The sequence below is a fragment of the Lissotriton vulgaris genome, chromosome 3_1 (genome assembly GCF_964263255.1).
Source record: "Lissotriton vulgaris chromosome 3_1, aLisVul1.2, whole genome shotgun sequence".
NCBI lineage: Eukaryota > Metazoa > Chordata > Amphibia > Caudata > Salamandridae > Lissotriton > Lissotriton vulgaris.
In genome coordinates, this window is record NC_141689.1 from 836,404,997 (window position 1) to 836,477,085 (window position 72,089).

Genomic DNA, 72,089 nt, shown 5'->3' on the forward strand with positions numbered 1-72,089 from the left:
TGTGCTTAGTACTTATCCAATACTGTTTTTGGATTGACAAACATTGTGATGGGTGTGCTGTGAGAGCTTATGTTCTTGTGTGATGTAGCTAAATGCATCCTGGGGAGGTTTACTGGGAGCTCTCTCCCAGCCTTCATTCACCAAACTCAGAGGTCCTCTTACAGGATGGCCATATATTAGATCAAAGGGACTGAACCTTAAGGACTTCTGTGGCACCTCTCTGTAAGCAACCAGAAGGCATGACAAGAGGACGTCCCACTTACACCTTATGGGTTCCTCAATACCCATAATTATGCCCTTCATGTTGCAGTTGAATCTCTCAACCTGCCCATTACCTTTGGGGTGGTAAGGGATGGTGAAATTATAGGTTACACCACACTCCTGCCACAGGGACTTCATATACTTAGATATGAAGTTGGTATCACGGTCTGAAACCACCTCTCTGGGGAACCCCACAAGAGAGAAAATCCCCATCAATGCACAACCCACCACGGGGGCCATCACAGTCCGGAGAGGGATGGCTTCCGGGTACCGGGTGGCATGCTTCACCAAGACCAGGATGAACCTGTTGCCCATGGCTGTCTTGGGATCCAGAGGGCCCACAATGTCAATGTCCACCCTTTCAAAGGGGTGCTGACCATAGGGAAAGGCTGGAGAGGAGCCGTGTGCTTCATCTTACTTTTACCACTTGCCTTGCAAGTCTTGTCGTAAATTGACAGCAATGGGTTAGCATTTAGCTGAAGCCATCTTGTATTTAGAAGTTATCTTATCCGCTTTGTGAAAGCTATTTTGTATTTCTGGCAGCCATTTTGTCTGCCATGTGCTGTGTCCTACCTCTCTGTTAACTACTCTTGTAATCTGCCTAGAGACAAACTATATTCAGCATCTTCCACTTCGCACATGCCCAGAAGGGCCTAGCTAGTAGAATGCACCTGTTTCTCTAGTATAACTGTCAGGCTATTTTTGCTGCTGTATGGAGAAGTAACTCTCCTCCCACTTTGTTGAGCAAGTAGATCTTATATGCCCATCTTAGTCATTTTGCATGCTTACATGAGCCATGACTGCCCCTTGCATTTATGCTTACTATGTAACTCTAAAGCATATATGAAGCCCCAGTTTTCTGTACTACTTGGACTGCCTCATTCAGTTGCTAAGGCTTCTGTGTGACGTAGTCTCAACTCATTTGAGTTTAATAAAAATTATCTTTTATATTTCAGCTTCTGGTCCAATTTCTTCTTTGTTGGTTTAAAAGGACTAAGCATCAGTGAGACCCAAGAGCAGGAGTTTTGATTTCTTCAGTTTGACAGGCCCTGCAATGAGTATCCGAACTCTTGAGCATTTGGGGCCAATAAAAGTGGGTGACAAGCCTCTCACAGGACATGTCTTTTCCCAAATGTCCTGCTAAAGGCACATCATGAGCCAGGCCCAGAAGGAAGGCTCTGGAGTGCTGGGGTACCACCAGCACACGGGCTGACCCAGGCTAAGCAACCTTAGACTCACTATACAGGAGACCAGTCTCCCAGTAAATCCAATGTGATTGATGAAGGGTAAATTGTTTCCCTTTGGTGCTGGTCACGGGCCACCTCAACACTGCTGGTCTAAAAATAAGAACACAAGTGTGAAACAATGGTCTTATTTTGAAGTGGCACTTTTATTCATTAAGTCATTAACACAGCAGAAAATGTATTCATCAATTCATTAGCTTAGAAATAATGTTGATAATCACAATGTTAATAAGTCAGAAATGGCAACACAAAAATACGCATTCATGAATATGCCAGTGCCTAGAAGGTAAACATTAAATGAGAAAAATATCCATGCAAGAATTACAGTTTCAATATATAATAAATGCAATGAATTAGGGGAGGATGAAAACCCGAGTATAAGAGAAGAGATAAAAAAATATATATATATTAATCTAGATTGGGATCTACCACTGAGAGTAGGCTTTGATGACCCAATGCAGATAAATGGCCGGCTGGGAATCCAGGTTGTGCGAGGCACTACAGAAGAGTTCTGTTCTCAATCTGGGGTGCAGGTTTTATATACCTTTTCAATGTGAGACAGTTAAACCACATTGACACAGAGATTTGACCGCACCCTACAGTTGTGTTGCTAAAACCCTGTGAGCAGAGAAGTGGTGTCTTGAGAACATAGAAGTGGTATCCTAGTGGGCCAGGTGTTTGAGCGGATGGCCGGCAATGATTGGCACAAACAAAGAACATTTTTAGTGTAAGTCTCTCAGAAACTATATGTGAAAGCGGATATTGATACAGGTGTTATCATTGCAAGGTGCTGTTTTGGGTTTCGTTTGAGCAAGCTTGGAAAGTTTCATAATAAAAAATGAAGCAAACAATACTTGTGAAATGTCGAGAATGTACCAACTGGTCCTGGGTGTGTGGGTGAGCTGAGCTGAGCTGTTCTTGTAACTGTGGAAAGTTTCTGTGGTTTGCCAAGCTGCCTCGCAGTGTTGGGCACAAGAGCAATACATGTTTGAGAATATTCGGGCCTAGTAGATTTTATTATTGAAGGGGATAACATAAGGCTGTGGCCTTGGGCTTGGGCTTGTATGCAAACGTATCAAGGGATGTGTGACCTAGTACTTACTGATTGCGGAGGGTAAAAATGGCCAAGAAAGTAAATTTCTCAGGTTGGAGCTGGTGGGGCCTATACAGGGATCTTGATGCTACTTGGATAGAGCAGAATATTATGTTGGGAATTTGTATTGTAAAACGTAATCCTCCTTCATTTCCCTCCTCTTGTTCATTTTTTAACACACTTCTCACAGAGTATTTTGGTGGCCCTTCTCCCAGTGGGGGGATTCCAGGGTGTGTCATAGAGGTACCACTTTAATCTGCGCTGTTGTTGTTGGCTTAGGTCGACATATTCTCCATCGGACCTAATAAGTATTTCCGCATATTGTGCATGTAAATAAATGTAAATGTGTGGGACTTGTAAGGCGCACTGTTGCCCAAGAGCGTGCTGGCGCTGAAGACCGCTGGGGAACCCGTCCTGGCTTTTCCTGTGAGATGGTCCCTTCTGGGTATCTCCAAGGTGAAACCAGGCATCCCCGGCGTCTGTGGGGGGCCGTTGTAGAGATGAGGCAAGCTTAATGCCCAGAGTTGCCGAGTGTGATCCCTGGTTAGAGTAGGCACCGAGGTGAGAATTATCGAGTCCGATTACCCTGGTCCACGACCCTGCCGCTTTGGGAATTGAACCCTGGTCCCAGGCCGTTCTCTGCTTCGGGGTCTGCCGCCTCTAACCAGTGAGCTACACCACTCCACGCATCTCATCTATCAAGCAGACATTCATATCAAACAGCTACAGGCCTTCTCTTAGGGCTTTTCTACCTGGGGGAGTGGGGCAACTGTGGTTCTGTCATAATGAGTGTCAGGTGGAGCGAGCTCACTCATTTCTAATTGCGTCCCGTTCCCATCCTCTGGGACATGGTCCGTGTCCTCATACTGTGTTTTCTGATAAATCCCCGTGCTAGGGTAATTCATACCTACTACCTTGGTACTGAATTTCTTGTCACACTTACTTAAGACCTGTACACAGCAACACACTAGAATAAAAATGCAGCAAATAGGTAAACACATTTTGAAGATAGCAGACAGCCATGAAGGCATCCAGTAAAAGTTAAACCAATTACTAAAGACGTCTGCTTCAGCACCTCCCTCCTCACGCATCTACTTTCCCAACTTGTCCAAGTCCTCAATAGCCTTGGAGAGTGTTCCATTGTCTTCATCATTTGATGGAATGAATGTGTAGCAGCTTTTTCCTATTTTAGCGCAAACTCCACCGTCCATAGCAGTCAGTTGATCTAGAACATAGCGGTGCTGTAGAACCATGAGTCTCAATGGTCGTAAATCTTCTTTTATGGGGTTGAACCCATCTCGGGTGTTGTTCACGATCTTCATACCTGCAGCCACCGTGCATTAGCTGATGTTTGCCATATTGGCCACAGCCCCCCCCCAAAATTCCTGGGCGTTATTGAAAAGGCAAAATTCCTGAGGAACTTTGCGAAAGGTGTCATTAGCAAAATATTGTGCGCTCCATCGGTGCCGATGGAGCAGGGTGGGTAAGTACGTGGCAAATGTTAGATGCCAGGACAACCAGATGCAATTCATGCACGGTGACCATGGTGCATAGGCCACTCCATTGGGGAGGCAAATGGAGATAAAGGCGTTCTCCGCATGCCCAATAGACCTCCATGAGGCTGGAGGTGCCGTCTTGGAGGTCCAAATTAAATATGGTGTCATTGCACCCAGTGTTTCTGCCCACAGGAATAGTACCATTGCCTAGGAAGCAAAGGAGAGCAGATTTGAGTTTGTATGATCTTTTCCATTTATATGTTGTGCCCTTACCAAAGGTATACCTTCTAGTTTCCTGCTCCCAAACCCCTTGGCACTCAGTCTCAATGTCCCAATCTGTATCCCCCTCCCAGTCTGTCACTACAAAAGGTGTTCCCAAGGAAGCTGCCTTACAGGTCAAGTTGTGTGGACCCTGCCCTTGGTTGTGAAAATAAAAATGGGCCCATAAAAGTAGCACAGTCCTGTACTGGCAAGGGTGTTGGCAGTGCCCTGCCCACTTATTCTGGGATCACAAGTTGCTAAGGGTGATGGAAAGGTGAAATATCCTTTTTTCTCAAAGGCACGCTCCCAATGTTGTATTAAGAAGTTAGAGCCCGATTCACAGAACTAACTTAAGACAAAATCCTAAACTTACTACCATTTTGTTATTCACAGAAGGAACTTACTCATTTTGGTACTCACAGAAGGCACTTACTCATTTTGGAATTCACAAAAGTTAGAAGTCCTAACTTTAGGACTCCTAAATGCCTTCTGTGAATACTGAAAGTCTTAAAGTTAGGATTTTTCTCAGTTTAGGAGTAGTAAGGTTAGGACTCCAAAATCCTTCTGTGAATACCGAAAGTCTTCAGTTTGGATTCTTCTCAGTTTAGGAATAGTAAAGTTAGGAGGCCCAACTTGTTGCTGTGTGATTTGATCTTGAAGAGGTGTGCTTTATAGGAGTGCGCCTTTTTGGTGTATAGACTCAGGGAACCGCAAAAACAAATCTATGTGTTCTGTGCAGGGCCTGCAGGAGTTGTTGGCATTGTCTTGGCATTCTGAGAGTGGGGGCCTATTGTTAGATCAAGGATACCGTTGCATGTGTTATCTGTACCACCCCATGTAGTATCTGTACCGCCTGGAATGAAAGTTGGGTGTCCGGGATGCATACTAGTGTGTGCTTGACCAGTGTTCCTGTCAGGGTGTGCTGGTCCTAGTGTGTTGCGCCATGTGTTTTGCCTGTCGGCTATGGGTGACCACTGGTACAGTGGGTGGTGTTATAGTAATGTCAGGACTCCTAACTTTAGGACTCCTAAATGCCTTCTTTGAAAACCAAAAGACTTAAAATTAGGATTTTTCTCAGTTTAGGAGTCCTAAAGTTAGGACTCCTAACGCTACTACTACTAAACTGATAAAAATCCAAATTTTAAGCCTTTCGGTATTCACAGAAGGCATCTAGGAGTCCTAAAGTTAGGACTCCTAAGTTCTGTGAATACCGAAATGAGTAAGTGCCTTCTGTGAATACCAAAATGAGTAAGTGCCTTCAGTGAATACCAAAATGAGTAAGTGTCTTCTGTGAATCCCAAAATTGTAGTAAGTTTAGGATTTTGTCTTAAGTTAGTTCTGTGAATCGGGTCCTATGTGCTAAGGTAGTAAGCAGAAAAATTGTGTCCTTCCTTCATTGTTGTTCTGTGGGACTGCAGAGCTAAATGTCGTCGACATATTGCAGCAATGTGCTGTCACATTGGAAATTTGATAACTCTTCTTTGACAACTCTGTTAAAGAAGCTGGGAGACTCCCAATAACCTTGTGCCAAATGGGTATATGTCAATTGCAAATTTTTTTAATGTGAAGGTCAGTAGGTATTGACTGTCTGGGTGTAGGGGGACGCTGAAAAACGCATTTTTCAGATAAATCCCGGAAAAGTTCTGCTCATCCGGGGGGACATTTGTGAGGATGACAGAGGGTCTCGTACGATGGAAAACTCTGGTATGACTATGTAGTTAATGGCGCGCAGATCATGTACTAGTCTCCATTGATTGGTCTTCCCCTTGTGCACTGGGAAGGCAATACCCTCCTCTGTTTCCTTAGATAGTGGACACTGTCTAATTCTGGGTAGGATGGCACCTGGTTTTTCTGCGGCAGAGTGGATAAGGCCTATGTCATTTGTCCTGTGGTCCACAGATGTGCCAGGACTTGAGCCAAATCTGCTTCATGTACAGTGTCATATTTTGTTACAGCAGTAGGTGTTCTCATTTCCACTGTCACCGAGAAGGGGCCTTCATTCAGATAAACATTCTCTCTCTTGGAATAGTACTTGGGAGGGTCCAAAGAGTTGGTCATCTAAGATATCCCTGACTAAGCCTCCTGGCTCGATGAAGATGACGCAAGCCCAAGTACGACCATGGTCGTCAAACGCTTGAAATGCTCCATATGTAGTTGTTAGCTCAAGGATGCATATGTCTAGGATGAGGTGTATATCAGATATTTGCATACCTGACGCTTGGGGCCTGAAAAGGAACTCTTTGGGTAGCAGAACGGTGCGACCTTTCAGTTCTGGAGTGGTGGCAATTATTGTGTGGACTGCCACAGAAAAGGCGTGCTCATCTACTGGACGTGATCTGACCTGACTGCCCAAGGAGGAGTCTACAGTGACTGCCATCATTCTAGCCAGTGGTGTACCTGGTATTGAACAGATCATTGCTGCGTTCTCATTGAAGTGGATTGTCATGTTTAGTTTTGCCATGAGGTCACGTCCTAAGAGATTCACTGGAAACTGTGGCAAATAGAGCAGGCTGTGTTCCAGCACATGGCCTCCTATCTGTATAGGTATTGGCTTGTTGAAAGGGACCCATGCTATTGCCCCGGAAAACCCTGTGTGTCTGCTATCTGATCTGAGATGGGCAGTGGTCCTCCTGTAATACAGGAGTACGTAGCACCTGTGTCAATGAGAAAGCCGTATGTTTTGTTGTTTATCGTGATCAGGACGGTGGGGTCGTTTTCACTGCCCATGGTGCATGATAAAACTGGGCACGCATGAGTTGTCTGTGGGCTGTCCTAACCAGTGTATCCCCCTGCTTGGTATTGCTGGATGGTGCCTTGTCTGAACGGGTTACTGACGGTGCTCACTGCGCCTCCATTTTGCGTTTGGGGCATCACCTGGTATGTAGGTGCCTGCTGCTGCTGTTCTATGGAAACCTGCATCTGCAGGAGTGGTGGCTGGCCTTGGGCCATCATGGGTGCCTGGAGCTGTACCTATTGCATGTTTTGCTGCTGTACAGGTTGGGCGTAGGTGTGTAGCATTTGGGGCTGGAGGGGCCGTGGGTGCATCTGCTGTTGTTGGAATTGTGGTTTCCTGTTAGGCGGGACCCATGGATTGCTGATTCTGATCTCGAATTCTAGTGCTGCAATCTCTTTGCATGTGGCCTATTTTGTGGCAATAGAAGCAGGTGTGCTTTTCCTGGCTGTAGTTGGAACCTCTGTTGTCCTATTCCATTACCTCTTCCCTGCATGCCTGTGTTTCTATTGCCACTGTTCCTGTTGTGGTAATAATGTTGTTGGTCATTTCTGTAAGCAGGCTGTGTGGGAACGTATTGTATGGGGGGCTGTGGCTGCACGTACTGTACAACAGGCTGTGGCTGGGTTTGTATGGGAAACAACCTTTACAATGCAACTTTTACAACGCACTACCATTACAACAAAACATTTACAACGCAACATCCATTACAACGCATGCCATTACAACGCAACCATTACAACGCATGACACTACAATGCATACCACTACAACGCATGTCATTACAACGCAGTCATTACAACGCATACCATTACAACGCATAACATTACCATCCAACACTTACCCTACTGTTGCACCCACTGGAGTTAGAATAGTAATTTTTACCTCTACACTATCCAACACTTACCCTACTGTTGCACCCTCTGGAGTTAGAATAATAATTTTAACCCCTACACTATCCAACACTTACCCTACTGTTGCACCCCCTGGAGTTAGAATAGTAATTTTTACCCCTTCACTATCCAATACTTACCAAACATGCAATGTAATGTTATGCGTTGTAATGGTATGCGTTGTAAAGGTAGTATGCGCTGTAATGGAATGTGTTGTAAATGTAGTTTTTAAAAATTAGTTGTAATGGCATGCGTTGTAATGGAATGCGTTGTAATGGATGTTGCGTTGTAAAAAATGCGTTGTAAAGGTATGCATCCGGTTTGTACACATTGTACAGCAGGCTGTGGCGGGGTCTGTATGTATTGTACGGAAGGCCTAGTTTGCTTCTGTTGTGGGGCAGGCTGTGTGTTGCCTGCCAGTGCATTCATGGCAGCCTGGGGAAATGTGGTGACTGCAGTCATCTGACTGACAGGCACAGCTGCTAACATGACTGTGTCTGGTGCTTCCTTTTTCTTATTCCGTTTTTGTGACACCGATTTTGCAGCTGCATTCTCTATAGCTAGCTGTCTATCCTTTTCCTGCTCTTGCCTCTTTTTGCAGAAATGAATAATGTGATCCTGGATCTCAGGCCACGGTTTTGCTTCCATTGCTACAATTCCATCCAACTTGTCCTGCACATCATCAGGCAGTCCATTCTTGACCATGTGGTAGAAAAGCCTCCTATTCCCTCCTGTTGCATTCCATTTGTCTCCTAACTCCTGATGCCATTTTTCCTTAATTCTTGAGATAAAGTCAATTGGGTCCTCACTGCCTGCATTGTCATTGACATGAGGGGCCCAACATTTGAGACATCTGGAAATTTTATACGCAGTTTGGCCCAGACCGGTGTCCTTATTTTGTTAAATGATTCCCCATCATACTTTGTTTCAGTCATGGTGGTTATGCTATGACTGACGCTTTTGAAGATATCCTCTGCTTCTTCACCTATGATGGAGATGAGCAGACTCTTCATATTACCTATTCCTGCGTTGACACCTGCAGTATTTTTTCCAGGGCTGCTATCCATTTGCCAGCACCCTCTGTGAGGGGTGGGAGAAGCTTTTTGAGATTCTCTTTGTTAATTTGAGACCATGGGATGTATAGGGGCGGGTCAGTGATATTTTTGTACACCAGTAGCATCTGGTGTGTCACTCCTGCGCCTTGTTCTTTTGGCCGCGTGTGGTCATGTTGTCTGGCATATTTCTGCCAAATCTTTAGACTGGCCACATATAGTATTAGTCCCAATCTACATCTCCTGCACCTTCTAGGATGTATCCTACTGCAGTTGCCATATGCTGTGGCTCAAAGGACCCCTCTCTTGGCCATGGGAGCATCTGCGGTGCCAGGGGATAAATCGTCTGAGAAGGGAGAGACAGCATAGTCTGAGCCTTCACCCAGTATCACTATTTCGTTGGGCGTTAGACTATGTTTTGCAGAGCACATGGTCTGCTGAGACACATGTTGTGATAATTTCTCATTCTTGTGGTGCGCATAGAGGCAGAGACGGAGACGTTATATTTTATGTTGTCCGGGCGCCCGTGCGACCCTAATATTCTGAGAGCCTCTAGTTATGTTGGCCTAGTCTTCTCGCGCCTGTGTCATCTACACTTCAAAGAACTTCGCGTAGAGGGTAGGGAAGGTCAGTTGTGGTAAACAGTGGGGAAAATTGGCTTTTTTCAATTGTGGCCTTTTGTAAGGACGGCACATGTTGAGCTGTGTGGGCCTGAGCAGCAGCTGCATGCGCTTGTCCTGTCACAGCGGTCTCATGCCGATGGTGACATTCACTGTTGTGCAAATCTCCAATCCCCTCAGCATTCCCAGAAATGTATGTGTGTAATGTTTGTTGGGGTGGTGTATTTGTTGCTTCCTGGTGAGTCGATGGTCCAAGGATTTCCCTTCTGAGGCCGTCAGTAACTTTGTCATGTAATTGTTCTAATTTATATGACGCACGTCGGATTGTGGAAAGTGGATCAGTGGTATTGGGGGGGGGGGGGTGATGCATCTCTATCGAATATGTCCATGTGGGAGGCCTCATTTTGGATATTCGCCAGGCTTTTGCTAACGTAGTTGGACATTCTCCAATTATTGTACTGGGCTTGGTCAAACGCCGGAGGGAGCTGCTGCTCCCTATCCCTAAACTGTTGTTGAACATTTGAGAATGTTAACAGTTTGTTGTTGGTGTCTGTGTTACAGAATGGAGCTTGTCTTGGGGAGCGGATTCCCGCACATGAAATTGTAAGGCGTCTGCATTAGGGAAGGTGTCGGCATTAGTGCGTGATTGGTGAGATGATACGTGAGAACGGTGAGATGATGCGTGAGAGTCAATGTCAGAATCTTCATTTTCCTCCTCAGGTGTTGGAGTGGTCATTGAAGCGGGAGTGAGTTTCAGTATAAATTGTGCATCTATCTGTCCTAATATTCCTGGCCCTGTGGTGTGTAACGGCGGTCCACTGCTGGTGATGGGTGGTGCAGGTGGGGGTGTACTAAATGCGATTCAGAAAAGGGGGTGGTGATGAACAGAGTGTCTGAATTAAGCAGACCACTCTTACCCAGTCCAAAGATCAGGGCTTGATCCATCACCGTTATTTATCTCACTGCACCATCCCAGCTCAGAACCTGGCTATATGCAAATCAGTCTGTCCCTGGCCCAGTGCATCATGGGAACAGGGCAGACTAAACTACCAAGCCAATTCTTTACCAGAAAGGAGACAAGCTACCGGGGACCGGTTTCTGGCATTTCAGCCTTCTTCGGCCCGGCTTGCTTGAATCCTGATGGTGCAGTGAGAAAGGGACTCATGTCTGAGTATACCCTGCCACACCTATAGTGGCCAAAAACGATTCAGAAAAGGGGGTGGTGATGAACAGAGTGTCTGAATTAAGCAGACCACTCTTACCCAGTCCAAAGATCAGGGCTTGATCCATCACCGTTGTGAGAAGTTGGCCTGGTATATAATGCTCACTAATTCTTAGTGATCACTTTGTACCATGCCAAGCAACCCTTATGATGATGGTTGTAATTCAACCTTGTAGACCAGTTATCCTAGTGGTAACGTGGACAAAGCAGTCTTAGGCTAAACTCTGAAAGGCATGTGAAGCCAGCTGTTATACCATACACAACCCCCTTGAATACCAAATGAAAGGGACACCACACAGATATATATTGAAAATATATATTGATTTATTAACTATTAAAACCCCCTGGACTCTTTATGAGCACAGAAGCACAAGCGTTAAATCACAAGACAGTTTAAAATACACAAAAGTTGCACAATATGGATGAGCCCTAGGGGCCACCTAAACCATATACTAAGAAAGTGGTATAAGAGATACCAGGAGGAAAGTGAAGAGGCCTAGGGCCTTGGGAATCGCTGGAGCTATTTGAGACTGGCAATGACTAAGTCGGGAAAGGCCCACGGGACTCGGGTGCAGTGTCCAAAGTGCACGCACTTTTCAATACAAAGTCTATGGTGCGTAAAAAGCACAAAGTTAGAAAGTTAGGAACCTTCCGAGTGACCTACGGAGCTGAAACTTAAAACACAGGCCCTTGGGATGTGTACCAGTGCAGGAGCACCGGCGGAGCTGAGTTACCTCACCCACAGGAAGCGGGTGCACAGGGTCGAAGTCGTGTCGGGTTTCGTCACGCTGGTCGATGGTGCTTGGAGCTGAAGATGCTGCAGGCGGCTCGATGAGAAGAGTTCCGGTGGATCCAAGGGTGGATCTGAAGATGTGAAGACCTGAAAGCAGAGGGGACAGTGTTCAAAGTCACTAGCCAGTGACTACCGTGGAACCAGATTGGAACCAGGCGATGTCGGGTGCAAACAGGCGTTGTCGGGTAGCTTCTTTCTGCAGCCACGTGGATACCCGGGGTCGAGGACGTCCAGGAGTCGGTCACGAGCTGTCCCACGTAGGCTTCTCGCTGTTGGCGGTGTCGGCGACCTGATCGGAGCAAACAGGCTTTGGCAAATGCAAGCCACGTAGAAGTTGAAAGATGCTGTTCACTCGGACCAGCAAGGTCAGAGCGGGTGCTCCTTTTTACAGGAGCTTGGGTAGGTCTGGAGCAACCAGACCTGCTGTGTAAATCTTCGGTTTCGTCGCCAAGATGGCCGCTGACCACGTGGCTAGTGGCCGGGATGGCGCGTCGAGTAGCACAATGCAAAAGGGCCCCACGCAGATCGTGGAGATGCTGGAGGGCTGCTCTTCGGTGCAAGGGCTGCTCGGTGGTGGGGGTTCTCAATCCCCAAAGCACAACGTCGAGGATGCCTCAGAAGCTGCGCAGTCAGCTTTTCGAGTGTCTTTCAAGAGGTCCGGTCCCACGTCACTCGGTGCCTCCACGGGTCCCTTCTTCGCAGGGACTGTGGATCGGGCTCTGAGAGGTCTGGGAGTCTGGTTCTTGTCGGGGTCTGGGCTCGGTCTCCGGCGGGAGGCAGCGGCAAAGCAGACGTTGAGTTGCTGGTTGGTACCTGTGTTCACAGGGTGGCCACTCCTAGGCCACAAGGGAGATTCTCTTCAGTCTTCTGTGCAGCAGAATGTCGAAGTCCAGTCTTCTTCTTGTTTAAAGTTGATTTCAGGATGATCTGCTGTGCAATGGCACTGCTCCCGCTCTTATTCCCAATCTGAGGGGTGGATCACCTACTAGGTCCCTCCTCTGGGAGGAACCAGGAAGGGGGGCGGCTACACCCCCTTTCCTTTGTCCAGCTCCTCGCCAGGACTGGGGCTGGAAGGCCCCAGAACCGGTTTGGACTGGCCTATGCACGGGGACACCTTGTGTGCCCCGGGCATGTCTGATTCTATTCAGCCCTGTCCTACCCAATACACAAAATCCTGTCTGGGGTGGTGCTCGCACCTCCCAAGGCAGGAAACCCTTTGTCCAGGCCACCATCTGCCGAGTTTCGGTCAGCAGCAGGAGGCCAGACTCGTGTCTGTGGTGGCAGCATCCATTTTGTGATGCTGAGGCTCTGTTTAACTTTAACCGGGGTTAAGGCTACACACATGTCGTGTCCCTCTAGAAGGGTGGAATGCTATCCCCGTCGCCAGAATTGGTGAGGGGATAGTATTCCAATTCGTATGACACCTTACTCGACATGTTTTGATAAAGCCAAACCAAAGATAGCAAATAACCGCGAGGATTATAATGCACTTAAGAGTATATGGTATGGCAATATCCCGGAACAGCTTAGGGAGTGGTTCCCGACAGCTGCAGACAGGCTCAGCTCATGCTAGAGCACCATCTCACATATTTCCAAGCACTCTGCCTCCAGGATTGATGAGGCCTTCCATAGGAGTGGCTGATAGGAACATATGTGTCCAGTTTAGGGTTAGGCACAGACATACTGTACCTAAGTAAGAGGTGGTTACACCGACTTACCCCAGCTGAGTGATCAGCCAGTTGTGTCAAATATGGAGGCCAGGCCAGGGGTGGCATAATACATGCTGCAGCCCCTGGTAGGCCTTGGATACACCTATGCCCTGGGCACCTATGGTGCACTAATACAGGGGCTCATAAGGTGAACCAGTTCCAATTCGTAATGCACCTAAAGTGCATTGGTATTAATTTAGAGAGAGAACAGCAGGCTGTGGGTCTGATTAGCAGGCCCACAGCCACATTAAGTCAGAAACCAGTGAAGCAAAAAGCAAAAATTTGGGGTGACCATAGGATAGCAGACCCTACTCTCCCACATAACCCCCCCCCAAACGCAGGGACATTAGACTAACCTTGACCAGTTGTGTCTTCATGTTCTAAGTGGAAGTACCTGGAGAGACCATCTGCGTTGCCATGGTCAGTCCCTGGGCGGTGCTCCACTGTAAAGTCCATCCCCTGTAGGGAAATGGACCACCTGAGTAGTTTGGGGTTTTCACCCTTCATCTGATTAAGCCATAGGAGGGGCTTATGGTCGGTCTGAATCTTGAAGTGAGTGCCAAATAAGTATGGTCTCAACTTCTTCAGGGCCCACACCACAGCAAAGGCCTCCCTCTCTATAGCTGACCAACGTTTCTCTCTGGGGGTCAGCCTTCTGCTAATGAAAGCAATGGGCTGGTCCTGGCCATCTACATTAAGCTGTGAAAGCACTGCTCCCACTCCCAACTCAGAAGCATCTGTTTGGACAATGAACTCTCTTGAGTAGTCAGGACTCTTCAGGATAGGTGCAGAGCACATGGCCTTCTTCAGGTCATCAAATGCCTTTTGACAGATTTCTGTCCACTGAACCTTTTTGGGCATCTTCTTGGATGTCAGATCATTAAGAGGAGTCACAATGGACCCATAGTTCTTAACAAACTTCCTGTAGTACCCAGTCAGGCCCAAGAAAGCTCTGACCTGAGTCTGGGTAGTTGGAGGGGACCAGTCCTTGATGGTCTGGATCTTACTCTCCAGTGGTTGAACTTGGCCTCCACCTACAAGGTGGCCCAGGTATACAACCTTACTCTGCCCTATCTGGCACTTTGTTGCCTTGATAGTGAGGCCTGCCTTCTGCAGAGCCTCAAGCACTTCCTTCAGGTGGACCAGGTGATCCTCCCAGGTGGAGCTAAAGACAGCAATATCGTCCAGATAAGCTGCACAAAAGTCATCCAACCCAGTGAGGACTTGATTCACCAACCTTTGGAAGGTGGCAGGTGCATTTTTCAAACCAAAGGGCATCACCACAAACTGATAATGCCCACTAGGGGTAGAAAATGCTGTCTTGGCTTTAGACTCCTCAGCTAACCTGATTTGCCAGTAGCCAGCTGTCAAGTCAAATGTGCTCAAATATTTGGCAGAAGCCAACTTGTCAATGAGCTCATCTGCCCTTGGAATAGGGTGTGCATCTGTCCTGGTGACAGCATTGAGTCCTCTGTAATCCACACAGAACCTCATCTCTCTCTTGCCATCTTTGGTGTGAGGTTTGGGGACCAGAACCACTGGGCTAGCCCAGGGGCTCTCTGAAGGCTCAATGACACCTAATTCCAGCATCTTTTGCACCTCAGTCTTTATACAGTCCCTGACGTGGTCAGGTTGCCTGTAAATTTTGCTCTTTACAGGAAGACTGTCACCAGTGTCCACCACATGTGTACACCAGTTAGTCTGACTGGGTGTCAATGAGAACATATGCCTGTATGCCTGTAGAACTTGTCTGCAGTCATGTTGCTGATGTTCAGTGAGGCTGCCACCTAAGGCCACACCATCAACTGAGCCATCCTCAGGGTTCTGAGTGAGCAGGTCTGGGAGAGGGTCACTCTCTTCCTCCTGTCCCTCATCTGTAGCCATGAGCAAGCCCATGTCTGCCCTGCTGACATATGCCTTCAATCTGTTTACATGGAGCACCCTGTGGGGGCTCCTGGGAGTTCCTAGGTCCACCAAGTAGGTAACCTCTCCCTTCTTCTCCAGAATTGTATGGGGTCCAGACCATTTGTCTTGGAGTGCTGCTGGGGCCACTGGCTCCAACACCCATACCTTCTATCCAGGCTGAAACTCAACAAGGACAGCCTTTTGGTCATGCCAAGCTTTTTGTAATTCTTGGCTAGCCTCAAGGTTTTTTGATGCCTTTTCCATGTACTCTGCCATCCTGGAGCGGAGACCAAGTACATAGTCCACTATGTCCTGTTTAGGCTTTTTGAGAGGTAACTCTCATCCTTCCTTCACTAGACACAGGGGTCCTCTTACAGGGTGCCCAAACAACAATTCAAAGGGGCTGAAGCCAACCCCCTTTTGTGGGACCTCTCTGTAAGCGAACAAAAGGCAGGGCAGAAGGATGTCCCATCTTCGCCTGAGCTTTTCAGGTAATCCTTTAATCATGCCCTTAAGGGTCTTGTTAAATCTCTCAACAAGCCCATTGCATTGTGGGTGATAAGGAGTGGTGAACTTGTAGTTGACACCACATTCCTTCCACATAGCTGTCAAATATCCAGACATGAAGTTAGTACCTCTATCTGATATTACCTCCTTAGGAAACCCCACTCTGGAGAAAACTCCAAGTAAGGCCCTGGCCACAACAGGAGCTGTTGTGGTCCTAAGGGGAATTGCCTCTGGGTACCTGGTGGCATGATCCACTACCACCAGTATGAATCTGTGCCCAGATGCTGTAGGGGGATCCATTGGACCAACAATATCAATCCCCACTCTTTCAAAGGGAACCCCCACCACAGGTAGTGGTATCAGGGGGGCCTTTGTTGTTCCACCTGCCTTACCACTGGCTTGGCAGGTTTCACAGGAGCGACAAAACTCCTTGGTGTCTTCAGACATGTGAGGCCAGTGAAAGTGAGGGACAAGCCTGTCCCAAGTCTTGTTCTGGCCTAGGTGTCCTGCTAAAGGAATATCATGGGCCAAGGTGAGTAGGAAGCCCCTAAATTGCAGAGGTATAACCAACCTCCTGGTAGCACCAGGCTTGGGGTCTCTAGCCTCTGAATAAAGGAGTCCATCGTCCCAATATACTTTATGGGCACCTTGAGCATTCCCAGCAGCCTCAGCAGCAGCCTGCTGTCTGAGGGGTTCAAGAGAAGGACAGGTTAACTGAGCCTGCCCCAAGTCTGCCCTAGAAGGTCCCCCTGTCCCCAGAAACTCAACCTGATCAGGTTCAAGTTCTTCAGGGACAGTTCCTTCAGGGGTCTCAGGATCAGTTTCCTGTGAAGCCTGATCCTCACTTGTAGGCAGTTGGGAAGGCGCAGCCTTAACCCTCCTGTTCTTCTTCTTGGAAGGTACTTGGTCCATTGTTCCAGGATCCAAGACCTGAGGTTCAGAGAGGCACTTTTTGGCCTGTGACCTGGTCACAGCAAGGACATGTGATGATATCCCTAACATCTCTGCATGAGTCCTGTACTCAACTTCTGACCATAGAGAGTTCTCCAGGTCATTGCCCAACAAACATTCTACTGGGAGATCAGCACTAACCACAACTTTCTTTAGGCCAGTTACCCCTCCCCAGGAAAAGTTAACAAGTGCCACACTATGTGTAGTAGTGACATTGCTGGCATTGGTCACCAGGTAATCATCGCCTGGCATGTATTGTCCAGGGTCCACAAAGTTAGGTGTCACCATAGTGACACTGGCACATGTGTCCCTGTAAGCTTGAGCCACTTTATTGTTGATCAAAGGTGTCTGTCTGTATTTGCCCAGGTTACTGGGACTTATGTCAGGGGTCAAATCTATGTCCCCTTCACAAACCAGAACAGCCTGTGTAAGGGTTCTGACTAGGTCAGAATCTCCTTCAGTTCCCAAAGTGATACCCACTAATCCCTTGGCTTGAGGACCAGCACTGCTAACTGTACTAGTGGGTGCAGGTGCCTTAGGGGCTGCAGTGCTGGGGGCTCCACCCTTTTTACACTCACTTGTCCAGTGAGAGGTGTTCTTACAAGTTTTACACCAGGGTTTCTTCTGACCTTCTTTCTTCTTCTTCTTGGAAGTTTGGGGCCCACCCTCTGTCTCAGTTTGGGGCCCTGTTGAATACTTCTGGTCTTTAGCTTTCTGCTCCCCACCCTTCTGGTCTGTTTTCTTCTGGTCACCACCCTGGTTCTGGTTCTGGTTCTTTTGCTTAACTCTGGTTCTTACCCATTTATCTGCCCTCTTTCCCAATTCTTGGGGAGAGGTCAAATCTGAGTCAACCAAATGTTGATGCAACTGCTGGTTCTGACAATTATTTAAAATTTGTTCTCTCATCAGCAAATTATACAATCCTTCATAGTCTGTAACCTTGCTTCCCAGCAACCATCCCTCCAGAGCCTTAGTGGCACACTCAACAAATTCAGACCAGTCCTGAGTCTGTGTCTTCTGGGTATCTCTGAACATTAACCTGTACTGTTCAGTGGTTAAGCCTAACCCATCAATCAGAGCACTCTTCAGGACCAGGTAGTTTCTAGAATCCCCATCACTAACTGTGAGGAGTCTGTCTCGGCCTCTACCTTCAAAGGAGAGCCACAAGAGTGCTGCCCACTGCTCCTGAGGGATCTGCTGTACTCTGCAGGCTCTCTCCATTGCAGTAATCCATTTATGGATATCATCCCCAGCTTTGTAGGGGGGCACAATCTTACTCAGGTTTCTATTATCAAAAGACCTGTCTTTATCCTTGTGGATATTGCTGCCACCAGTGGGTTCTATTACCCCACTCTCTCTAGGCTGTCTTGCTCTAGCAAGTTTCTCTTGGGCCAGGGCAATCTCTAACTCTTGTCTCTGGACTCTCAATTCAGCCTCTCTAATTTGAGATTCTCTCAATTTGGTCTCATGTTCCCTTCTCTGAGGGCTAGTCATCCTCCTTCTGGAGTGACCATGAGAACCTCTAGAAGCATGGGAGTTGTCAGAGTCACCTGAGTGAATCCTTCTCCTCCTAGGCTCCTGGTTAAGTCCACCTGGGGGTCTGAATGGGTTGTTACCTGATTCATTCCCAAGTAAGCTTAAGTTAGCCTGGTTCAGTCTACTGACCAGTACCTGACTATCTCTGTCATCATCTGACTCACTGCTTTCCACCTCCTCCTCTTCCTCCTCTTCCTCTTCATCTACCTGAGGAGCTCCAGTGGTGGAGGCTTCCTCATCTACCAGGATGATAGGGGCAGGGGTGTCTACAGTGTCATCCTCTGAAGGATGGCCTCCTTCAGCATCCCCTGTGGGGTTTGCTTTAGAGGGCTTTAGAGTCTCAGACTGGTCTAAGAGCTCTCTTAGGTGGTCTGTAGTAGGGGAAGGCCCTGTCTTCAGACCCCTTAAGACACAAAGCTGTCTTAATTCCTTAAAGGAAAAAATAGCAAATTTGGATGGTGCCCTTGGAGGGTCACTCTCAACAGGAGTAAGTCCACTGGACCCCTCTGCTCCAGACATTGCTCTAGTGTGGTGGATGTGTTGCAATCTACCTACACTGGTGTTTACCTACTAAACCTATCTAGTAGTTGTAGCTAGGGTGTGCTACTCCCTTTGCTCTACAACAACTAAGTTCAGTAGAACTTAAGTATAATAGTCTTGTTTTATATGTACCTAGCAGGTACCTGTATGATCTTTCAAATGATAATCTCAAAGATTGTAATGGTAAAACAACAGCAAGCTCAGATCCCAATCCGCTGCTCACCAATGTGAGAAGTTGGCCTGGTATATAATGCTCACTAATTCTTAGTGATCACTTTGTACCATGCCAAGCAACCCTTATGATGATGGTTGTAATTCAACCTTGTAGACCAGTTATCCTAGTGGTAACGTGGACAAAGCAGTCTTAGGCTAAACTCTGAAAGGCATGTGAAGCCAGCTGTTATACCATACACAACCCCCTTGAATACCAAATGAAAGGGACACCACACAGATATATATTGAAAATATATATTGATTTATTAACTATTAAAATCCCCTGGACTCTTTATGAGCACAGAAGCACAAGCGTTAAATCACAAGACAGTTTAAAATACACAAAAGTTGCACAATATGGATGAGCCCTAGGGGCCACCTAAACCATATACTAAGAAAGTGGTATAAGAGATACCAGGAGGAAAGTGAAGAGGCCTAGGGCCTTGGGAATCGCTGGAGCTATTCGAGACTGGCAATGACTAAGTCGGGAAAGGCCCACGGGACTCGGGTGCAGTGTCCAAAGTGCACGCACTTTTCAATACAAAGTCTATGGTGCGTAAAAAGCACAAAGTTAGAAAGTTAGGAACCTTCCGAGTGACCTACGGAGCTGAAACTTAAAACACAGGCCCTTGGGATGTGTACCAGTGCAGGAGCACCGGCGGAGCTGAGTTACCTCACCCACAGGAAGCGGGTGCACAGGGTCGAAGTCGTGTCGGGTTTCGTCACGCTGGTCGATGGTGCTTGGAGCTGAAGATGCTGCAGGCGGCTCGATGAGAAGAGTTCCGGTGGATCCAAGGGTGGATCTGAAGATGTGAAGACCTGAAAGCAGAGGGGACAGTGTTCAAAGTCACTAGCCAGTGACTACCGTGGAACCAGATTGGAACCAGGCGATGTCGGGTGCAAACAGGCGTTGTTGGGTAGCTTCTTTCTGCAGCCACGTGGATACCCGGGGTTGAGGACGTCCAGGAGTCGGTCACGAGCTGTCCCACGTAGGCTTCTCGCTGTTGGCGGTGTTGGCGACCTGATCGGAGCAAACAGGCCTTGGCAAATGCAAGCCACGCAGAAGTTGACAGATGCTGTTCACTCGGACCAGCAAGGTCAGAGCGGGTGCTCCTTTTTACAGGAGCTTGGGTAGGTCTGGAGCAACCAGACCTGCTGTGTAAATCTTTGGTTTCGTCGCCAAGATGGCCGCTGACCACGTGGCTAGTGGCCGGGATGGCGCGTCGAGTAGCACAATGCAAAAGGGCCCCACGCAGATCGTGGAGATGCTGGAGGGCTGCTCTTCGGTGCAAGGGCTGCTCGGTGGTGGGGGTTCTCAATTCCCAAAGCACAACGTCGAGGATGCCTCAGAAGTTGCGCAGTCAGCTTTTCGAGTGTCTTTCAAGAGGTCCGGTCCCACGTCACTCGGTGCCTCCACGGGTCCCTTCTTCGCAGGGACTGTGGATCGGGCTCTGAGAGGTCTGGGAGTCTGGTTCTTGTCGGGCTCTGGGCTCGGTCTCCGGCGGGAGGCGGCGGCAAAGCAGACATCAAGTTGCTGGTTGGTACCTGTGTTCACAGGGTGGCCACTCCTAGGCCACAAGGGAGATTCTCTTCAGTCTTCTGTGCAGCAGAATGTCGAAGTCCAGTCTTCTTCTTGTTTAAAGTTGATTTCAGGATGATCTGCTGTGCAATGGCACTGCTCCCGCTCTTATTCCCAATCTGAGGGGTGGATCACCTACTAGGTCCCTCCTCTGGGAGGAACCAGGAAGGGGGGCGGCTACACCCCCTTTCCTTTGTCCAGCTCCTCGCCAGGACTGGGGCTGGAAGGCCCCAGAACCGGTTTGGACTGGCCTATGCACGGGGACACCTTGTGTGCCCCGGGCATGTCTGATTCTATTCAGCCCTGTCCTACCCAATACACAAAATCCTGTCTGGGGTGGTGCTCGCACCTCCCAAGGCAGGAAACCCTTTGTCCAGGCCACCATCTGCCGAGTTTCGGTCAGCAGCAGGAGGCCAGACTCGTGTCTGTGGTGGCAGCATCCATTTTGTGATGCTGAGGCTCTGTTTAACTTTAACCGGGGTTAAGGCTACACACATGTCGTGTCCCTCTAGAAGGGTGGAATGCTATCCCCGTCGCCGGAATTGGTGAGGGGATAGTATTCCAATTCGTATGACACCTTACTCGACATGTTTTGATAAAGCCAAACCAAAGATAGCAAATAACCGCGAGGATTATAATGCACTTAAGAGTATATGGTATGGCAATATCCCGGAACAGCTTAGGGAGTGGTTCCCGACAGCTGCAGACAGGCTCAGCTCATGCTAGAGCACCATCTCACATATTTCCAAGCACTCTGCCTCCAGGATTGATGAGGCCTTCCATAGGAGTGGCTGATAGGAACATATGTGTCCAGTTTAGGGTTAGGCACAGACATACTGTACCTAAGTAAGAGGTGGTTACACCGACTTACCCCAGCTGAGTGATCAGCCAGTTGTGTCAAATATGGAGGCCAGGCCAGGGGTGGCATAATACATGCTGCAGCCCCTGGTAGGCCTTGGATACACCTATGCCCTGGGCACCTAGGGTGCACTAATACAGGGGCTCATAAGGTGAACCAGTTCCAATTCGTAATGCACCTAAAGTGCATTGGTATTAATTTAGAGAGAGAACAGCAGGCTGTGGGTCTGATTAGCAGGCCCACAGCCACATTAAGTCAGAAACCAGTGAAGCAAAAAGCAAAAATTTGGGGTGACCATAGGATAGCAGACCCTACTCTCCTACAACCGTTATTTATCTCACTGCACCATCCCAGCTCAGAACCTGGCTATATGCAAATCAGTCTGTCCCTGGCCCAGTGCATCATGGGAACAGGGCAGACTAAACTACCAAGCCAATTCTTTACCAGAAAGGAGACAAGCTACCGGGGACCGGTTTCTGGCATTTCAGCCTTCTTCGGCCCGGCTTGCTTGAATCCTGATGGTGCAGTGAGAAAGGGACTCATGTCTGAGTATACCCTACCACACCTATAGTGGCCAAAAACGATTCAGAAAAGGGGGTGGTGATGAACAGAGTGTCTGAATTAAGCAGACCACTCTTACCCAGTCCAAAGATCAGGGCTTGATCCATCACCGTTATTTATCTCACTGCACCATCCCAGCTCAGAACCTGGCTATATGCAAATCAGTCTGTCCCTGGCCCAGTGCATCATGGGAACAGGGCAGACTAAACTACCAAGCCAATTCTTTACCAGAAAGGAGACAAGCTACCGGGGACCGGTTTCTGGCATTTCAGCCTTCTTCGGCCCGGCTTGCTTGAATCCTGATGGTGCAGTGAGAAAGGGACTCATGTCTGAGTATACCCTGCCACACCTATAGTGGCCAAAAACGATTCAGAAAAGGCGTACTAAATGCAGCAGTGTGTGGAGGGGGGTCTGGTGGGGAGGTGAACCATCTGGGAGTGGTTTTAATCCGGCGGCTGGTAGGTTATTGGTAGTAGGCTGTAGATCTGGATTTTCGGTGTGGGCGAGCTCAGAGTACATACCGCTGGCATGATAGGGTGGTGGTGCCGGAGGAGCAGTTGGCATGTACGTATGCATCATGGCAGCATGCTCCTGTGCATTGTTCTTGAAAATGCACCAGAGACCTAGGGTAGCCTTCCTCTTCTGTAACTTGGTACCGGAGTACTTGGTGTCTAGGAAGGTGTTAGCTTGATCTGGTATTATTCTGTCGTAACTACGCTCTGATGGCCATGGGTGACTCATGTTTTTTGTGAGTTTGTGAAGCTCTCTACAATGTTTAAGTATGTGTTGTTCCTGCCCACCAAATGTTTTTAATACGTGCTGCAGGGGGCGTGGCCATAATGCTGTAGTTTGATGTGTAAATACGCGGTAAATTACTTAATGGAAGGAGGATGTTGCAGTGAAACACACACTACCTATGTTTTTTTTTCTCAGTGTCTGGTGTTCAGATCTGGTATAAGTTCTTCTACACCCTGAAGGACGCCGAGGTATACACCGTCCTGTAGGGTGAACTCTTGTGCAGGAGTGCACCCAGGAAAGCGGAGCTGACTGCCAAAAATCTTAGTCTGAAGGGGGTGTCTTGGCCAAAAGCTTGATATTATGGTTGTGCCCTCCCAACTTTCAAGTCGTATGATAAAGTATATGTGAAAGCCAGTGGTTGTTTTATATACTCTAGAGCTCAGTATCCTATTTATAGGGACACTAGTGTGAGAGTGACACGGTGTAAGCATGAGAGGAGCAATGTGCTTACTGCGGGGGAGGGGAAGCATACCCTATTTATCTTTTCCCAGACTAGTTATTGGAATGGTTGGGATGTAGGTCTTTTATAAGTATGTCACCTATGGCGTCAATAACGATAAGGTAGATTATAAATCTTAAATCCAATTCCTCTGGTCCGGTGTATATTCCCTCAGGGGAGAAATCGGGGAATTCTAAATTATGGCGGGAAAGGGCAATAATAATCTTACTTTGAAGTGGGTTCCGTGGCCACAAAGTGGTCAATGTTGCGGTAATTCTAAACCAGGAGATATTAGGCAGATACGTACGTAGATCCACTCTGGTGTTTTGTGCACAGAGGTGCCCAATATTCTCTTGTCGTATATTGTATTCATGGGACCTTTTTAGTCGTGAAGGGTGGGGGGTACAGAAGTATGCCAGGAGGTATTATTTTTTGTTGTGCTTTGGTACACAAGTTTTTGATGTAATCGGGTAAGAAAATGCTGGTGCTATTGAGAACGTGATTTATCATGTGTGACTATAGTCAATACCGAGTGCTTGAAATATATTAAGGTGGACAGTACTGGTTAAGGGTGTCACGTAGATAAAATAAGAGGGATGACCTTCTGAAAGACCCATGGCGTGATTGTTGATCAGGTATACTGTGAGTTCAGTTGGGGTATTGTCGTGGGAGTTGTTGGTCATTCCCTTATATTGAGTTGGAGCTAGGGGGTGGGCTTGCAAGGGCAGGCAGGGATGCAGAGTCTTGTGAATAATCCTGCAGGCGTGCCCTTAAGAGGGGTTACGGGTTGTCTAGTGCGCGTGGGTAGTACAAGGAAATGCAAGAAGCGGATTCGGAGAGTGTGGGGGAGGCAGGGGCATCAAGATGTAGGTGAGCGGCTGCTTTGGATGAACCTACAGACTGTGTGGAGTCCAGTAAAGACTCCCCGTCAGTGATAATCACAATGGGGGAGGTGGCGGAGTATTCAGAAGGAGCGGAGTGTTCAGAGGGAGCGTGGTGGGGGATGGACATGGTGGAAGAGTTAGATAAGTGGTCAGGCCAAAGCATGTCAGGGCGAGTGATGTCTGGAGACGGCTGGGAGGGAGATGTACGTGCGTGGGCAGCAAATAGGTCAGTCACGGATAACATAGAGAAGCAGACTTGGGTGTTGGGGATGAAGGTCACACCCATAATTTCCCAAGTGGCAGAGAGGATGTCATGGTAATGTTCTGTAAGGGTAGTTATTTCATTAAAAGTGGTGTTATGGACGGCTGTAGCAATGCCGTTCACCAAATGATAGTGAAATTGATGATACAATGGGGGTGTTAGTCATAACGGTCAGGGAGGGCGCAGTAAAGGTGGCAAGGAGCGAAGGGGGAATACTTCCACCCCCCCCCCCCCTTTTGGCTAGCAGTTGCAGAAGCAAATGATAGCCAAAAAACGTGTGCAAGGGAGTGGTGAAGGAAGAAAAAGGTGATGTGGGAAAAGAAGACAATATGAATAGAGCTGTAGATAGGGTGACCTAACAAGCAGAGTTGCAGGCTTAATTGGTGAAGAGACGTGTGAGTGCAACTTAGACACCTGCTAACTGGCTGTCTTGATACTCGGCTAGTGGGTGTGAAAGTGTCAGGACAGCAACAAGGAAAGGTACTAACTGGTGGCCCTGACATTCACCTAAGGGGTGTGTGAAAGTGTCAGGACAGCGGAGACTGGGATATGAAAGGGACAACAGGCAAGTAACAAAGCAAAGACAGTAAAACATGAAACATGAAAAACATGAAGAACAAACATCAAACAGGACATATTAGGGAAAAATAAATGATGAGGCAATAAATATGATGCATCATGAATAAAAATTAAGGGTGGGCGTAGTATGCGTAGCGGGGCTACGCAAAGCATGAAACTACGCCCACCCATGCACTTCGCGTAGCCCCACTATGCGCGGCCCGCATCCCTCCCGCCCTCTCCTAAATACCTCTCCTAAATATATCTCGCGAGAAATGCACATGCGCGGGCAGCTGCGCATGCGCATTGGGATCGAAGACGGCGGCGCGAAAGAGAAGAGGGAGCCCCGGACGACGCGGACCAGGTAAGTGCCTTTAATTTACTTTAGTAGTATATTTAGCTTTAATTAGCTATTTAGGAGAGGGCGGGAGGGAGGCGGGTGGCGGGCAACTTCGCTCTGTCCACGGAGCGTGCATAGTGTTGGCAACTACGCCTACTTTGAAAAATGCAAAGTAGGCAACACTACGTACACTCCGTGGGCGGAGCGTAGCACTACGCCCAGGGTTAATAAAAATGCATACATGCGGTACAGTTACAGACCTAGATATTGAACCTCACTAGGAGAGAACCCGAGATCAGAGAGCAAGAGGGAGAGAGATATCAAACGGAAAAGAGTACATGGAGAGAGACCAAAGGAGGTGCAGTGCGGGGGCAGGCTTTGCGGAGGCAGGGACATGAAGCCGAAGAGTAGAGAGTGTGCACAGAAAAAGGGAGAGAGAGTGCAAAGAAGGGGAGAGCAGGGAGAGCAGTGTATATTACAGGAGGTAGAAAGAAAGAAGAAGAAAGAAGGAAAAAGAAAGAAGAAAAGTGGTGGGTGAGGGCTGAAAGGCGAAGAAAATGGAGAAAGTGATAAAGGAAGACAGCGCAGCTGAGGCAGCCGGGCTGGAAACCGCAAGAAAGAAAGGCGGGTGAAAGCTGCGAAGTAACCACAAGAGACTTCCCCATTTGGTGGCAGTGAGCTGCGCAGCAAAAAATGAGTGTCAAGGAAAGACACAACATTTACAGATGAAAAAGAGTTTAATAAAAGAGAATCATATTACACCCAATCCATGCAGAACGAGGTCGTTAAAAGGAGAGATGAAGACAGGAGGGAAGACCATGAAACAATGAGAGCCGAAAGGACAAAATGGGTAGAGAATAGATGCACACATTGAGCATTGAGAAAGGGACCCTGAGCCAGAAAGCAGAGACAGGTCGAAGAAACCACAAGATAGAAAAAACTTTTGAATAATAAAATATACAGATGGAGTAAAACGGAGGCTAAATACAGTCGACTAGGAGCGTAAAGGCAAAAAGGCAAAATAACCACAAATGAGGGCTCAAACCTGTAATCTGACCACAATGAAGACTTGAACCTTGTGAGGACTTGAACCTTGATACACAATAAAGCCCAATATAATGATAAGCCAGACACAAACCTGGACTGGGAGAGAAATCGAGAACGACCCAATGCAGTCAGAACCACCACGACATAATCCTGGATGCATAGTCAAACCGAGAACAGCATCTTCGGACTCAAACCGGGAAGGCTACAAATAAATGTAACCACAAGGCTTATGTAATCAAAATCAACACTATACCTATCCGAAGTACAACCAAGAGGGTGATAATCGTGGTGAGACAGACCGCTACAAAGGATCGAGCAGTCAGGCAGACAGACTCCAAAACTCCAACCTCACAACCACACAACAGGCACCGGAATAACTCAGGGGAAAAAATGAAAAGGATCCCTTACTTACCCAGTGGCCGGTATTGGGAGGAGATGGAAAGGTTTGTGGGCAATCTGGCGCAGTGTCCTATGTCCGCCGCAGACAGGAACAGTCTGCATGAATTCTTCGTGGTCGCCACCGTATTAAGGGTAAATTGTTTCCCTTCAGTGGTGGTCAAGGGTTACCTCAAAACTGCTTGTCTAAAAATAAGAACACAAGTGTGAAACAATGGTCTTACATTGAAGTGGCACTTTTAAGTCATTAACACAGCAGAAAATATATTCATCAATTCATTAGCTTAGAAAGAATGTTGAGAATCAGAATGTTAATCAGTCATAAATGGCAACACAAAAATACGTATTCATGAATATGCCAGTGCCTAGAAGGCAAACCTTAAATGAGAAAAATGACCATGCAAGAATTACAGTTTCAATATTTATTAAATGCAATGAACGGGTGAGGATGAAAACCTGTGTATAAGAGAAGAGATCAAAAAAGAAAAAATATTAATCTAGATTGGGATCTACAACCTGAGAGTAGGTTTTGATGACCCAGTGCAGATATACGGCAGGTCGGGAATCCAGGCTGTGCGAGGCACTGCAGAAGAGTTCTGTTCTTAATCTGGGGGGCAGGTGTTATATACCTTTTCAATGTGGGAGAGTTAAACCAAATTGACGCAGGGGTTCGACCGTATGCCTACAGTTGTGTTGCTAAAACCCTGTGAACACAGAAGTGGTGTCATGAGAACACAGAAGTGGTATCCTAGTGGGCAAGCTATTTGAGCGGGTGGTCAGCAATGCTTGACCGCAAAATATAAACAGAACATTTTTAGCGTAAGTTTCGAGGAAAATATATGTGAAAGAGGATCTTGATTCAGGTGTAGTCATTGCAAGGTGCTTGGGTTTCATTTGAGCAAGCATGGAAAGTTTCATAATAAAAAATGAAGCAAACAATGCTCGTGAAATGTCGAGTATGTACCAGCTGGTCCTGGGTGTGTGGGTGAGCTGAGCTGTTCTTGTAACTGTGGAAAGTTTCTGTGGTTGGCCAAGCTGCCTCACAGTTTTGGGCACAAGAGAAATACATGTTTGAGAATATTCTGGACTAGTAGATTTTATTATTTATTACATAAGGTAGTGGCCTTGGGCTTGAGCTTGTTTGCAAACATATCAAGGGATGTGTGAGCTAGTACTTAATGATTGTGGGGGTAAAAATGGTCAAGAAAGTACATTTCTCAGGTTGGAGCTGGTGGGGTCTATTTATATGGTAAAACGTGATCCCCCTTCATGATCCAGACTGATCACCTGCTGCCTGGTTTACAGCCTGTTGCTGCAAACCCACAAGTGAAGGGCACTACTTCTGCTCCTCACAGGACTCTTCCCTGGAGGGTCCTCCTTCCTGCTGCCAATGGGTCAGCTCAGGTAGGTCCCCCACTTCAGCTACTTGTTCCCCTGTAGGTTCCAGGGCGTTCCCTCATGGTCTGCCTCCCCCTGGACCGTGGGAACTTTGAGGCCGGTTTCCCACACCCCCTGCCTCCTCTCTTTAAGGCAGGCACCTGGGCCCCTCTTTCAGGCTCCAGGTCCTCTTAAATACCCTTACCGGCTGCCAATGAGCGAGTGGTCTCACACGCCCACTCTGACAGACACAACATCTCCAACAGCCCAAGGGGAGCTCTCCAAATAATTGCCTAGCAGACAGTCAACAGGCATGGGTGACCTCTTGCTACTTGAAAGGTACCTGAGCACCGCCCCACTCATAGGGAATCTGTACCACCTTGCAGTGGCACTCTGAATTTTCAGCAGCAACTACCGGGTAAATTGCATTGGGGATCACCCGCTCTTCAGACACCAGCTGGCAATTGACAGCTGTCACACTGGCTCCGGTGTCTCTCAGAGGGTCCACCCCATGCCTATTGATGATCATCCACTGGCTGTACTTCTTCGTGTTATCAGGCACCTGAGTCCTTGGGACCATCTCACTGTCTCCTAAAGAGGCTAGGGACATCTCTGCGGGACCCCACCCACCTTGGGCACCCATCTCCTCCCCAGGGTTACACTAGCCATCTGCCTGGGAGGTGCACCAGTGGGTGCTGCGTTAGCTTTGTTGGGACACTTAGGATCCCAGAAGAAGTGGCCCACCTGGCCACAACTAAAACATGTCTTGGGACCCCTCAGAACAGGTTTATCTGTTGTGCCCCTGGCTTCTTCCCAGTGGGAGGCTGGGTACCCTTCCATTGGTTCCCTTGGGGATTACTTTGGGGCTCTTTCTGGGACTCCCTCTATTTACCCTTGTCCCCCACTCTTCTGCTGGGGAAACTGCCCTCCTTTGGCAAAGTCTTCCACATGACCCTTGTAGACCCGGGTACTGACCCAGCGGTCCGCCTCCATAGCAAGCTCTCTGGGCACAGTTAGCTTCCTATCAATCAGGTGCTGGTGGATCTCTGGAAAATAATTTCTGGACAAGTGCTCCCATGCAACCAAATCATAGAGCGCCTGAAAATCATTTACTTTGCTACCCTTCACCCAACCATCCAATGCTCTGCAAAACAAAGAGACATATTCCAACCAGGTACTAGACCCCAGCTTCTTGCAATTCCTAAATTTCAGCCTATAAAGCTCTGGTGTCAATCCATACCTGGCCACTAAGGCCTCCTTCATAGGGGCATAGGATATCTGCTCCTCTTTGGGCAGTGCTAGTAAGGTTTCCCTTCCTTCCTCCATAAAGCGGCTCCACAACCCCGCTCCCCAATCTTTCTTTGGGTCCCGGAGGGATGTCATCACTACCTCATAGGCCTTAAACCACTGCCCAATGTCCTCATGCTTCATGAATTCCTTTATGACATCCTTGGGAATATATACTTTACTTTCTACAGGCACTGACGTTGTGCTGCCACAGAGGGAGTGATTTCTAAGCTCCATGTTTTTAGCTCCAGCTCCCTCACCACTCTCTCATGCTCTAAAAGCATTTCCTTCTCTTCTAACGCTAACCTCTTATTTTCTAACTCCAATTTCTTATTTTCTATGTCATTCTGACTCCTCACTTTGAGCTTGGTTAGCTCCATCGCATGCACTCTACTTTCTCCCTGTCCTCCAGTTCCTCTGGGGACCGGCCCTTTGAAGAGACACTGCTGCCCACTCTGGAGGGCACTTCCCACCAGCCAGACCCAATGGCCCCTCCAGCTGCCCATCTAAATTATCTGCCTCCTCCCTAGGCTCTTCAGGATGCTCACTGGCATTTCTAGATTCCAACCAGGCCCTCAGGGCCTTTTGGTTTTCATCCTTCCTGGTGAGGCCTCTCAAAGAGATTTTAAATGTTTTGCAGATGTTTTTAAGATGTGGCACAGTGTAGGTATCAAACCTCTCTTCTTCAAACTCAAGATCCACAGATGCAATGGATGCCTCTTTACTCATGGTGAAAAAAACTGGCAGTTCTCAAAAAGTAGAGGAAAAACTCTACCAAAATGTATGTGGTTGTGTAATGGTCTGCACTCACTAGTGGTATACACCAATACCTGTATGTAAATCACAAATGGAAGTACAAATCCTCACCGCTGACCATCAATGTTAGAAAGCGGGTTCTCTAGTTGGCAATGGTTTGCCCCTTTGTCCAAATAGGGACCCCTGCTTCTTGTCAGGAAAAGGGGGATACATTCCTAAAATAACCCCTGCCTACTCCCTTGGTAGCTTGGAACGAGCAGACAGCCTTATTCTCAGAGGCAGTGTGTAAAGCATTTGACAACACATACAGTAACACAGTGAAAAAACTACAAATGGACACCACACCGGTTTAGAAAAATAAGTATTGTTTATCTAAACAAGACCAAATGGCAAAAATCCACAATACAGTATCAAAAATAGGCTCTTCAATGGTAGAAATAGTTCAGCAAGTTGTAAATGCAACACTTTTCCCACAAATTACCTTAGATGCGTCACGCAAAACAAACAAAAGGGTCGCAGGGAAGGCAATGCATCAGTTCCTTACTTCGGGGGAGGCATCGCACCTGTTCCTTACTGCAGCGCAGGGGAGGCAATGTGTCTGTTCTTTACCGGAGAGAAGGCAATGCGTGTGTTTCCTACTGCGTTCGGTTCATGATGCAACAAGATGGCGCCTCAATGTGTGGCGCCGGTCCGGTGCGATGCGATGCAACAAAATGGCGCCTTGATGCGATGCGACGGTCCGGTCAATGCGTGAAAGTTTGCAGCCGCAGGGACTTCTCGGAAATGCGTTGGGACTCATTGTGGATGCGACGTGCTTCTTCTCCGGGGCTCAGCAATGCGTCGGGACCGGGCGCGGATGCGGCATGCATCCTCTCTGTGACTCGGTGGAAGCATCGGGAATCGGTGCGGATGTGACACGCTTCTTCCTCGGTGCTTCAATTTTCCAACTCCCAACAACAAACAGTCTCTAGAGGTCCTAAACAGCAGCAGGCACCTCTTTGTAGGTTGGAATTCCAGGCAAGGAAATTCAGGGGAGCTGTTGGTGAAGTTTTTGTGTCCCTGAGACTTCAGTCAGGAGGCAAGCTCAGTTTCAACCCCTTGGAGATATTTTCTTCAAGCAGGTGACGTAGCAAACAGCAAAGTCTTTTTTCTCCTTTCCTTGGCAGCAAGCAACCACTGCTGGCCAACCCCCAACAGCAAACAGCACAGGGGCAGTAATCCTCCTTCAGATTCTCTGTTTCTTCTCCTTGGCAAAGGTTCCTCTTGATTTCCCAGAAGTGATCTATAGTTTCTTGGGTCTGGGTCCCCCTTTTATACTCACAAATCCTTTGTCTCTGAAGGCAGAGTGTGTCTGTACCCAGCCAAAACCAGTTCTGTCGTCTCTGGTGCAGCTTCCTGGCAGGAGGTGGAAACAGCATTGTTGAAAGCAGACCTGGCCCAGGCAGGTGAAAGGAAATCTCCTCCTCTACTCTAAATTCAACCCAGGCCCCATTCAGCCCAAACCTGACTCATCAGACTGCTGGACCTGCAGTCCTCTCCCAGCTCCTGTCACTCACAAGCCAGACATGCAATACACAAACCTAGCAGAGGCACACTGGATGGTTAGGAAAGAAACTACCTACTTTCTAAAAGTGGTATTTTCAAACACAGAATGTTAAAATCACCTACACTAAAAGATGCACTTCAACATTCTGAGTTCAGGCATACTAAACTTTATTTTCCTGTCTTGTTCCCTGGGTCAGTTATGTTTATAAGATGTTAAAAGCAAACTTCACATTCTGGCCTATGGGATCAGATAGCCTTGCAATGGAAAAGATTGAAATTGGCAGTATTTCACTATCTGGACATGCCACATACATCAGGGAATGTCCTACCTTTCACATACAATGCACCCTGCCCACAGTGGGTACCTTGGGCCTACTTTAGGGGTGACTAACATGCAGAAAAGGGAATGTTTAGGGACTGGCAACTGTGTGCACTTGCCAAGTCGACATGGCAGTCCCAGACTGCACACAGGCTCTGTAATGGCTAGATTCCAACCAGGCCCTCAGGGCCTTTTGGTTTTCATCCTTCCTGGTGAGGCCTCTCAAAGAGATTTTAAATGTTTTGCAGATAGTTTTAAGATGTGGCACAGTGTTTGTATCAAACCTCTCTTCTTCAAACTCAAGATCCACAGATGCAATGGATGCCTCTTTACTCATGGTGAAAAAAACTGGCAGTTCTCAAAAAGTAGAGGAAAAACTCTACCAAAATGTATGTGGTTGTGTAATGGTCTGCACTCACTAGTGGTATACACCAATACCTGTATGTAAATCACAAATGGAAGTCCAAATCCTCACCGCTGACCATCAATGTTAGAAAGCGGGTTCTATAGTTGGCAATGGTTTGCCCCTTTGTCCAAATAGGGAACCCTGCTTCTTGTCAGGAAAAGAGGGATACATTCCTAAAAGAACCCCTGCCTACTCCCTTGGTAGCTTGGAACAATCAGACAGCCTTATTCTCAGAGGCAGTGTGTAAAGCATTTGACAACACATACAGTACACATACATACAGCGGGAATTTGGCAAGCGCTAATAACGTAATCGCGGCTTACATTTTACAAGCTGCTTTTGTGGGTGGCACAATCAGTGCTGCACGCCCACCCTCCACTTTTGATTTACAGGCCCTGTGGACACATGGTGCACTGTACTAGTGTCTGAGAAGTAAATCAAACCAGCCAATCATGGAATCACTAATCCATTACATCAATTTACAAAAAGAAGCACTTGCACTTTGGCACTGAACAGCAGTAACAAAGTGCCCAAAGCATGTAAACCAGCTAAAACAGATGAGGCAACAGCAAAAAGTGGAATGGAGATGCATGCCAATGGTGCCAAGTCTAACACTTCTCCTACATTTTTATGATTTTTCAGGCTAATGGTGATTTTAAACCAAGCCCTTGATTTCTTTCCGGAGTGCTGCATGCTTTTCATTGTATTGCAAAAAAATGGTTCTCTTCATTTTTTTTCTTGCCTTCATCAGAAGAAGTCATACAGCTGTGTACCCTAAAAGCACACAGGGCTCTTTCCATTTATCTACAATGCATGACACAAGTTCATAAATCTGACTCACTTTTTAAACTTTTGGTTCCTCGGATCAACGTCCTCTACTCTCAGTCAATAACCTAAACTGGTAGTTTTACTGATTTATAATTTCTTGTTCTATTCAAGGACGATTTTACAAGGTGAATATATACCTCCTAGACTGCTTCTAGGGCTGCTTCCTTGAAAGATATTTGCAGTGCTGGCAGGTGGACCTTCACTCGCACTTTTTGAACCACTACAACTACATGTTGGTTCAGTTTGTTCCTCCTATTTTGAGGGACAGATGTTGCCAGCAGTCAGCATTTGAAAATTCAAGAGTTTGAGATTTTTCTCTGTTACGAGAAATACTTACAGATATTTTTGGCTTCAATATATTTTGTGTTTTACAGGAATGGAAAAGGCAGGCACCTTCAATTAGACTACTATTGGAGCAGAAATGCCTAAATTAGGAAAGACAGAGCTATCAAATAATTTCGTTTTTTATTTTCATACTTGGATAGGGGAGTTGATTCTGTATAGCAAGGCAAAACCGCAGTTTTTCACGGTTGTAACAAGGATGACCTTGATGTGGGAAAAATAAAAATTACCGGTAAGTAATCGGGTCATTCATTTGAATGGCCATCAAAGAAAAACAGAGAGTGAGAACAGTAATTCACCTGCTTCATTCATATCTGCCCAAATAAATGTAAAAGCATAGTAGGATGTAGGGAACATATTATTTGGAGAATCAGACCAACAGCTAATCCTCAAGGCATTACTGTGTAAGGATGCAAGACCCTCACCCACCAGTAGTGTCAGGCTTCATTTTGCTGCTGATTCCTCATTCAGAGCAGGACGTTTCCTTGTCTAAATATGCTTCCAATGCAAGGAGCTCTTACAAAGATCATTTCAATAATTCTTCAAACCAATTGTATCCTGTGCACAATAATGCCCTATAACATTATCTGAAAACTAACACACAGTATTTTATTCATGGTTATCTTCGATACGGTTAGAAATGATAATGGAAGGATGTTTGAGAATGCAGTCGTTCATACACCCCAGCAGTCAGCATATCTCGGTTAATAAACAGGGTTAAAGCATAGGTCTTAGTTCTTCATCAGGAACATGAGATCCCCTAGCCACTAATACTAGATGAATCACTAAGATTTAAGAGGTGTGTAATATAGGTAGTGCATGGGACAAGTGTGAATAAATAGAAATCTAAAAAAAAGTCCCCTTCATCCATAGCAGCTGGCATATTAATTGAAGTGGCAAGTTTGTCCTTTTGAGTGCTGCATTTGTCTTCATAGGGCTGTGTAACCCTGCACTTTAGGATCAAATACATGCCTGGGTGGAAAAACAACTGAAAGCATTTGATTTCTCTTCATTCACACTCCTCTTTTACAGGGTTTTATTTTCCTCACAAGTCCACCTTGCGAGTATGAGAATTACAATGAAATCGGAAATCTACATCTTGGTGGGTGTCTTCATTTTAAAATGAAAGGTGCACATATGAACCCTGTATGCTGTTCTTGCACTAACAATCCAAGCTATTTCCACCACTTGAAATAATTAGCACTCAAGGTTTTGTTTAAATATAATACATTTGGTTTGATACCACAGCGTAGAAAAGTGCAATAACTATCAGGTTAGAATCTGAATAGCATCTTGCTGTGGACTTTGTGACGTTCTTTTTCCTTACTAGTCAAGAGTTCAGTCTGAGAAGCTTTTAGATATGTTTTTATAAGAGTATTAAACAGGGATGCTAATATTAACAACTTTGGTATCTTACTTGTCAGCATGCTTTCCTATAAAGAAGATTGATATATTATACACTGTGCTCTGTTCAATCATTAGATGACAAGTGCCTCTCTGTCAATACACATTTAACCTGCCACATGAGGTGTGCCAGAGGGCTCAGCTTCTTGAGCTGATTTTGCTGTTCATAGAGTAGATTTTCTACTTGCGTGGCAGCTTTCTGACTGTGAAAGGCCGGGGCCATCTGCGACTGCCCGCGTTGGAGAAATCTAGCCGGGGTCCCTTATAGCGACCAAAAATCATGCTACCGGATGTCAAACTTTGCTCAACAACTTACTGTTTGCGAGCCAAGTGTGAGAAAAAACTCTATACTGTGAAGTAGCCACAATTCCATCAACTGTGGAGCAGATATCGCCCATCCCTACTCAAAAGACCTTAGTATTTTTATTGCTATCTTCTTATTACTATTTTTATTATTTTTTTGACAAGGTTCCATCTTCAGCACACACAATACATCTTTTTGCCTGACCTCCCTCAACGTGAGTATAAGTAAAAGTGACAAAGGCAATACCCATTTCTATTTTTAGAATAAAATTAGCCTTTCATTTTTACTTTAAACTGAAAGGAGAAACACATAGATTAAGAACATAATTACTTGGCTCCCCTGAGGTGCTTAGATCCTGCGCGGTGGGCCCTTCATGTCCCGGCACCTGCCAGATGAACTGCGGCACCTGCGGTGCTCTCTCACCCAAAACCCGCATCTGTTGCGGGGACTGTTGGCCTGAGCTCATCCCAGCTGGGGTTCTTTATGGGGCTTTGCCATGGGGCACACTAGGTCTGCTCACTCTTCATCCACGCAGGGATGAACTAAGCATGGGCGTAAAATCCGTTCCGCTCGCGGATTTTGCAGATTTTCGGTAAATTTGCAATCCGCGAGATTTGCGAATTTCCCGCAAAATCCGCTAATTCGCACGCAGCGGATTTTTTTTTCTTGGTGATACAATTTTGCGGCGCGTTGCGTTTACTTCCCGTCATTCATCGTTTGCCGAGTTATTTTTCTTGATATTTTGCGAGTGCTGCGCCATTTTGGATCTTGCTGCGGGATCCCGCGGGAATTTGGCAAGTGCTAATAACGTAATCGCGGCTTGCCAACTTTTACAGCGAGAGTTTGTCAATGCGAGTACGCCGTGATCACGTATCGCGGTACTTCGCAATTGCGAGCTTGGAGATGCGGCGAGCAGCAACAATCTCGCACTCGCGAAAATATAAAATTTGCAATTCTGCACAAGAAATCCACCAGCAAGCAGCATAAACCTTCTGGAAATGATGATTTTTATCTGAATAACTCCTCAGGTTGACATTTGCCTGCACTTTTTTTGCGAGGAGTCAATTTTGGGGAGTGGGGGGGGTGGGAGGAAGGAAGTGCCCCACAGTCTTCAACTTCCTGTTCCTGTCCAGCAGGCTCCTCCCAGTGCTTTGTCCATCTCCTGGTCACTTTTCATTTGGATCTGGAGCTGAAAGGATTACTTTTTGTGGATGCTGCTGGATATTTGGATTTGAGGCCTTTGGATCACTTTTGGGTTAGAAATTTTACAAGTAAGTTTGTTTGGGGCATTACAGTTGCTGCAACTACAATTTTGGAATTTTCGATTTTTGGGCTGTTTTGGGGCCTTTTGCCCAGGGGTACTCAGTGGTGGGTGCACTGTCTGAGTCTTTCTGTGGGGTGTTTTGAATTTAAACATCATGGAGGGGCTGGATGGCTTGGGATTGTGCTGATTTTTCTGTGATTTTCGTTATTTTGGCCTGTTATGGCCTTTTCACCAGGGGATAGTGAGTGGTGCATGTGCCTAGTCTTTCTGTGGGTTGTCTTGAATTTAAACATCATGGAGGGGCTTGGTTGGCTTGGGATTGTGCTGATTTTTCTGTGATTTTTGTTTTTTTGGCCTGTTGCGGACAGGCCATGTGGTTGGGGGCCATTTTGAGTGCTGCTACAGGCCCTGGCCATGTGCTGTGATGGAGGGGGCCATTTTGAATGCAGGCAGTGTTCTCAGGCCTGCACCCATTTTGCCTAGCTTTCATCCATTATGCCCAGGGGTAGTGAGGGTTGCATGTGCCTAGTCTTTCTGTGGGTTGTCTTGAATTTAAACATCATGGAGGGGCTGGATGGCTTGGGATTGTGCTGATTTTTCTGTGATTTTCGTTTTTTGGCCTGTTGTGGCCTTTTCACCAGGGGGTAGTGAGTGGTGCATGGGCCTAGTCTTTCTGTGGGTTGTCTTGAATTTAAACATTATGGAGGGGCTGGATGGCTTGGGATTGTGCTGATTTTTCTGTGATTTTCGTTTTTTTGGCCTGTTGTGGCCTTTTCACCAGGGGGTAGTGAGTGGTGCATGGGCCTAGTCTTTCTGTGGGTTGTCTTGAATTTAAACATCATGGAGGTGCTGGATGGCTTGGGATTGTGCTGATTTTTCTGTGATTTTCGTTTTTTTGGCCTGTTGTTGTGGCCTTTTCACCAGTGGTAGTGACTAGTGAGTGTTGCATGTGCCTAGTCTTTCTGTGGGGTGTCTTGAATTTAAGCATCATGGAGGGCATGGGATTGTGCTGATTTTTCTGTGATTTTCGTTTTTTTGGCCTGTTATGGCCTTTTCACCAGGGGGTAGTGAGTGGTGCATGTGCCTAGTCTTTCTGTGGGTTGTCTTGAATTTAAACATCATGGAGGGGCATGGTTGGCTTGGGATTGTGCTGATTTTTCTGTGATTTTTGTTTTTTTGGCCTGTTGCGGACAGGCCATGTGGTTGGGGGCCATTTTGAGTGCTGCTACAGGCCCTGGCCATGTGCTGTGATGGAGGGGGCCATTTTGAATGCAGGCAGTGTTCTCAGGCCTGCACCCATTTTGCCTAGCTTTCATCCATTATGCCCAGGGGTAGTGAGGGTTGCATGTGCCTAGTCTTTCTGTGGGTTGTCTTGAATTTAAACATCATGGAGGGGCTGGATGGCTTGGGATTGTGCTGATTTTTCTGTGATTTTCGTTTTTTGGCCTGTTGTGGCCTTTTCACCAGGGGGTAGTGAGTGGTGCATGGGCCTAGTCTTTCTGTGGGTTGTCTTGAATTCAAACATTATGGAGGGGCTGGATGGCTTGGGATTGTGCTGATTTTTCTGTGATTTTCGTTTTTTTGGCCTGTTGTGGCCTTTTCACCAGGGGGTAGTGAGTGGTGCATGGGCCTAGTCTTTCTGTGGGTTGTCTTGAATTTAAACATCATGGAGGTGCTGGATGGCTTGGGATTGTGCTGATTTTTCTGTGATTTTCGTTTTTTTGGCCTGTTGTTGTGGCCTTTTCACCAGTGGTAGTGACTATTGAGTGTTGCATGTGCCTAGTCTTTCTGTGGGGTGTCTTGAATTTAAGCATCATGGAGGGCATGGGATTGTGCTGATTTTTCTGTTTTATTTTTTTATTTTTTTGGGGTGTATAACTGAACTGATGTTCCTCTGCCTTCCATTGCTTTTAGGTGCACAAGACTCAGGAGAACCACCAGTGCCAGGAAGAAGTCCTGCAGCGGTGTGTGTGTGCAGCATAACGTCACGCGACGTCACGTCTGGCCTCAGACAACTCTGCAATTCGTGCAACTGCGGCCTGCTGTCTGACCTGCTCTGAAGAAGATGGCCCCAAAAAAAGGTCTCCGTAGCTCCTCTAGCAAGAAAGTTGCTAGTAAGGAGCAGAAGAAGCAAGTTACCAAGGAGGCTGGTGTGCCGGCCGCCGCTTTTTTTGGGAGTAAAAAAAAAAGTACGCCTGCAGCAGCAGCGGGATCTGCTGGGGACCAAGCTGGGAGCAGCACCCCCGCTCCATTGGGCTCAGTGCCTCCACCACCACGCCAACTTAAGTCAAAGCCCTTGAGTGCTTCAGAGGCAGTCAGTGTACTTCTTCAATCACCATCGACCAGTGATGTTGGCTCATCGCAAGAAAGTAGCAGCAATGTCCCTGAATCAACACAGGTTGTTGTAACTCATCTGACGAGTGTTGAACAACCACAGCCGCAACAACAACATGTGCAAGTACAAGCCCAAGTACATGTGGAAGGAGAGGCAGCGCAAGGAGATGCGCAAGCAGAGGTGCATGGAGGGTCACAAGTGCCCACAATAGTTGTTCCTCCCGAAGTAGGGGCACATCAGGAAATTGACAATCAAACCGAGGTATCATTTGAGGAAGCCACTCCTCCTGATGATCATTCATTGTCTTCCACACCCATAGCAAGGAAGAGATCAAGGGTGAGGTCTACATCTTCTTCAAGCACACCTCCTTCTGATGATCTGGATGAAGATTGGGAACCACCAAGGCCGTCTGAGAGTGAGGCACACCATGATCTGACAAAGATACCTAAGCGTAAAAGGAAGGTCGTCGAAAAACTCATAGCTATGGAGTGTGATGAGGCTCAACAAGAAGTGGCGGATACTGCTGCTGATGAAGCCTCTCACGACGACGAGCCAGTCATCATAAAGGTCACTGCAGCCCCAGCGGGCATGCAGCAAAGAGACATTTTGACCCTATCCCGAGAAGCTGCTGAGCGTGATGATGATGTCGACGAGGAGGCAATGGAAACACAACAATCATTGGATTTGGAGTTAACTAGTACACCAACACCTACCGCTTCCATATTTCTTCCTCCCAAGAAGGGACCTCCATCCACCTCGACCTCAATTAGTGGTGGTGAAAGTGCAAAACGTACTGAAGTTCGGCAATCCACATCCTCCACTTCATCTGGCATTAGCAGCAGGACCACCACCACCAGTATCGCTGCCTCCTCCGGCCCCCAAAGACATTTCAAGTCTGCAGTTTGGGACTTCTTTAGTGTGTGCCCAAAAACGGAAAACTGATCCATTTGTAGCATTTGTAAGCTTCGAGTTAGTCGTGGTAAGTTTGGTACCAACTATGGTACCGGAGGCCAGAGAGGTCATCTTAGGAGACAGCACGCTGTCCAATGGTTTGCGCACCTAGAGGCGATCAAGGAAGCCCGAATTGCACGTAATGAAAACGTTGATTTTTCATCTGATGATGACGAGGAGGAAGAAGACGTGTCAAACACTTCACTTACACCCAGTACCTCTGTCAGCAGCACACCCCATGTGAGCCACACTAAGAGTGTGGGAGAGAGTGATACACCAATGCGAAAAAGTTCATCAGCGAGCGTAACTGGGTCGAAGATATCATCATCATCATCCCGTAAATCCTTGGTCCAGGGCAACATTAAAAAGATGTTGTTTACAGAAGCGCAATATGAACGCAACCACCCACTGATGCGTCTGTATAACACTAAGCTGGCTAAAATGCTAGCTCTGGACCTTCTCCCTTTTTCTTTTGTAGAAGGGGTTGGTTTTCTAGAATTAGTGGCAGCGCTCTGCCCTAAATGGAAGGTTCCTAGCCGGTTCTATTTTGCCCGAGTTGCGGTTCCAGCACTACATGAACATGTTCTGGAGGTGATTGGGGCAGCTTTGCAGAAGAGTGCTGTTCACACTATAAATCTGACAACAGACATGTGGACCAGTGGCGCAGGAGCTGATCACATGTGCATCACTGCACACTGGGTCTCTTTTTCAGGGGTTAAAGCAAAGCTAAACGCAGGTGTTGACCCGGACCAAGTTTTTAAAGCTGCTCGGAAACATGCAACACTAGCCATGTTTGGTTTGGAGAAACGTCACACAGCACAAAACATTTTGGATGTGTTTAACACAAAGGTCCTTGACTGGCTGTCCCCAAAAAAACGCAAGGTTGGTTATGTTTCCACGGATAATGGCGCCAATGTAGTTAAGGCCATGCAGCTGGGTGACTATTTCAGAGTGTCGTGTTTGGCGCACTGTATAAACCTGGTTGTCAAAAAATTCTTGAGTGATAAAGACAGTGCAGTGTACAGGGTAGTGGACACCTGCTGAAAAATGTGCAAACATTTCAGCCATTCTTTTAAGGCCCGGAAGCATCTGAGGAGCCTGCTATATGAACGTCAAATGCCAGTGAAAGCACTCATCCAGGAGGTGGCAACACGTTGGAACTCAACCTTCTACATGCTTGAGCGTCTGTATGAGCAGTATACGGTACTCGATCACTATTTCTTAACACAGGGTACAGCTCAGAAGGAGGACCTGAGGATGGGTCTGGCACAATGGGACATAGTTAAAAGCCTGACACGCATGCTTCGTCCTTTTGAGTTCTTCACGCGTGCAGTCAGCAAGGAGGACTGTAATTTGGGAAAAGCTATCCCATTGTTGTACATGCTGGAGCACCAACTGAAGGAGGTGTGTTCTGTGTTTGAAAAAGATGAAGAAAACCAAGACCCTTTTGTTCTGGCGGAGAAATTATTAGAGCACCTACAAGGTGATGAACGTTTTAAAATGATCCACTCAAACCAGCATTACATTTGTGCTACTATTCTGGATCCACGCTACAAAAAGGCGCTGGCAGGCCAAGCATTCTTTCCTTTTGCTGATGAAGATGTTACAAAGTACAAACAGTGGCTAGCCTCCTCAGCCAAAAGGTTTGAAAGAGAACGGCAGCAAAATGAAGGAAAAGGCAGTACATCAGCATCAGCAGGCCATCCCCAGTCACAACAATCCACTTCTGCACCTGTGGCTGCGGCACAAGTGACCTCTCAGCTGTTAAAGAGACCGGCAACCGGATCATCTGCACCACCAGACACAACAGTAACATTGGAGGCTGAAGAGGATTGGCTAGCTCGGCTTGGGTTTGGTTCTCAAAAGGTCACAGCAACAGCTAAGCAAAGTGGAGGAACCTTGGAGGAGAACCTTGAGTCGATGGTGAAGGACTATCTGAATGACTCAACAGAGGTCTATGTTAATGCTGACCCATTGGCGTATTGGCATGGGAAAAAAGAATTGTGGCCACAGCTCTCCAACCTGGCTTTAAACTATTAGCTTGCCCACGCGCAAGCGTGTCTTCTGAACGTGTTTTCAGTGCTGCTGGTGGCATTGTAACTTCCAAACGGAGCCGCCTCTCGCCCAAAAATGTGGAGAGGTTAACAATGATCAAGATGAATCAGCACTTCATACCACCAGATTACAGAGTACGAGAAAGCGCGCCGGATGAAGACGAGGTGGACAGCAACATAGATGAGGGAATTTCTTCTCTGTCAGGTGACATTGAGCTCACCCTGCCTGAATTCGCAGAGTATGATGACGAAGCCTTATTCTTATTCGTGGACCGTGACACCGAGCCCTGAAAATGAGACAATGAATCAATAACTTTCTTTTTCGTCCTTATTCACTTTTATTCCTGTGTGTCTGTCTTTCTTTGTTGTGCACAGTAAATATAATTCAAACTTAAATCACCTAATCACAAAAACAAGCCCATCAGCAGAACTGTCTTCACTTGTTTGCTTATTGATTTGGAGGTGCCGCAGTCTGCATTCCTCAGGTTCACAAGTTCAGAAGAACATGCTCCTCTATCCTCCTCCTCCAGACTCCTATTTCCATCAAAGCAGAGGGCTGGTTTACGCCCAATGAAGAAAGACTCAGCACTTGTGGGGGTGTTGTTCTACCTCTTTGCGGGTGAGTTGACGGCTCTGGGGCCATTGCTGGGAAGCTCTAATACCGGATAAAAGTGGTTAGGACCAAATCTGAGGCGGAAATTTGTTGGTGTTTTTGCTGACTTGCTTGACTTTGAGGTGCTCTTTGGGGGGTTCTGGCTGTTTGTGGGTGAGTTTCAGGGTCTGGGAGCATTGCTGGGACTCTAATCTTGATTGCATTTGCATTTCAGGAAATCCATGGTGGTAAACCGGACTTATGGCCTAGCTACACAGCGCGTTTGTACCGAAGGCCGAGAAATATTGTAAGTAGGAGATTTTGCTTTTGGCCTGTTTGGGGGTGTTATGCTTTTTGGCGGGTGGTTGGGCGGGTCTTGGGGCATTCCTGGGAAGGTCTAATACCGGATAGAAGTGGTTGGGACAAAATCCACGCCGATTTTTGTTGTTGCTATTTCTGACATTTTGCTCAATGTAGCGTTTTCGGGGGCCTGTTTGGGGGGCTTCCTGGTGTTTGTGGGTGGGTTTCGGGATCTGGGAGCACTGCTGGGATACTCTAATCCTGATTGCATTTGCTTTTCAGGAAATCCGTGGTGGTAAACCGGACTTATGGCCTAGCTACACAGCGCGTTTGGACCGAAGGCCGAGAAATATTGTAAGTAGGAGATTTTGCTTTTGGCCTGTTTGGGGGTGTTATGCTTTTTGGCGGGTGGGTTGGCTGGTCTTGGGGCATTCCTGGGAAAGTCTAATACCGGGTAGAGGTTGGGACAAAATCCACGCCGATTTTTTGTTGTTGCTATTTCTGACATTTTGCAAAATGTAGCGTTTTCGGGGTCCTGTTTGGGGGGCTTCCTGGTGTTTGTGGGTGGGTTTCGGGGTCTGGGAGCACTGCTGGGACACTCTAATCTTGATTGCATTTGCTTTTCAGGAAATCCGTGGTGGTAAACCGGACTTATGGCCTAGCTACACAGCGCGTTTGGACCGAAGGCCGAGAAATATTGTAAGTAGGAGATTTTGCTTTTGGCCTGTTTGGGGGTGTTATGCTTTTTGGCGGGTGGGTTGGCGGGTCTTGGGGCATTCCTGGGAAGGTCTAATACCGGGTAGAAGTGGTTGGGACAAAATCCACGCCGATTTTTTTTGTTGCTATTTCTGACATTTTGCTTAATGTAGCGTTTTCGGGGGCCTGTTTGGGGGGCTTCCTGGTGTTTGTGGGTGGGTTTCGGGGTCTGGGAGCACTGCTGGCTATGGATACTTTACTTTGCAAGAGGTTTGAAGCAAATCCATGGTGGCAGAGGGGAGTTAGGGCCTAGCTGCAGAGCGGGCGCGGAGTGATTTGGGAAATGTGCAAAAAAATGACCCCATTTTTGTACTTTTGCTCTTTGGCTGTTTGGGGGTCTTCTATTCATTTTCTCCTGGGTTGACGGCTCTGGGGCCATTGCTGGGAAGCTCTAATACCGGATAAAAGTGGTTTGGACCAAATCCGAGGCGGAAATTTTTTGGTGTTTTTGCTGACTTGCTTGCCTTTGAGGTGCTCTTTGGAGGGGTTCCGGCTGTTTGTGGGTGAGTTTCGGGGTCTGGGAGCACTGCTGGGACACTCTAACCTTGATTGCATTTGCATTTCAGGAAATCCGTGGTGGTAAACCGGACTTATGGCCTAGCTACACAGCGCGTTTGGACCGAAGGCCGAGAAATATTGTAAGTAGGAGATTTTGCTTTTGGCCTGTTTGGGGGTGTTATGCTTTTTGGCGGGTGGGTTGGCGGGTCTTGGGGCATTCCTGGGAAGGTCTAATACCGGGTAGAAGTGGTTGGGACAAAATCCACGCCGATTTTTTTGGTTGCTATTTCTGACATTTTGCTCAATGTAGCGTTTTTGGGGGCCTGTTTGAGGGGCTTCCTGGTGTTTGTGGGTGGGTTTCGGGGTCTGGGAGCACTGCTGGGAAACTCTAATCTTGATTGCATTTGCTTTTCAGGAAATCCGTGGTGGTAAACCGGACTTATGGCCTAGCTACACAGCGCGTTTGGACCGAAGGCCGAGAAATATTGTAAGTAGGAGATTTTGCTTTTGGCCTGTTTGGGGGTGTTATGCTTTTTGGCGGGTGGGTTGGCGGGTCTTGGGGCATTCCTGGGAAGGTCTAATACCGGGTAGAAGTGGTTGGGACAAAATCCACGCGGAAAAGCCTTTTGGCACTTTTTGTAAGTTAGGGTTCGTTAGTGTTAGCCCTAACAGCAGGATTGCATGTGTTTCGGGGTGTTCTAGATTTTTGCAACTGAGTTCTGGGGTCTTAGAGCACTCGTGAGAATGTGTAATTTTGGTTGCAAGTCATTTGAAGAAAATCCATGGTGGGAAAGGGGGGATTTGGCATAGTTAAAGAAAGCCTTTGCCACTATTCTTAACTTAGGGTTTGTTAGGGTTAGCAGTATTTCTATTGCATGTGTTTGGGTGGGGGGGTTTTCGAGTCTTGGAGCGATGCTGGCTATGGATACTTTTGCTTGGTTGCTTGCAAGTGGTTTGAATACAATCCACGGTGGGTAAGGGGGTATTTGGGCCTACTTTTACTTTCAAAGTACGTTTTGTCACCAGTTTTCTGCTAGGCCTCATTTTTTGAGATTTGATTGGGGGTCTTCTACATTTTTGCGACTGGCTTTAGTAAGGGTCTGGGTGGGAGCACTGCTGGGAAGATCTAATTTTGTTCTAAAACACAGTTTACAGTACACCTAGATTGAGGGGAAAGATCCGCTACATTAATTTGCCCATACTTATTTATCCTTCAAAAGGTGACTCAGACAGAGTACGCACTTTCAAAAATATTGTACTGTCTACTAGGAAAATCAAAGTGTGACTTTTTGCACTCCACAGCCTACATACCTTATATTTATTTATCAGTGGTGTTGTAATATTATATCACTTCCTGTTTTTTGTTGAATAATTACAGGCCAGGTTTCAGTCTGTGCAATGGGGAAAAAAGGATGGAGTCAGGCTTCACATTAGCGAGCCGCAATTCAGCATCCGCCAGGCAGGCAGTGGACAGGGTGTCTTCTGGTCACCAACATGGATGGACGAAGCGTCAGATGGAATGGAGGAGTGCCGCTAATAAGAGGAATTTTTTTCTGCATGCAACTTACTTACCAAATTCAACAGGACAACTACAACAATATACAGATACAGTATCCATTGTTTTTTTCTATGACTGTGACTGCATTTCTTGGATCTCTCTCTGCTTCTAAATTGATCCCTTAACACATCACTTAGTCCACTCCACTATCACATCTGCACCACACATAGTCATTTGTAAGTGCTCCTACGTAATTCGCAAGTCGCAGCACGCCCCAGCCCGTAGAGGACTGGGATGGCCCCAATGATGAAGCATGTCACCAAGGGGCAACCCTGGTGAGTGAGGGGACACCTAGAAAAATAGCAATTTCTCCTTTTCTATCTACTATACCTTCCAGACCAACCCCATTGAGTGTTGTGAATGGATTTATAGTGACCAGCAAGGCTCTCAGGTATCTGGCAACAGAGACATTATGTTGAATATAGTTATCAATATTTACACACACGCCCTGTACTGTCGCATTCTTTCTTCCACAGTTGTCGAAAGTACTACTTACTTTTCACTGACATGCATGCAGTAGTGCATGCACTTTCAAAGATTGATGGATAGGTTTGTACCCAAAGATTTGTTTATGTTCAATTGTTTGTCCATGCTGTGCTTTTTTTACAGGGTGTCTTCTGGTGACCAACATTGATGGACGAAGCGTCAGCTGCAATGGAGGAGTGCCGCGAATAAGAGGAATTTTTTTCTGCATGCAACTTACTTACCAATTTCAACAGGACAACTACAACAACATACAGATACAGTATCCATTGTTTCTTTCTATGACTGTGACTGCATTTCTTGGATCTCTCTCTGCTTCTAAATTGATCCCTTAACACATCACTTAGTCCACTCCACTATCACATCTGCACCACACATAGTCATTTGTAAGTGCTCCTACGTAATTCGCAAGTCGCAGCACGCCCCAGCCCGTAGAGGACTGGGATGGCCCCAATGATGAAGCATGTCACCAAGGGGCAACCCTGGTGAGTGAGGGGACACCTAGAAAAAGAGCAATTTCTCCTTTTCTATCTACTATACCTTCTAGACCAACCCCATTGAGTGTTGTGAGTGGATTTATAGTGACCAGCAAGGCTCTCAGGTATCTGGCAACAGAGACCTTATGTTGAATATAGTTATCAATATTTACACACACGCCCTGTACTGTCGCATTCTTTCTTCCACAGTTGTCGAAAGTACTACTTACTTTTCACTGACATGCATGCAGTAGTGCATGCACTTTCAAAGATTGATGGATAGGTTTGTACCCAAAGATTTGTTTATGTTCACAATTGTTTGTCCATGCTGTGCTATTTTTTCTTGTCTCCCAAAACCTTTCCCAAAAACCCCCGTACCCATCCATTTTTCAAACCCTAACCCTCTTCCCCCGGGCTGTGTGGTTTTGATTGATGTGTGACTACATTACAGCAATAAATCCACACACTTGCTGGGGAGGATAAGGTGATAGCAACAGGCTGGTGAAGAAATCCGAGGATATATTCTTACTCTGCTTGACAAAGACCCATGGCTAATGTCAAAGAACTTCAACCGAATTAGTAGTTATACTTTACCATTTGTTAGGCTACAATGTGGCACTGTTCTAGTGTACTGTCACCTGCTGTGTTCTCTATTGTACCGTTGTATTGCTCAGGAGGACAAACCAGATTTCATTTTCTTTTTTTTCATAGGCATGCAACTGCCACTGTGTCACACCTCTAGTACCACTGCGATGAGGAAATTTTATCCGCCCAGGATTGCCAACCTTATTCGCTGTTTCCCGTGGAGCCAGCCCTGGGTCTAGCCCTACTTTCAAACACAAATTACAGGTAAGATAAGCTTTTGGTGGGAGGGAGTATAATGGAGTATTAGGAGAGACGAGAGACTGACGGTAGTACTACTAAAGTCCTAGGACTCTTGAATTCACTTCACGTACTCTGTGAGAGGCCCTTAGTGTTGAAAACATTTGGGCATTTACACTTAAAGGAAGAAAATGGAACTAAACTTTCAGGAAAACAAAGTTACTGTTAAACCTTCACCCACCAGGCAAGCAGTAAAAAAACAGGTATGCTCAGATAAAGTTTGAAAAAGTATATTTATATCCCTAACAAAATAATCTCCCGCAAGACCCTCCCTAACCCCAACGGTTATCCTTTAAAAGTCCCAAACCCAACTCCCGATTCCCACCCCCCAAAAGTCTCTAAAAAAGGGGCAAGGGACACTATGGGTGGATGCTGTTTACTTTTTGGGCCAGGGCATCATACTCCTGGCGGAGCAAGGCGTGCTCTATGCGGAGCCCCTCCAACACGTTTGTAAAGTGGTGGAGCTCCTGCTGAAGGCGGGACACCCTCAGGGTACTGCGGCGCAGGCGTGCCTTGCAGTTGCAATGGCTGTGAGAGGCAGCTGTTGTCCTTGCTGCTCGGCGTCGGTGTTTGGCTTTGGAAGCCCGGCTCAGTCTGGCTGGAGCACTGTGCTGGGTGGCAGCCCGTGGGGGCAGGAGGCCGATGCAGACGACGTTGTTGTCGTGGTCGACTGCACACTTTCGTCGTCCTCCAGGGCCACCAGCCGCCGATATTCTGCAACAGTGGCATCGATCCTCCGTTGCCGGGCCGCTCTAGCCAGCTCCTTCCTCCTTGTTGGTTTGGAAGGAGCATCTATATGAAGAAAGAAAGACATAGTCTGTAACCAATGCTCTTTAAGATTAACTCAATCATTCAGCAGAAATTTGTGTTGCAGTACAACTAGCAACTTGCAAGCGCATTACATAACTATTGAGGCCAGTATCTATCTAACCTCCCACTTCTTCTCTAACATTAGTGGGAGTTTAAGGAACAAATTCTACGAGCACTATGGACTTCTATTGGAGTCGACTATGAAAGTACACCAGTCTTATTCTTCTTCTTGTCTCTTGTTTAGGAAAATTGGTACGTTATCTTCTGCAAGCCGGCATAATGCCAGCGCAGTGAACTTGCACCCGAGAAAAAGAGACGCACGCCATGATGAGTGACCTAGACTTGCGTTACTGTACCGCTCCAGTACATGCAGGTGGTGAAGCTCTTACTTTTCTATTACGGGTGGCACTGAGAATACTCTGTTACAAGGCTACTGCAAATGAGTACTAGAAATGGAAAAATGAAGAAGATAAATAATCTGATTATCTATCACTTCACATGGGATGTTTTTTCTTACATATGGGATGACTTTAGGTGCTTTGCTTTTTATTGAGTGACCAGTGATACATCCACACATGAATGACTGAGTACTACTAAACTTATTAAGAGAGGTAGGGAGTGGCCACCGTAATATCCGGATCTATGCTGTGCTTGCAATACAAACTACTGCTACTATTGATGGTAGTATTTGGACAAAATTACAACTTCTTTTCCTTGCCATTCCTACACTGAAACGGACGTGCGGGTGCAGTGTTACATGCTCTTCAAAGTTACACTTAGTTCATCCACTGACCGTCTACTCTCTCTAGATCATGGGTACTCACAAACTTTCTCTCAGGGGCTAAATTTACAGTGTAGTTTGTGGCCGAGGGCCGCACTGGTGGGGGCGGAGTCAGAGGGGGCGGGGCTAAAGCAAAACGAAAACTTGTGACCATGAGGTTGCACACAGGTCCCTGCAGCAGATGCCTTCATCCACTGAGCCACCAGACCCAGCATTTACATACATCTCTCTCCCTCCTGCTCTCCCTCCTGCCCTCCCTCTCCGTCTCTCTCTCCCTCCTGCCCTCCCTCTCCCTCCCCCTCTGTCATCTCACTGTGTGTGTGTCTGTCTGTGTCAGCCTTCAGCCCGGGCTGAGACAGCTTCCTCAACGCGCACACACAGACAGCCACACCAAAGTACTTAACAGGTCTTTAAAAGACCATTAACATATTATTGAGGCTTTGTTTGTTGTAGCGCCCCTGCATCTCCACCCTGACAATCACTGCTTGCCCGGCCCCACAGAGCAGAGGCTTTGTTCTATTTCACCTCTTTGTGGCCCTGCATTTCCACTCTGCTCTGTGGGGGCCGGGGGAGCAGTGATTGTCTGCAAGGTCTGCGCACCGCCAAGGAAGGCTTGCCGGGCCGCCACCGGCCCGCGGGCCGTACTACGAGTACCCCTGCTCTAGATACACATATGCTATCTAAGAGTCAGATAGTAGCATGATCCAGGTATATGGACACATACAGTTTCTGTGTCCCCCACCCAGGCTGTTGTCCTTCCACCAATCATTGCTTCATCATTCACCCAGCCATGCATCTCATATTCTTTCCTTCCCAGCCACGTCTTCAATCTCAATAAGTAAGGAATATATAAGAGCTTACCTCTGCCCGCCACCACCACCGTCTCAACTCTCACAGCCGGCACTGGACCCGCCGCCTCCTCCCCTGAAGAATTACTCTAAAGTAAAAAAAAATGTCCCTTTTCCAGGGAAGGGTGTTGTCTTGCTGCACTTTTTGGCACAACTGATGAAGGCTGGCTTTTTAACACGCACCATTTTTCTCCACACAGACAGAAGATGGACTTCTAACAACAAGATCAAGTTGAAACAAGGTGAGAGCTCGGCTCGACCACAAGAAATGTCTTCAATAAATCGTCAGCACTAACCACTTTTCCATTCTCAGTTAAACGTTTAGTTTTTTTATTATGACTTCATTTTAATAAATGTGTTTACTTTTAATAAAGCTTTTAAACTTAAATAGACTCTGTGTTTTTGGTCCAGACTAGAGTGACTGAGCGAAAGGTTTTGCAATTTTTGCAAGCATGAGTCCGTGCCTCTGACACTTCTTGACTCTGACTCCGTACTCGTGAGCTACGTTGGATAATCATCATTGGGGATCAATAATCGATGAATTCGGGAGGTAAATGACTGTGCCACACTATGTAGTCAGTCAGTAAGGACATTGGGGGTTCAAAGTCTGTTATCACAGAGGTATGTGGAAACTCTAACAGCGCCTAATATAATTGATAAGCAATGCACTATTTATTGTCCATAGTTGTTTCTGCAGAAGAATTGTCCCCGCAACAGTAGTGGTATGGATTGCCCTCCTATCCAAACCAAAAGGTAGTATCTTATTCTTTCTTGGTGGTCATTCACATTTTATAGTTGGGAATTTCCAAAGCAGATAGAACACTTCAAAAGACATTATGGACAATCCCGGAGGACTCCACTAAGTTGATAGAGCTATTGCTGACTAGAATGGGAGTTTCGCCAACCGTGCAATCCTAGTTAGCTACACAGACAGACTAATAAGAATAATCTAGTAATACCACAGGGAGTCATAGTAGAGGCAGGATAAGAATTTAGATACAGTCTACAAGAAGATCAAAGACGATTTTGAAAAAATCAAATGAGGAACGCTAGGAAAAATAGGTACTAGTCTAAGATGAAAACTTACTGGGGCCAGCAAAGGAGCCCTCGCCTGCCCGATCCTGGCCCTGTTCAACAGCATCCGCCGCCGCCTGCTGCTCCTGTGTCCCCTGGCCCCTGGGGGGGCTGACGTACAACATCAAAGAAAGAACAGAAAACATGGATGATTGTTGCTTGTCAATGTCAACCAAATCAAACATTTCAAAACAACAATAACAAAATATTTCCGCGAAATTATATTGATTAGGGTTAGTTTTCATTGATTTGTGGACCTGCGACTTCGAAAGTCACGTAACTCACTAAACAAAGTACTGAAAGGTTCACCTAGGACTGGCAGGCAGCAGTCCGCAGGCAAGACGCAAAGTGACAGACAAACTCCATTGTGATTTCAGTCAGATCTGTGACAACACTAACAGTTGCCTGCTACATAACCAGTCATTTAAATAGTCAAACTATCAATCCACTGCCACTATTTTTCTTATTGTCAGGGGTACAAAGGAAGGGGCAGATTTAAGCCCCTTGCGGCTCTTTTGCTCCGTTCTTGCGTGACTTTTGTGACGCTAAACAAAAGAGGTGCCATGGTGCGGCGTATAATATTATAACAACGTGACGCATTTGGGAGATGCATCCCGTTATAAAGCCCTGCGCCATCAGGGGGCGTTCCGGCGCAAGGGAGGGCATTCCTGCGCTGGAACACATCCTAAAAGTGGCTGAGGGAAATCTACAAAATTTCAATCAGTCGCCTTTAGGACAGTGATGCGTCACACAAACCCTGCACCTGCTTGAAGCAGACGTACGGCTTGACCCAGCATTGGGGAGATAGGGTACCCCAGAGCATTGCTGGAGCTGCGCCATCGTTGCGACGCAACTCCAGCAGTAAAGCTTCGGTGACGTTTTGGGCCCATGGTGCGCCGCATTGCAAATACGGCGCACCATGTTTGGTGGTGGTAGCGGGCCGCACAATTACTGGCGCATCCCTGCTACTTTGCAGCGATGCGACGGTAATTGCAATTCTGCCCCTTAGGGGCATACTTACTTACGCGTTCTGGCGCATCTCCAGAGATGCGCCAGATCAAATGCGACACGCAAAACTACCCTTGCGACACGGCAGATGCGCCTCATTTACTTGCGTGACGCATCACATCACGTAAGAGCGGCGCATCGCTGGAGTCACGTCGCCAACGCATTGCAACTCCAGTAATGCTCAGGGCCACCCAATACTTAACATGCTGTGTCAGTCCTTACGCCTGCTTCAAGCAGGCATAAGGAATTGAATTGACGTAGCAGCGTCGCAGAAGTGCCTGCGTTAAATCTTGTAGATTTCACACAGGCACTTTTGCGAGGCGCACAGCCGCCGGACCGCCCACCCTGCGTTCTAGGAACGCACCCATTGTAGCGCAGGCCCATGGCTTTATAACGTGACGCATCTCCCTAGATGCGTCACGCTGTAAATGACTCGCAGGGATGCGCCACGTTTACGCCGCTGTTGCGTCACGCAAGGCAACATAAACGTGGCGCAAGGGGCTTGTAAATGTAATCTGCCCCCTAGTGTCTAGCATTACGCAGTTCTGTAAAGTACACTCATACATAATAATTACTCAGGCCAATGAGACCACAAAATAGAAAACAAATAAGCATAGTAGCAACGCCACTGAGAAGGAGAGCAGTGCACCTGAAATGCAAAGAAGATTTTGAAATATAATTTAACTACAATGTAATCGTCAGCAGCATTATTGGCTTGCTCCATGTAAAAAACAAATATTTGCAATACAACAACACAGAGCAGGAGAAAACATAGTAGTGAGTGATGAAATAGCTACTACTACTCACCAAGCCAGGGGATCTCCAAGCCGAGCTGGTCCAGCAGGTCGCGCTCCCGGTCCAGGATGTCCGTCCAGCGGTGGGTGACCTGGCTGTAGGTGCGCTGGACCCCGGAGAGTTGGGACATAGCCCAGCACACCTTCTGCCACCGCTTCCGGCGCTCCCGGATGTTGTAGCCGCCGGCCGCGATCCTGCTGCCTCCCGCGATGGTCCTGGGCAGGCGGCGCTGGACGAAGTAGACCAGCGCGCCCACTTCCTCCGGGCTGAAGATCTCCAGTCGCGTCACCTGCTCCCCCCTCATTCGCCCGCATGCTGTCCTGGCACGGGGTCCGGGACTCCTCCTCCCCGCCTCCGCTGCGGCCCTCAAGTGCCTGGGCAGCTTCACGGCACCTGGCTTCACCATGGTCTGGGCATGTAAGGTAGGAAGTAGAAAATTAAGAAAGAATAGGATAGGGAAGAAGAAAAGAAAAGAGTTTAAAAAAGTAGTTTAAAAGTAAACAAAAATAGCAGAAAAGACAAAAATATACAGCTAGGAAAAGAGAGGGATAGATAAGAAGCAAAATCGATAGAAAAAAAACTGAAAACAAGCAAAGGATGGCAAAGATAGCAAGAGGATAAACACCATGCCCAGACACAGGAAATGAATGAAAAACAAGATGGCCGCCCGTTCACGAGCGCGAAAGTAAGTTCGCACGCGATTTTCCTCGCGATCTCGTGCGAACTTGTACTCGCAATGCGCTTACTTCGCGAGATTATACATAGCGGCCGGAAAATGAAATACGTCACGCAAACAAAATGGCCGCACCCATACTCGACCTTGGGGTAAATTCGCGTGTTGAGCTGCAAGCGGCTCGCGAATACTGCAAAAAAACTTGCGAAATAACACGCCGCAAAAAAAATATAAAGCTCATTCGCACGAATTGGCGGCTTCCGCGGTCGGTTTCGCAAGACGCCGAGCCTCGCAAATAGCGCGAAATTACAGAAAAACGATTTTTGCAAAAGCAAAACAAATGAGCAGGTGCAAAAGGTCAATCTCATGATTTGTAACGATTCCCTGTTGTGCTTCCTGAGGGGGCCCTCCAGAATTCGGTTGCCTGCTTGCAACTATTGTGTGACCCTGCTCTGACCTTAACTGTATGCCAAAAAGGTCCTGATTTACAGCTAAGGGAGCAGACAAGCAGGTGCCAGGCTGGAACTTCAAATTCAGTGACACATTAATTAGCCCCTAATTCATTATTGTCAGTTGGGGCAGGGCAGGTGTTGTTAATAAACTAACCCCAAATTAATTCATGTCAGTTGAAGCAGGGCAGTAGTGCCTGCTTTTCCCCCCCATCTTCTACAGTGATGATGAACCAGAGGGTGGCATTGATGTAACAGAGGGTGGCATGGGTCAAAGAGAGGGTGGCAGTGGTGAAACAGAGGGTGCTGGGAGGCTGTGATGATGAACAACAATCGGTGTACAGAGTTCCCCCAGGAGAGTTTAAGAATTTTAGCTCAACCAGTATTCTCTCTCACTCAATTTAGACAAGGGGTGAAGTGAGGGTCTAGAGTGCATGGTGTAGACCCATATTCCAGAATGTAAGGATACCTCACACAGGCTACCGGCAGGACTACAACTGTAGCCCCAGCCGATAGTCGTCCAGCGTCATCATCGGTATCCTGCTCCTTCGGCAGGCTGGCGGTGCAATGCCCGTCGGGCAGCGATGGGAGCTGCACTTTTGGTGGAGATCTTCTATTCTGGGCCAGCGGGTGTGTGTGTGTGAGGGGCCTAAGGGAGTGCAATCGTGAGCATGGTGGTGAAGTTAAAAGAAGTCAGTGAAGTCCTGTTGGTGATTATTTTAATAGTCAGGCTTCATGCTTCAATTAAAAGTTACAGGGGTACTAAGGGGTGGTAAGCAATGAGACCAACCCTTACTCAACCCTTGAAGTGCAAGAAACGGTCAACATGTTTCACGCCCTAAGGGCGATTCATCAGGACCTGGGTGCTCATAAATTGCTCGGATCCTCTAAATTTAGGAGGACACCAGTATACGACCTGTGAGAGTGTCGTACCGAAATGGTTCCACACAGGGGACCTCCTGGGAACTGAAAGAGAATGAAAAGAGACAACAATATAGACACAAATGATGGCACCGTTACTCTGTCTTTTAGTTACATCTTATTCGTGCCTATGTTCACAATATCAGAACATGCGTGCCCAGCGGGTGACCCTGTCTAAGGATTAACAGCATCAGGTGCTGTTGTGAGAGAGAGGGAGTCGGGTTTCAATCAATTGAGTGCGTGTGAGATGCTCGCACTGAGTTATGCTGCCGTGCTGGTTTGCTATGACTAGTATGCATAAACCATGCCGTTATCTCGACTCTGCAGCACACATAGTGGATTAGGTCATCACGTGGCAGGAAGGGTGTTAATCATACACCTCGGGGTAATGAGGCGACGTGTGACACCAATTTGCAAAAAAGTAGTAGTCTCGAATTTTGAACTTTAAACAGTGAAAGTGCCACACAGAACAAACCAAAAAATCGTAGTTTGACACTCTGTAGAATTATAACTTCGTACGCTGGTAAAGTGGTCGTATAAACTAGCGCGCGTTGAGGGTGCGTGTATATCCGACTCCGATCGTAAGGGAGGCGGGGGAACAAGAGAAAACGCCCTCTACAGCCTTGTAGCGTGGGTCGAATCGTTTTGTAAAGCGGCGGTGCACTTACCCTTACTGTTTCCTCTTGGAAACCTCACGAGCTGTCCAGGTGGGGCCGGCAGCGAGTGAGGAGATCCTGAAGGGGAAGAAGAGGAGAGCAGCCCGCGGGGGAATAAGGGAAAAGTAAAACCAATCCGGGCTGCCGAGATCAGAGTATGAGGGCGACTGCGTGTCATTGCAGTCCGCGAGCGGAGTTACGGCCCAACGCCTTACCTCAAACGTCGCTGCAGGCAGGCTTCTCTGCACCTACCCCTCCCACTGGAAACCAATTATCTGGACAGCCGGCACGGTAGTCAGAAAGATTCTGGGTTAAATGAGGGAGAGGCGCGCGCATTGCGAGGGTGCGTCCGTCCAGTTGCTAAGAGACGGCACGCAAGGGTGAAAAGAGAAGAGGGGTCCGTTTAAGGACAGCGCAAGCCGGGCATAGTAGGGCGGGCGCCATCTTGGAATGGACTGAGGTGTCTTAACAAGGCATACACAGGCATGTGAAAGTGGACAACGTAGATAGTCATGACTCTGGACACGTTGTCCACTTTCACATGCCTGTGTATGCCTTGTTAAGACACCTCAGTCCATTCCAAGATGGCGCCCGCCCTACTATGCCCGGCTTGCGCTGTCCTTAAACGGACCCCTCTTCTCTTTTCACCCTTGCGTGCCGTCTCTTAGCAACTGGACGGACGCACCCTCGCAATGCGCGCGCCTCTCCCTCATTTAACCCAGAATCTTTCTGACTACCGTGCCGGCTGTCCAGATAATTGGTTTCCAGTGGGAGGGGTAGGTGCAGAGAAGCCTGCCTGCAGCGACGTTTGAGGTAAGGCGTTGGGCCGTAACTCCGCTCGCGGACTGCAATGACACGCAGTCGCCCTCATACTCTGATCTCGGCAGCCCGGATTGGTTTTACTTTTCCCTTATTCCCCCGCGGGCTGCTCTCCTCTTCTTCCCCTTCAGGATCTCCTCACTCGCTGCCGGCCCCACCTGGACAGCTCGTGAGGTTTCTAAGAGGAAACAGTAAGGGTAAGTGCACCGCCGCTTTACAAAACGATTCGACCCACGCTACAAGGCTGTAGAGGGCGTTTTCTCTTGTTCCCCCGCCTCCCTTACGATCGGAGTCGGATATACACGCACCCTCAACGCGCGCTAGTTTATACGACCACTTTACCAGCGTACGAAGTTATAATTCTACAGAGTGTCAAACTACGATTTTTTGGTTTGTTCTGTGTGGCACTTTCACTGTTTAAAGTTCAAAATTCGAGACTACTACTTTTTTGCAAATTGGTGTCACACGTCGCCTCATTACCCCGAGGTGTATGATTAACACCCTTCCTGCCACGTGATGACCTAATCCACTATGTGTGCTGCAGAGTCGAGATAACGGCATGGTTTATGCATACTAGTCATAGCAAACCAGCACGGCAGCATAACTCAGTGCGAGCATCTCACACGCACTCAATTGATTGAAACCCGACTCCCTCTCTCTCACAACAGCACCTGATGCTGTTAATTCTTAGACAGGGTCACCCGCTGGGCACGCATGTTCTGATATTGTGAACATAGGCACGAATAAGATGTAACTAAAAGACAGAGTAACGGTGCCATCATTTGTGTCTATATTGTTGTCTCTTTTCATTCTCTTTCAGTTCCCAGGAGGTCCCCTGTGTGGAACCATTTCGGTACGACACTCTCACAGGTCGTATACTGGTGTCCTCCTAAATTTAGAGGATGCGAGCAATTTATGAGCACCCAGGTCCTGATGAATCGCCCTTAGGGCGTGAAACATGTTGACCGTTTCTTGCACTTCAAGGGTTGAGTAAGGGTTGGTCTCATTGCTTACCACCCCTTAGTACCCCTGTAACTTTTAATTGAAGCATGAAGCCTGACTATTAAAATAATCACCAACAGGACTTCACTGACTTCTTTTAACTTCACCACCATGCTCACGATTGCACTCCCTTAGGCCCCTCACACACACACACCCGCTGGCCCAGAATAGAAGATCTCCACCAAAAGTGCAGCTCCCATCGCTGCCCGACGGGCATTGCACCGCCAGCCTGCCGAAGGAGCAGGATACCGATGATGACGCTGGACGACTATCGGCTGGGGCTACAGTTGTAGTCCTGCCGGTAGCCTGTGTGAGGTATCCTTACATTCTGGAATATGGGTCTACACCATGCACTCTAGACCCTCACTTTACCCCTTGTCTAAATTGAGTGAGAGAGAATACTGGTTGAGCTAAAATTCTTAAACTCTCCTGGGGGAACTCTGTACACCGATTGTTGTTTATTGCGTTTCAGGACAAGTACATTGGACCCCACTAAAAATCGTCCTCCCTTCTTCCCCCTGTTTGATATCAGGCTGTGATGATGAACCAGACGTAGAAACAACATAGTCGCGACCGTTGCGAGCCGACAAGTAAGTTCGCAATTGCGATCTAGTACCAAATCCTCGCGAACTGGCAGAAACACTTGCGAACACAAAAAAAATAAAATCCTCAAATTTGCGGGAATTCGCGGATTTTGCGGATTGCGAGTTCGCAAATTGGCTAAATTCGCGAACGCCAGATTCGCAAAATTCGCCCATGCTTAGGATGAACCCTCCCAACAAAGAAAGCCTGTTGTCTCCTCTGTGCACACCTTGGAAGACTCCTACGAGTCAGGTTTCCCCACTGGATAAATTTCACCGGATTCTTCCAGAAATACAAAGCTCCAGGGCTGCCATTGAAGACCGTATTGATTCCCTCTCGGCAGACCTCGGTATCTTATGAGAAGAACATCACAAATTATCCAACAAAAGTCCACATGACCAAAACTATGTTATCAGAGCTGGTCTCCCAACAGGCATCACATAGCACTGCCATTGAGGAGCTTTGGAAACAACTTACCATCTTGCATGAGAGAGCAGAGGACACTGTAGGCCATGCACTTTGGAATAACAAGTCAATAATAGGGATGCCAGAGGGTACAGACGGCCCCAATCCAATGTTGTTCATTGAGAGCTGGCTCCAGCGGGAGATGGCCCCCAGGCCCCTCACCCCTTTCCACCATGGAGTGAACTCACTGTATGTTGTACTGATGCCCTCCTCTTGGAGCACCACTTAGGCCTATGATGGCATACATACTGAACTACAGGGATCAGGATCATCTTCTTCAAAAGGCCAGACTACACACTAGAGGAACAGCGCTGCTATGCATCCTTCCAGTCAGTCAATAGAAATCTATGCACCTAGGCCTTACTGCTTCCGTCCTGCTTGAAGGTCATTCCCGATAATCGCTGTCTGTTTTTTGACACTCCTGCTGCCACAACGGCCTGGCTGGAGCATTGGTATACGAACGAGAGTCGCCCACCTCCACTGGAGCATGCTCAGAGGGTGGAAAGTCTTAAAGTTAGGATTTTTCTTGGTTTAGGAGTAGTAAAGTTAGGAGTCCTTGTTTATGGTTTATTAGATGGAATGATGGTGTTCCTTGGCAGTGTGTATGCCTCTAACACTGAGCATGACATTTTTTCTATAATAAATATCCTCTATCCTAGCAGAGTGGTCACATCTTCCCTTGTTCCTGGGTGGGGACTTAAATGCGGTCCTAGAAGTTAACCGTGATAAGTCTCATCCCTCCTTACCAAATACTAACTCAGCTAGGCAGGTCCAGTTCCTCCTGAGTTGGCTCTGCCACTGATCCCTGACTGACATATGGAGGGCTCACAATGTAGGCATGCAAGAATACCCTTTCTTTTCACCTACCCACGGACTATATACCCACCTAGACTGCATTCTTTGCCTGATACCTATGTCAGGAATGTTTTCCAATGCAACTTTCTTTGGGAAAAACCTTCTCGAAACATATCCCGATTGAGTTGGTGCTATTGGGGGGCAGAGTCCTCTCTCTTACGCCCACATGGTGCATGGAACCGTAACTGCAAGAGAATGCAGTCTTTAGGGATACCCTGGGTACTGCTATTGACTCTTACATCACAGCAAATGGGGGCACAGCTTCCACACCACTAGTAAATTAGAAGCCTTTAAGGTTGTGACCCGGGTGGTGTCTATAGCCAATGCAGCTGGAGCTAGGCAGTCTATTTTAACAAGCTACACCACATAGAGATACAAATGAAAGTCCTCTAACAGGAGGCAGTACATGACCATACACACTTTACAGCCCTACAAGACATTAGGATACACCATGTGGGAACCCTAGGGCAATTGCTAGATTACAGAACCTACACAAACAAGTTACACTTTGAAGGTGATAGGGCCGGTACACTACTTACTTGCATGATCCAGCTACAATTGTCCCAAAACACCAAACCTATCTATTACTTCAGTCACAAGGGCACACTACACAAATGGACATTAATGACACCTCTTATGCATGGTATGTGAACCTGCATTGGGCTAATTACACACCATACCCGGCATCAAGAGATAGGTTTCTAGGTGATTTGAGACCCCCGGAGATGTTGAAGGAAGAGCATGTGGTGTTAACGGCTCCTATTACACAAGCAAAACTGCGTACTGCAATTAAGGTGATTGTGTGTAACAAGACACCAGGTATAGACGGTTTGCCTATTTAATAATATTCCTTGTTTGCTACATGCCTGGTCCCTAGGTTGGAGATGCTTTATGGGGGCTTTATGGGGCCATCTCTAGAGGCAGGATCTTTACCTTTTATGACTAGTCAAACCCTTGTCACATCCCTGCTGAACCCCGGCCGGGCCCCAGAGGACCTCACCTCTAACAGACCACTATCCCTTTTAACCTAGGATTACAAGATTCTGAGCAAGGAGCTCACCCAGGGATTACTCCACATACTACCATACTAAATAGACCACTGCAGATTTGTTCCCCACAGGAGTACCTTCTTGGGGGGATCTCCCTGGGCACACATGATATGCCAGTGGCTCTACACACGTTCCGTTATCTGGGCATTCAGGTCTATCAATCCCACATGGGCCTGCCAGAGGGGAACTTGCCTAAAGCTATCTCAACGATGAGAACCTAGGTGAAATTATGGGTGACCCAGCATCTGTTGGTGAGAGTCCGATTGGCCATTGCCAAAACGGTGAGGCTTACTAAATTGTTATAATATTTTGTGAATCTTCAAATCATTATCCCATGGCCTATATTTAAGTCATTGGATTCTCTCTTGATTGACCTCATATGGGCCTCGGGCATTGGTCTCCTTAAATTACAGCTGCCCATAGAGAAGGGAGGGCTTGTGCCCCGACTTTTGTTCTTACTGTCTTGCTGCCTAATTCCAATGGCTCTCTTATCGGGGTTACTTCTTCAAGATAGGTTATACATCTGCTAAACTGCACGGCGGGAGCCTTCATGCTTTGTTATTGCCCAGGAGTGACTGACATTCTCTCAACTTATTGTTGCTTCTCAAAAAAGCTCTTGCATATCAGAGAACTGAACTCCATCTCACATGCACTATAACTCCGTACACTCTGTCTATTCCTTTGTGAGGCCTTCCCACTTCATCAGGTGTTCTTATGACTGGAAATGTTGTGTTAAACCACCGCTTTGAGAACAGTATGTTGCTCCCACACCAGGACTTTATACAATCTCATGATCTTCTGGCCGCACTGCTGCTTACACATGCCACAATCATACAATATATATGCCAGAGCTGGTCTCCAACTGGAGGGGAACCAAACACATACACACTTGTGCAGGCACGTTAAGATATGATACGGGCAGACACTTGGTTCAATGGCTCTATAAAGGCGCTCCCATCACCACTTGGTGCTGTCCCCCTTATGGGTCAAATGGAAGGTAGACCTGGACTGCCTGCTTCACGATAATGAATAGCAGTTCCTTTTGAAATATCCTACCATTTTACCTCACAACACATGATTCAAATTAATTCAGTTTACACAATTGCACTGGGACTACTTGATGCCATCCAAAACACCGACACGCTTCCCAAAGCTGCATCCTCTTGCCCACACTGCCATACTGAGGAAGCTGATCTCCTGCATAAGCTGTGGGCATGCCACACTTTATCATCCTACTGGGAGGGAGTACAAGACTCGCTTAGAGCACTAGTGGAACATACCCACTGGGATACTGTGGAACACTGCATACTGAAGCTATATCTGCGGTCAAAAGACTCCTTGACAGAAGCGTGTTTTGTCAACCTAGTACTTCTTCTTGCTAAATAGCAAATAATACGTTCTTGGAAGTCTCCCATTCTGCCTTCTGTGTTGGGCTGGCATGAGGAGGTGTGCTGTTGAGGCAAAGCAAGAGCTTGGCATTGCATAGGGAGAAATACAGGGGACTAAGCAAATTACCTATAGCAATGATCAGGGACACACTGTTAGAGCAGTTTAAAATGGCAGTAGGAGATGCTGGTTGATATTTGATGGGTCTCTTTTGCCTTTGCATGAGACGATGACCGCTTTCCACGTTCCTTTCCTATCTGATGTTCTCAAATGGTACTGGCAGTTTGGGATTTTCTCAGGTAGGACATACTCCACTTCTTTACATCATATGCCATTTACTTAATGGAGTCTAGACTTTCTTGGTGACTGAGTTGGTGTTGATGGGAGGGAGGGGGCCAGGAGTTATCGGTGCACACACCTATTGTTATTCCTTTGAATGTACTTTGTGAAGATTTGAATACTATGGTATTATGGGACTCATTACAATGGACCCCGGTCAGACTGAGGACTGCAGTTGCGATGGTCAGGAGACCGCTGACAGACATGCGGGCAGTCTGACAGCCCTATTACAATGTGACCGCAGGATTGGCAGACGCAAAATGCACTTTAACATTGCCACTTATGCTGTGACCCAGGAAAAGGGCCACAGCATGAGCTGCAGTGCTGAAGGGCACTTCCTACACCTCCATGCACCTTGTGCCAGGCACTATGTGGTGCCATCGCTTTCGTAATGACCCTCCTATATTATGTGATAGTCTCATTCTTGCAATGTTTATCTATTTTTTTGGGGCATTGTGACACAATGCTGTTTGATATTTGTGATGAGCAGGCATGTTTCTGGTTGTGAAAAGCAATAAACTAAGTTTAATAAAAAAAGAACATTGGGTTGATTTTTGGTACATAGTATTGTTTTAAAAATATTGTTGTATTTGGTATTGTTTGCTTTAATTTAGTTGTAATGAATATTGCTTTTATTAATATAATATGTATAATATATTGCATTTATTTCCTAGTATTTTCATTATTTTTTAAATATAGTTTGTAATTTTAAATGTGTTTTTTTTAATTGAATTAATAATTTATAATGTAGCAGTGGGTTGTGGGTTTGTACGGTAATGGATAGGAAATTAAGTAAATTACAATGAATTTAATTTTGATACTTTACTTGTTAATTAAATATGTATTTGTTATTGCATGTATAATTTTATTTTATTTTTTTAAGTTTAATTAGTTCATTTATAAAGTTATGTTAGTAAATGATATTTTATTAGTGGGTTGTTGGTTTTGAAGGGTAACAGAGTTGGAATTCTATTAAATTACAATTAATGTAATGTTTATGTTAATTATTTTTTATCAGAAATGAAATACTTCATCAATTACTAGTTGAATTCGTTTTTTTATTATTTAATTGTTATTTTATTTAAAGTTTCATCTGTAAATTATAATGTAGCTCTTTAATTTCCATAATTCTGTTACAAATATATATTTTACTATTGGGTTGTGGTTCATTATTTAGGGGAATATGGTGGGAAGTTATTAAAAATCAAATTTTTAATATATTTCATTCATAATTATTTAATATTTAATTTATTTATTTTAATTCATATTTATATTAAAGTGACTGTACATGTTTTCATATTATTATTTGCAAAAAAAATTGTAACTCCCTTTCTATTTTATTTGTTTAATTTACAAAATATTTTATTTGAAATATTTAAAAATTAATTTTATTGCCTATTTATGGTTTATTTTATATCTTTAAGTTTATATTATATATATATATATATATATATATATATATATATATATATATATATATATATATATATACTCAACACTCCTTCTGGACCACTCGGACCCTTGAAGAATGGCACACACGCCGGCGGAGTAAACCGGCAAATTATTCCAAACAATCCAGCAAAGGTCAGCGTGCTCTCAGGAAAGTGAAGAAACCAGCAAATCGAGTGATGTCAGTGTTGTTTAATTCACAACGCATTTCGCCATATATATATATGTATATATATATACATATATATGCAGTATGTGTCGTCCTGTTGAATCAGCGTGCAGCCAAACAGTGAGGAGGAGGCGAGACCCGTTTCTTTGGTGTTCAAAAATGTATTTTGCCCAACACCAGTCTGCCATGACACGTTTTGGTTACCAAAAGCCTTGATCACATAGTGTTTCGGTATTGTCCATGTTTTGTACCCGTTAGAAAGTCCAGCACTTTCTCTACTGTTGCTTAGGCTGGATTGGGAACAGTACATTTAACCCCTCCTAAGTCAACCACTTCCCCTACTTTTGCATTGATTGAAGTGGGAGTAGTGAATCTAACCCCTTCAAACTCCAACACTTTCCCTACTGTTGCTGAAACTGGGGTAGGAATAGTAAATCTACCACCTCCGATGTCCAACACTTTCCATATATTGTTTAAACTGGAGTGGGCACGAAATCAAGCCCTTTCCTGATTGTTGCTTAGAGTTGAGTGGGAATCGGAAATATAGCCCCTCCCAAGTACAACACGTTCCCTAGTTTTGGCTTGATTGGACTGGGAAGGCATAGTAAATCTAACCTATCCAAAGTATAAAACTTTCTCAACTGTTAAATACATTGGAGTGGGAATATTATATCTAACCCCTCAGAAGTCCAAATCTTTCACTACTGTTGTTTAGACTGTAGTGGGAATATTAAATGTAACTGCTCCAAAGTCGAACGCTTTCCCTACTGTTGCTCAGACTGGAGTGGTAAGAGTAGATTTAACCCTTTTGAAGTCCAACACCTTCCCTTCTGTTGTGTAAATTGGAGTAGGAATAGTAAATACAACCCCTTCAAGCTTCAACAGTTTCCCTTATGTTGGCTAGAGAGCAAATATATTATTTGTACTATTGTTGTTTAATGGCATATGCATTTTGTTTTACATTTTGTTTTGTACAATGTTTATATTGTTTTTGCCCCAAAAATTATATTTATTTATAATATTTATTACATCAGTTTAATTAATATGCTCATACAAATCTATATAATTTTAACATGCAACGGGGTAGCATAACAAAGATCCGGTTGAGGCCTAAAATTCGCCTGCACAATATTTGTCCCCAATGTTCTTGAATGTGCTCACTCCTTTGGGGCAAACGAAAAAACTCTATTTTGAGGAACCATTACGATTCTTTTTAGAAGAGTCTAAAATTGAAACTCTTTACAAAATCTGTACACTACACCTGTTGAGGTCAAAAAGACGTTCACTATTCATATAGCACAAATGTTGCATTCACAATTGGATTGTTTTTCATCTTCTTTATTATGTAACTAATCAAGATTCATGATAAAACAAAAAGACAAATCCATGATGGAAACAGCCTACGCGTTTCGTCCCTTTTCACATAGGACTTCTTCAGGGCAATTTGTAGTATTATGGAACCTCTTCTCTCCAAGCATACAGCGGACGCATGTACTACAAAGACCTTACACATTTCTTATGTAGAACCATTGCTTGTTGTTAAGCACATCTACAGCACAGTCATCTAAAACACAGAATTCCATTCTTTTTCTTACTCTTCTTGTAACGAAAGCATGTAAATGCCCTGCTCAAAAAGGTCCTCTTATCTTCAGGCTTCAACTTTTACCAGCCCTTTCCATATTTTTCTTTAGACATTAGGGCATGTAGTGCCCCCTAATTCCTGTAGCAGTCTGCTTCAACCAATGTCTCGAAATAAGAGGTGTTAAAATACCCCTGCCATCTCTAACCAATAATGTCACTATCTGGAGATGTGATTGAGAATAAGTCCCAAAAGCCCTTACCTGAGATCTTAGACAACCCAGATATCGCATGTGACATAGCAATCAAACCTCCAAGCATACAAACAGTATTTTCAGTATTTGCAATAATGAGTCTTGAGCAAGTGCACAAAATAACTAATACAATGGCAGACTCAAACATCCAAGCCAAGACTTACTAATTCATCACATTAAAAGACCACATTGATACACATGGCCTGGATATAACAAAACATTAATGTCGCACTCCAACAAGAATCCATTTAAAATGACCTTAAACAAGCACAAATCTCTTGTTCCTTAAAAAAAACTAATGTCAGATACATTGGAAAACATGACTAGAAATGCATCTCTAGCATACCTTCGATGAAGGTTGGGGTAATCAGCTGCAAGATTTGGTAATCAAAAAAATGTTGTAGATGACATGGTATTAAAGGTTTAGGACTAACACGCTGTATAGAGGGACAGCTGTTATTATGGAAGATCTGCTCACTTAACTAAACAAACTGCAAACTATAATTGTACTCCCTATTGATCATTTAATTAACGTATATATTACCTACTCCCAAATCAGACATGTTCATAAATTAGCCAAAGGGGTGACAATTATGCCATTATGTAGGCGTCCTCTCTGCATGTCATAATTTATAAGTGTTTTTATGAATCACGCATGAGTTTGTTACAGTTGAATGGAGTTGCTGGCCAAATTGTGTCAAGTTTGGGTTTGCTTTAATTAAATCTTCAAAAACAGTCTGTCGTCATTGAACCTCACCGACTCGTTCTCATTAACGAGAAAGGGATTTAGATCCTAGAGGGAAACCTTGACCCTGAAAATGACCTTACTGTTCAAAAAGAACACATTTAGATCCTACAGATCTCAACAGCCTATTATTTTGTACAATGCAGTAACTGAAATATCGGTATAATTATGTGTCCTGTCTCATTATCTTTATGCAGATGTTTGCAATCTGATCTAAATGAACACAAGGGAGTAAGGAAATTAGAAACTGAATAGGCCAAATTGAGAACAAATGTAACCAAGTTAAAATAAATACCTAATTATGTATATCATTCATTTCATGTAAATTATGAAATTCACCAAGTCACAATTTATTTTTAGAGAATTAATCTACCCAAATGGCAAAGCAAAAGACAAAACCATTATCTTTGAATAACAGGAGATAACAAATGAATTGCAAAAGTGCTTTAAAAAGGAACAGGAATGACTTTTCAAGGAACAGAGCATATCTGAACTCTTCTATGACCAGGAGTCTCAATTGAACTAGTGCACATCACTGCTGCCTCAGTATTTATGATGCTGAGGAAGATTAGGCTGTATTCATTCACACACGAGCTCAGAATAAATCTAACAGTAGCTTTAAAACGTCTTAAACCATTCTCACATGCAGATCTGAGGCAAAACTCCTTCCAGCTTACAATAGTGCAACGCAGCAGGCAATTGAGACCTGGCTTTACAAACAAGCATATCAAAAACCCCGCACATGTAAAAACCTTGGTCACGTCTTCTGTCTCTCGATAGCGCCAGAAAACCAATCGGTGCTAGTGCACTTAATAAATCCTTATTAACATAACATAACATAACATTGAGGCCAACCTACTTACTAGACGGCAGCATTGTGTTAGGATTGCATTCAGTACCTCCTCATAGTTACTTTTTTGAATTTATCAGATTGTGTGACAGATTGTCAAAGGCATAAATATCCAGAAACCCAAATATTTTTTCTGTAATATCGTGTCCCTATGCTCATAACGGTAAGAGCCAAAATATTGTCTGAAAAATATTGCAGAAATGATATCGACCAGGAACAGATAGGAATATCGTTTTTTCATAAATATAGACTTTAAAGTCATTTATTTAAAAGAATTAGTCAACAATATTATAATGTAAAGTAAATATGTGTAATCATATATATATATATATATATATATATATATATATATATATATATATATATATATATATATATATGTATTTATATATATGTGTATATACATCTAAATATAATGATATGTACATTTTTGTAATCTATCTACATTATATATACATCAACGAATAAACCCTTTTGAAATGCATTTATTTTTAAATATTAAGTGAAAATTAGCAAACATTTATAGAATCAACAAAAATATATAACCTTATTTAAATTTCAAAATAAACACATAAAATAATTGTAAATAATACTGTACACTAAGGGACATATTTATGAAAAATAGCTGTATGATAGGGAAAGGTCAGGAATGTGCCATATGTAACATAATATAGCCATTCCTGGTTTTTTTTCTTAGTGCTGGCAGCAATGTGCTGCCTATCACCAATGCAGACACCCTTGCACCATGGTTCAAGAGTGTCTGCGTTGTAAGCAGGATTGTTTTTGTGCAGGTACTGACACAAAAACAATCCTCTGATGCAATCCTCTGAATGCAGCACACATAGAAAGAGGAAGTAACATGTCACACCTGGAGAGGCTTAGCATTTTGACGCATTCCCAGGTCTACTAGTAATCGTAAATCTGGGAATGCTCCTTATTGAGTCCACAGACCTCACTTGAATTAGCTTTTCATTTTTACACTGCATGTTTTTAAATTTTTAGTTTTTTAGTGGCACAAGATTGAATAAGCAGAGGGAACCGTCGGGGTTCGTTCAGTCTGTTTTTCCGCTTAGCGGTTCAGCGTTATCACGTTAGTCTGTTGTTTATTTTTAGTGTCTGGGGATCGTGTTTCAGTCGAAGCCGCATCATGGATGAGAGCGGAAGACTTACGATTGGTATATGCAGCCAAGCATGTGACAAGGTTGAATTCCCCATAGAGGCTTCAGTAGGAAGTAAAGGAACACAGGAAGGTTAACGTTCTAGTTTCTACAGTGACGCGGCAAGGGTCCGCTCAATTCTGATTGGTTGATAGTTTCACCGGGAAGATGTAAAAATGGTGGATTTTGTTACGACCGAGACGGAGTCGTTTGTTAAGCGATTGTGAATCTTTTTGAGGACTGTTTGGAGTGTTATTTGGAGGTATGTTCTCTTATTAACTGTGGTAAAATAGTTGGTTAATCGCTTGCTGGGCATTTCACCTTTAGGTAATACCGTTCGTTTTTTGTGCTTTTGTTTATCAGCGGAGGGACGAGAGAAGTGGCAGTAGAAGCAGACAGAGGCATATCAGATTCGGGTAAGTCCTCTTGAACTGCTCGGAAATACCAGTGTGTGTAGGAAACTTCGAGAACGGAAGATTGAAACATTTCAATGTATTTTTCAGAGGTTGGAGTAAGTTGTTTCCGGAGCAGGAAGGAGGGTAAGCTCCATTTAAAGTGGAGTATTGAGTTGCATTCGGGTGCACCCAACACTAGGTGAAGGTCACTTGTCAAGTTCTATTACCACGTTTTCATTTTCACGATTATCACACACAGTTAAGGTGCTTAATATTGTGGCATAACCATGGGATTGTTGGTAGGAAACTATGTGGCCCTTGTATGTTTGATAATAGATCACAAAAAGGTTTTTCTTTTTAGATTTCAGGCCCCTGAAGAAGAGCATTCCTGGCTCGAAATGCATTGGGCATTCAAGAAATCCAGACAAATTGCTTATGTTTGAAAAATGTTTTGCTTTGTAAAATCAACTGCTGTTTGATAACCGCCCATGCTCAATCTGACATTGAACATGCAATTATTGTAAAAAATATGTTTAAAATATGATTGAGGTAGTAATTGAATTAAGTTTATGAATACTGTTTTTGGAACAGTGAATCAGATGAGTTAAACTTTGTTTGAAAAATAAAATTGGAAAACTAATTCCTGCAACAATGCACAGTGGTCGGGTGTGATTTCACTTGAGGTAGCAAAATCTCGGAATGCGCCAAAATCATGAATGAATGGGTGGGAACACCCATTCTCCACTAATTAAATGTCTCCCTGGGGCAGAGTAACCCCACACAGCAATTTGCACTACATTACGTCACTCTAGATTTATCAAGACACAAAACTTGACCTTGCGTGGCTTGATAAATATAACTTAAGATTTGAGTTGCTCTTGCACTCCGTTGCATAGTATTTTACAATTTTGAAGAGCACATTACGATTCTTTTTAGAAGAGTCTAAAATTGAAACTCTTATGATTTACAAAATCTGTACACTACACCTGTTGAGGTCAAAAAGAAAGCAAAAGACTTTCACTAGTCATATAGCACAAATGTTGCATTCACAATTGGATTGTTTTTCGTCATCTTTATTCTTTAATAATCACGATTTATGATAAAACAGACAGACAAATCCATGATGGGAGCAGCCCATGCGTTTCATCCTTTTTCACATGGGACTTCTTCAGGGCAAAATATAGCATTATGGAACGTCTTGTCTCCAAGAAAACAGCGGACGCTAAGTACCCCTTATGTACTACACAGACCTCCCAAAGTTCATATGTAGAACCACTGCTTGTTAGGCACATCTACAGCACAGTCAGTCTCAAACATGGAATTCTATTCTTTTTCTTACTCTTCTTGTAACAAAATCATGTGAGTGTCCTGCTCAAAAAAGTCCTCTTATCTTCAGGCTTCAACTTGTACCAGCCCTTTCCATAATCGAGAGCTGTATGATTCAGTTCTGACCGACTTGGAGTCTCCGAATGCCGGTCAGAATTGAGTCAGAAAGACCGAATGGTTACCTTCTATAGTAATGGGTCACACGGAAATGTTTCCGAGTCGGTTGGAAACTTGGGTTCCGACACAGGTTTAGAAAATCTGAATGCCACCCGGAGACTTTACGACTGACCTCATAATGAGGCCCCATGTGATTTGCCCAGAATCACAGGATGTTGAGCGCCCCTGCCAAGACTCAAACCCAGTTCCCGAGTTTCAAGGTCAACCGCTCCAGCAGTATGGTCACATCCTCTACTCACCTTCAACTGTTTAACTTCCAGAAATATTTTAATGGTTCCCTACAGCAGTGTGAGGCCTAGTTGATGAACCAGTGAACTCACTTTACAATCTGTACTGATTTACAGTATTCCATAAGTGGAATCCCCATTTCTATTTAGCATTTGCTTCTTTACTTTATCTCCACCATTGTTCTAGTTTTCAGTAATGATTTGCATTGCATGTTGACCAAGTTCTGGTTGAAGCATCTGCTGTAGGCCTTCTGACATGTTTTTCATTTTGTGGGTTCTATTGGAACCATAACATCAAGCATTGTGTATATTTTATCATGAAGTGAGTCAAGCAGAGATGGTGAGCACTGCATGGAATCTAGCTGGCAATGCCCTTTTTGTGGCCTATTTTAGGTTGGCATGGACTTTTCATTTGATTTTAATCTTCTGTGGTTTCATTGTAATTTTGTAAGCAGGGTAATCAAGATATGGGACATCCAAAACTTAGGTTTTTACTCTTGTTTTTGAGACATTGACATTTCACAAGAAAAACCAGTCCAGATAGTGAATTGATGAGTTAGTGAGAAGAAATAGATTGGTTACATCTTGGGGACTCTTGATTTTACCCCACAACATTAGTTTGTTTGTTGCTCAATATATATACCCAGGTACTGAAGTTGTCCATAAGCATGAATCTTTTTTTCTACGATTTGATAAGAGAAAAACATATTGTCCTCATATATGCCACCAGTAGATATTAGCTCTAAATGGGCGTACTCCAGACCACTGACACAAAGCAACCTTTCCTGCCCTTGAGTTTGTGGATAGCCGATGGAGATTGCCCAGAGGTATGTCGTTTCCAGTCCTACTCCCTCTCACGATGTTACTTGCCACATAGGGAGGACGGGACCACTTAACCTCTGGCATAATCATTGGACTTTATTGTTATTTGTCACACCATGCTTTTAAGGCAGACCAAAGTTTAACAGAATTTACCCCTCCACACAACAAATCCAGTTTGCTCACCGCCATAATATTTCTAAGACAATCAGCACATTTGGGAGGGTGTTCAGATTTCCATTCTTTACAGATCTCCCTCCTGGCAATAACAACCACATAGAAGATAAACTGTGATATGCAACTATTTATATCATAATCAGAAGGGAAACCAAAAAAGACTAGTCTAGGAGTACATACGATTGGTAATAAGAGTACTTCCTCTAGAAAGCCACACACCTGTCTCCAATAGCTAACTATTTCAGGGCATCCAACAAACATATGACCATCATCTGCTGCTGGAAACCTACATCTTGGACATTAGTATTCTTCTGTTGCGATTTTTTAAAGCTTCGCCGGAGTCCAATAGGCCCTATATGCAGTGAACAAGTGGTTTCTTCTCAAGTTGGATGGTTTTATAATTTTCTGAGAAAGTGTGAAAGAGTCTATCCAGACTTTTGATATAACACCTGGAATCTGTACTGAAGAGGTGTCCCATAACTTGGTTATTTCACCCTCTAAATTATCTTTGCTTCCCACCAGTGTTCTATACCACACAGCTACCTCCCCCTTCCATCCCTTCTCCCTACTTATTAATTCAAGAAGAGAACTCTCCACTTCTGTGTTCCAATTTTGACTTCCCCACCACGCAGACAGCTGGTAAAATTTGAATCTCGTGATAGTACCTTCTGTTAAGCTTGATAGGGTTTCCCAACTTAATAGTGTCGAGCCATTGCACAGGTCCCCCCATTTCATGAGGCCAGCTTTTCTCAACGGGAGAGCAAGTTGATCCATTAGGCATTCTGGAG